The sequence below is a fragment of the Panthera tigris genome, chromosome A3 (assembly GCF_018350195.1).
Source record: "Panthera tigris isolate Pti1 chromosome A3, P.tigris_Pti1_mat1.1, whole genome shotgun sequence".
Lineage (NCBI taxonomy): Eukaryota > Metazoa > Chordata > Mammalia > Carnivora > Felidae > Panthera > Panthera tigris.
The window spans coordinates 103,723,736-103,774,486 of record NC_056662.1 but is presented as its reverse complement, the minus strand read 5'-3'; the positions used below and the strand labels follow the sequence as shown (position 1 = coordinate 103,774,486).

Here is a 50,751-nt window from a genome sequence, read left to right as displayed (position 1 = left end):
AATTCCAGGCTTGTTAACCAAACCCAAACTTGTCTGTGCACCCCAACGCACAGTGAGCCAATGTCTGAGACACTGGTTTTGAAGCAAAGAAACCTTTATTATCCGAAGGCAGCCCGACAAGAAGGCAGGGGATCATTTCCAAAGCTGCCTTGCCCTGTTGAGCCCAAGGGCAGCTTACATACACAGGAGAGTAGGGTTAGGGGTTTCTTGAAACCTTGAGGGAGGGGACTTGAAACCATGCGGAGGTGGGGCGCCTGGGTGGCTCAGTCGGTTAAGCGGCCGACTTCGGCTCAGGTCATGATCTCGCGGTCCGTGAGTTCGAGCCCCGCGTCGGGCTCTGTGCTGACAGCTCAGAGCCTGGAGCCTGTTTCAGATTCTGTGTCTCCCTCTCTCTCTGACCCTCCCCTGTTCATGCTCTGTCTCTCTCTGTCTCAAAAATAAATAAGCGTTAAAAAAAAAAAAAAGTTTAAAAAAAAAAAAAAGAAAAGAAACAATGCGGAGGTGAGCCTTCCTCCCCACGCTGAGGGGCTATTGGGACCTGGTAAGATCAGATACATCAAGACAAATGTTGCCATCCCGTCCCCATTAGGTTTCTACAATCAGTGGGTAAACAGGGAGTAGGAGAGGAAAGGGCAAAGTTAATTAGGTAGAGAACGAGACAGAATGTGGAGCGAAGTTAATAATACAATGAAGACAACAATAGCTCTGCTGATGCTTTTGGGGTAGATCCAGGAACCAGGTGTCGGACTCAGGCTGACAGTTACTGACTTTCAGCATTTGACAAATGTGCCACTTCCTGCTGGCCTCTGTGGTTTCTGATGACAGTGTGCTGTGATTTGAATTGTTTTCCCTTATAGACAAGGTACTGTTTTCTCTCTGAGCTTTTAAGAACTTTTCTTTGTCTTTAATTTTCTGAAGTCCGATTATGATGTGTCTTGGTATAGATTTCTTTCAGTCTATTTTATTTGGGGTTTGCTCACCTTGAGTCTGCAGGTTTACCTGTCTTTTTGCCAAGCTTGGAAAATTTTCTCTCATAATTTGTTTATTAAATTTTCTCTACAACCCAGCAGTCGCACTGCTAGGTATTTACCCAAAGAGTCCAAAAATACTGATTCGAAGGGGTTCACGCACCTGATGTTCTTAGCAGCATTACCAACAATAGCCAAATTATGGAAAGAGCCTAAATGTCCCATCGTCTGATGAATGGATAAAGAGGATGTGGTATATATATATATATATATATATATATATATATATTCAGTGGATATTATTTGGCCATCAAAAAGAATGAAAATTTGGCATTTGCAATGAAGTCGATGGAACTAGAGAGTATTATGCTAAGTGGAGTCAGTCAGAGAAAGACAAATACCACATAATATCACTCATCTGTGGAATTTAAGAAACAAAATAGATGAACCTCTGGGAAGGGGGAAAAAAGGAGAGAGGGAAACAAACCATAAGAAACTCAATGATAGGGGACAAACTGAGGATTGATGGAGGGAGGGAGAGAGGTGTGGGATGAGCTAAATGAGTAGTGGGCATTAAGGAGGGTTTGTTGTGATGAACCCTGGGTATTTTATGTCAGTGATGAATCACTCAATTCTACTCCTGAGACCAATATTATATGTTAACTGATCAGAATGCAAATAAAAAATGGAAAAAGAAAAAAAATGCCTACTAACAATTTAGCAGATTTTAGTTTACTCACAGAGCTGTGCAACTATTACCACGATCAATTTGAGAACTTTTATCACCCCAATAAGGTACTCTATACCCATTCGCAGTACCTTCTCATTACCCGCTCTTTCAGGCCTGTGGCATCCAGCAGTCTACTCTCTATGGATTTGCCAATCCTGGACATTTCACGTAGGTGGACTCACAAATTTGTGGTCTTTTGTGACGGGGGTTTTTGAATTAGCATAACGTTGTCAAGATTCATGTACTGGCTCTTTTGAATAATGCTGCTATGCACATTTTTAAAAGGATTTTATTTTTAAGTAATCTCTGCACCCAACGTGGGACTCAAACTTATAACCCAGAGATCAAGAGTCGCGTGCTGTTCCATCTGAGGCCAGCCAGGCCCCCCTGCTATGGACATTTTTGTACAAGTTTTCTTTGGGGTATATACCTAGGAGTGGAGTTGCTGGGTCATGCCATAATTCTATGCTTCACTCTTTGTGGAACTGCTAAACTGTTTTCCACAGTGGCCGCACCATTTTACGTTCCCACCAGTGATGTATGAGGGTTTTTCTACATCTTCGTCGATATTTTTTTCCGTCTTTTGGTGGTAGTTACCTTAGTAGGTATGAAACGGTGTCTCATTGTGGTTTTGATTTGCATTTCCCTAGTGGTTCATGATGTTGAACGGCTTTTCATGAGCTTATTGGCCATTTGTTTACATTCTTTGGAGAAATGTCTACTCATTTCTTTTGGGCATTTGAAAAATTGGGTTGGGGCGCTTGGGTGGCTCTGTTGGTTGAGTGCCCAGCTCTTGATCTCAGGTCATGATCTCATGATCTCAGGTCATGATCTCAGCTCAGGTCATGATCTCATGGTTGTGAGATCGAGCCCTGTGTAAGGCTCTGAGCTGGTGTGGAGCCTGCTTAAGATTCTCTCTCTCCCTCTGCCCCTTCCCCAATCACTTGCACTCTCTCTCCTCCTTTTCTCTCTCGCTCGTGTGCTCTCTCTCTCTCAAAAAAAAAATTGGGTTATTTGTGATTTTATTGAGTGTAGTAGTTCTTTATAGATCTAGCCCCCATCAGATATATGACTTGCAAAAAGTGTCTCCCGTTCTGTGGGTTGTATTATTATTTTCTTATTTTTTTTGAATATTTTTTTCAACTTCACCCACATCCTACTGAGACACTGATGACACAAATGTTAGATCTTTGGTTATAGTCCTACATATCTCTGAGGCTCTGTTTGTTTTTTTCTAGTCTGCTTACTCTCTGTTGTTCAGTTTGGGTAATTTCTATTCTTTAAGGGCAAACCAACAATAATAGGAGAGGGTAGGGAGGTGTGGGAGGGAAGGGTGACAAAGGGACATAAGGAACGTTTTGGGGGTAATAGATATGATTGTTAGTTTGGTAGCGGTGATGATTTCGTAGTGGTTTCGTGTACGTATGTCCAAAGTTACCAAAGTTTTGGTAAGTTTAAAACGTATGCGGTTACGTCATTTACGCCTCACTGAAACTATTAAAAAGTTATACTTACAACCACCAGGGGGCAGAGAGAACTCCTCCAAGTAGTCCACGTTCTGTTACTTGAATGAGCGCCTCCGACAATGTAGAAATGGATGATTCTAGTAGCAACCCATCTCTGTCCTCTCAAGGAAATATTTTGTATTTAGAAATGCTTGCTTACCACATAGATACATCATTCCAATCTGCAATGCTAGAGGTGAGATCCCTAGGGGATGGGGGGTATAAACACCTACTAGCAACACGATTCAAGTTAAGCTTTCAGCTTTATGCTATAAATACTCTCTTGAAAGAGTCACATTTGCTGCTCTACCTCTCATGAGGATATTCAGATTTCTTTCAGCTGCAGATCCCTGCATTCAGACTAAGGCTCACAAGTCCAAAGTGTAAGTCAGGGTTGGGGGGCAGCTGCAGGAAGCACAAGGGATCTGGGGACTATAGCCCTTAACCTAAGGTTCATCTTTGGCAATGGTGATTCCTTGAAAACAAAGCTGCCCCCTTCCTCCTGGGTGTCTGTGCCCACACAGCAGGGCCGCATTTTTTTTTTTTTTTTTTTTTTGTCTCATCATATCCCTGGAAATCAGTTCATGTCTAGTAGACATAAACTGGGAGATTCTCTCTCTCTTTGTCTCCCTCTCTGTCTATTTTTAAATGTTTATTTATTTCTGAGAGAGAGAGAATGCAAGCAGAGGAGGGGCAGAGAGAGAGGGACAGAGGATCGGAAGCGGGCTCTGCACCGACAGCCGACAGCCTGACGCAGGGCTCGAACTCACGAACCGTGAGATCATGACCTAAGCCGAAGTCGCGCGCTTAACAGACGGAGCCAACCAGGCGCCCTGGGGGATTCTCTTTTTTCAGAACATTTGCAGATATAACTAAAAAATCAGGATAAGATTTGCATCTTACACGTGAAGCATGGGCCCTACTTCCATGGGGATTCAACTCACCAAAGCTGATGTTAAACTCTCTTAAAAGTATGTCATCCAGAGCGCCTGGGTGGTTCGGTCAGTTAAGCGTCAGACTCCTTGATTTTGGCTCAGGTCACAATCTCAGTTTCGTAGATTTGAGCCCCGCGTCGGGCTCTGCACTGACAGTGTGGGGCCTGCTTAGGCTTCTCCCTCTCTCTCTGTGCTGCTCCCCTGCTGGTGCTCTCTTGGTCTCTCTCAAGAAAATAAATAAATAAACTTAAAAAAAATATATGTCATCTTGGGGCCCAGGACAGAGACCCAGCAAATGTTTTCTCTGCCTCCTGAGGGCAGGCCTGGGAGAAGTCTCTTGGGGAGATGCCAGGGGATACAACAAGGATAGTGGGGATTGCCATCAGCATGGTCAAGGGCATTCTTAGAAGGCAAACTTACAAGCCCATGAGTCACGTTCTCTGTGGCTCTCAGGAACCCCCTTGGGATGCCTCTGTCTTTTAAAAGGGGCGTTTAACCTCTCTCAGACCCTTTGCTGATGCTGGGATCACAGCAGTCTTCAGAGGAGACCCCATAGCTGTATCCGTTCCTCATGTCCTTGGTGACCAGCAATCCTGCCACCCACAGTCTCTTCCTGCCTGGATGCTGCCCTGCCCTTTCCAGAAGCCCCACAGAGATGGTGGTGGCAATACCCTCTGGGGTTCTAGCCTTCTCCCGGGGAGCAAGGCTTCCGCTCCAACCTCCAGCTATCCTTACCTGCTGCCCTGGGGGCTTTATCCCTGTTTACCCCAAGCCTTCAGGCTGTGACCAGGCCTCCAGTAGAGGCTCCCTGGCCTCTGCTCCCAGGCTCGGTAGGGCTTCTCTCCTCCTTGGAGCCATTCTGGAAGCCCTCAGACTGCCGCCCCTACCCCAAAGCTGGTGGCCTTCAACAGCAAGAAACTGCTCCCACCACCGGGCCCATCCAGCCCCCTTTGTCCCCCTCTGTTGAAATAAAACCTGTTGGGGCGCCTGGGTGGCCCATTCGGTTAAACATCTGACTTCAGCTCAGGTCATGATCTCACGGTTTGTGAGTTCAAGCCCCGCATTGGTCTCTCTGCAGTCAGCACAGAGCCCGCTTAGGATCCTCTGTCCCTCTCTCTGCTCCCCGCCACCACATGCATGCGCTTTATGTCTCTCTCAAAATAAACAAATAAACTTAGAAAAAAAGAAAAGAAATACAACCCGGAGGCATTCCTTGCTATTATGTTGTGCAGGAAGAAGACTGCTTGCAAAGAAACCGCTTCAAAGGACTAGAGCTGGAAAGCATTTTACAGGGTCTGGGAACAGAAGCCCAGGGAACAAATGGCAACACTTCTAAGAATGGAAAACAAGAGCAAGGTTCTAAGCATTCTGTCCTGAAGGTTTTTGCAAAATAAGTTTACAGGTTTCCCTGCTAACAGAAAGGAGAGCATTTCTATGAAAACGTTTCGCAAGCCATCATTTGAAGTGATCACCGTTAATTTATACGGAAAAAATTTTGAGCATGCCCATACCCCCAAAATAACTTCTTCTCGGCTATTCTGATACCGTAAGACAGATCTTGCTAATGTATGCACACAATAAGTCGAGGTAAAGTACAGATTCAAAGCTCCGGCGGCTGGACGTGCAGGTGCTGAGCGTAGTTCCGGGGAGAGGAGCTTGGTGGCGCCACTCTCGCCCTGGGCACACACTGCCTCCAGGAGGGCGGGCTGAAAAACAAACACTGAATGCCCTTTGTGCCCTTTGCCTTTTTCATAAAAGCAAAATCCTCTTTGGGTTTCTTAGAGTTGACGGAAATAGGTACTGATGTATGTCTTTGGTAAAAGCGAAGTGGCCTAATGCAAACTTTCAAAAAGTGGGTACACCTGTCTTGGTTGGCAAGGGCAAGAACAAAAGGACCCCTAAAGTTTCCTTGAGAAGGTAGAGGTGCTTAGTTCTCAGAAGCTGCATTTATTCGGGACCAAATACAATTCCCCAGCTGGGGTGAATGGGGGGTTTGGAGAAAGTGCTGGAAGGACAGGAGGTTTCAAGACAGTTCAGGAAAATGAAGGCTTTTAATACCCCCCCCCACCCCCACCAGATGTCTTGTGTGTTCTCAAGCTGGTGGCATTGTCAGGGCTTTTGTGCCCTTGAGATTCACAGGAGCGAAGTCTGATGTCCTCTCAGTAGGAAGCCATGTAGGAGTTTCAGTGACCATCTGATTTAAGGCTGCGAGTGAGTCAGACACCAGGTCACCCCAGATTTATAACTTTTCCCACGTTAGGAAGGGCCATGAGGTTGGTTAGGTAATGAGAGTTTATTCATGGTGCCTTTGTGGGTCTTATAGAAGCTTCTGAGACCGTTAATACACAGACTCTTCCACTCAAAGTTGGAAAGGCTGAGAAATCCCCTAAGAGTCAGTCTGAAATGGGGGAGGGAAAGGAGAAGGAGTCCACTTGGATGGCAGCCATAGTGCCCTCCCCCTCACCCCTACTACTGTTCTATAGTCAAATGAACCACTCCATCCCTGGGTCCTGAATCTCCTTTCTAACGGAGCCCTCACTGTCACAGACTGGGATGACTCAAGTCCTGGAGAACACCCGGGCCAGCTGGTCACCCAAGTGGGGCGGGGGTGGCTGGTGACTGCCTGCCCAGTGGACAGAGCAGCAACCTCCCAGCTGCTGTGAACTCAAAGGATACTGCTGGCTCCAGGGGGCCTCTCCCCCAGGACTTCCCAGCCTTTCCGTGGATGGAGATCCCTACCTAAAATTTAAAAAAATAGAAAATAACGGGCACCTGGGTGGCTCAGTCAGTTGAGCATCTGACTCTTGATTTTGGCTCAGGTCATGATCTCATGGTTTGTGGGTTTGAGCCCTCTTGGGATTCTCTCTCTCTCTGCCCCTTCCCTGCCCCCGCTCATGTTCTCTCTCTCTCTCTCTCTCTCTCTCTCTCTCTCTCTCTCTCAAAATAAATAATAAATACACTTAAAAAAATAAAAAATAAAAATCACAAATTGGCCCCCTACCCAAGACACATAAAATAGTAGGTGTAATTCTAGTAACTGTTGGTAGAGAAAAGTAAAACCTCGAAAAGGTTGCTCGGAGTTCAGCAGTGTTTTTACATCATGTTGTATTGTAGGTATCACAAACACGTCTACACATACCTGAAAAATAGCACTAAAGAGTATACAGGTGTATCACACAAGGGCACGCAGGTACAGTCTCCAGGGCCTTCCGGGACCGCAGGTTTATGAAATCAGAGTCCCTCCATTTCCCAGAGAGAGCTGGATTCAGCACTGTGCACACAGACACACACACTCCTGCTTCACTTTGGCTGGAACTGGCACTAGAAGATAAGGCTGTAAGGTCTGTGTTATCCACATGATCTCTAAGACCCTCCAGGAACTCCTAGATCTCAATGGTGATGAGGCTGAGGCCAGGACCTTCCACTGTCTTCCTACTCAGTAGTTTCCTAACCTGACTGTCTTTAAGAAGCTTCTAAACAGCTTCTTTAAAAAAAAAAAACAACAACACCAGATTCCTGGGGCACGTGGGTGGTTCAGTCGGTTGGTCATCTGACTTCGGCTCAGGTTATGGTTTGAGGGTTCATGAGTTCGAGCCCCGAGTCGGGCCCTCCACTCTCAGCACAGCGCCTGTTTCCATCCTGGGGCAACTGGATCAGAATCTCCAGGGCTTGGACCCCGGGTTGTATTTTTTTTGAAGCTCCCCAAGTCTATGCAGGACATGAAGAGAAAACCGTGTCAATCTCACCTATGTATCCGCCAACCAAAATTCTGAATAAATTATGGCATATATAAAGAACATTATACCATTACTATGTTGGGCCCTGCTGAAATGAGGAATTATTCCCTCTGCTGGGTGAATCTTTACTTTGATTCCTTTGATCTCAAGGAGATGAATGAACTTTCTTTTTTTTTTTTCCTTTTTTTTTTCCTTTTTTTTCCTTTTTTTTCCCTTTTTTTTTTAAAGCTGACTCTTTATTTAAAAAAAAAATTTTTTTAACGTTTATTTATTTTTGAGACAGAGAGAGAGACAGAGCATGAACGGGGGAGGGGCAGAGAGAGAGGGAGACACAGAATCGGAAGCAGGCTCCAGGCTCTGAGCCATCAGCCCAGAGCCCCACGTGGGGCTCGAACTCACGGACCGTGAGATGGTGACCTGAGCTGAAGTTGGACGCTTAACCGACTGAGCCACCCAGGCGCCTGAATGAACTTTCAAGACACCAAGAGATAGAGACCAGCTGAAGTGTGCTTATCCCTAGCCACTTTTCTATCCAGAGTACGATTTCTCCTGAGCCTGAATGTCCTGGACCCTGGAGCTGGTCACTCACTTGGTCCTACAGGTGGACACAGCCAGTCACTGAGGGCATGAGCAGGGGTGTGCGGGGGTGTTCTAAATGGCTGCTTGTATCCCTTAAAGCAGAAATCACAGGTCTGGATCATAGCCTGGCTTGGTTCCATCCTCCTTCGGGACCTGAAGGGTGCAACTTTTCACTGAACGCTAAGCAAGCCCATCTCCAAAAACTGGTCCGACAAGGAAAATATGCAGATCTACACGATGTTGCTCCCTGAGACTATCTTCCAGTAAGGGGGCGAACAGATATTGGTGAAACTTGCCTGAGAACGTGGGCCCTGGTTTGTTCTGTCTGTCTACTCTCCTGAAAAGAAGAAATGATCACATAGTAGGGTTAAGGTGTCCAGAAGGCTGCCAGAACAATGGCTCCAGCGTTAGCTCAATAATAGTCATACCAGTGTAATTTAGTAGAATAACAGCTTAAAAGGGGAAAACCTTGTGATGTCTCCGAGAGAGGCCAAGGAAACCGATCAAAGTCACACTCACTCTTGATAAAATCTCTCGCAAACGGGAAGCAGAAGGGAACTTCCTTAATGTGATAAGTAGTACTGACAAGAATAAACCTGGAACTTAATGGTGAAAACTTAGAAACGTTCCTTCCATTCAAGGATGGGGCAGAACTTCCGTGCCTGCTCCTTTACCATTCAGTTCTGTCCTGGAAGTTGACCCACCACAACAAGACGAGAGAAGGCACAGGAAGGAACAAAATGGTCTTCATTTACAGGGGACACGATTGTCCATCTACATTATCCAAGAGGATCAGTGGATGGACATTTAGAGCAAATACAAGTGAGGCTTGGGGTGGCCAGATACAGGCAACCCCATAGGAGATTATTAGGTGGCCAGTGCCCCAGAACAGCCAGTCAGTAAAAGCAACATCAGAGAGATTCCAGCCATGATAGCGACACAAGTTATAAAGAACACAGGAACCCATAGAACAGAAAATACGCAATATTTTAAAGAGGAAAACAAATCTCTACTGAAGGACGTAAACGTGTTGATCAAATGGAGACACGTGGTGTTCATGGATGAGAAGACATGGTAGGCAGTTATGTGCCTGGATCTGGTATTTGGGGGAGAGGCAGGTGATAAATGGACTTGGGAGTCATTGGCCTGGGTCTGCGTGATTGTTCCACGAAAGAATATGCACATGAGGGTTCGAGAAGATGGCTCCAGTTGGAGTGTTGAAGGTCACCGAGACAGAGAAATAAGGTGGGAGACCAGGTCAGTGTGAGGTCACTGAAGTTTGGGAAGGAAGCAGTGCCCAACAGGGAGGCCCAGGGGTAACAAATGCTGTTGAGAGGTCAGGGAAGATAAGGGTTGATTGGCGTTCGTTGTACTTGGTGAGGAGGAGTTAATTAGTGAGCTAGGAAGGAGCAGCTTTCTGTGGAGTGGTTGATCAGAAGCCAGATTGCTATGGATTGGAAATAAGAACAAGTCCTTTGGGGGGTAAATATGGCAGATGAAACATACATATCTACTTAAGTGCTTTCTTGAAACTACACTCAAATGATAGTAAAGGTTGTTTTTAAAGTAAAAGCATAAACCTGGGGTGCTTGGGTAGCTCAGTCAGTTGAGCATCCGACTATGGCTCAGGTCATGAACTCGCAGATCATGAGTTCAAGCCCCATGTCAGGCTCTGCGCTGACAGCTCAGAGCCTGGAGCCTAGTTTGGATTCTGTGTCTCCCTCTCTCTCTCTCTCTGTTGATTCCCTGCTTGCTTGCTCTCTCTCTCTCAAAAATAAATAAAGATTAAAAAAAAAAAGTAAAGGCATAAACCTACAAGGAAAGAACTAATGAGAGGGGGGGAGAAAACACCAAAATTTTAGAAGCTGGAAATCAGCTGCAACTGGTCTTTCAGACTTAAAAACACCCTGAATCCCAAGGAGGCAGTAGGGAAAGCCTAGAACCAACCCAGTCTATAGCACAGAATCCTCAAAAGTCTCAGAACCTGTTGATGCCGTGGAACTCTAGAGGCTGAGCTGAAGAAGGAGTTTAAAATAAGAATGGCTGGAAGATCTGTTTAATAGGGGGAAGATTCCCCAGTTCTGTCCTCCACTCCTACAGCTAGGAGATTTCTCTGGAGAGAGGGAAACCAAGTCCTCTCTATGAGACCCCAACTCTGCCCAGCTCTGAGCTGGGGGACACCTGAGCCTGGACCAAGTGAGGAGGGGCAGGGGCATGCCATGGAACATTGATTGCTGGATGTCCCCCCTCTGGGTTCCCACGGGGCAGACCACCAGCCTAACCCCTTCGGGCTGGAGAGTGGAACAGTCTGCTCTCAGGAATCTGAGAGGCAAGAGGGAAGATTAACAGATAGTGGTATTAAAGATTCCTTTACTAAACAGCCCATCTGGATCACCCTCCAGTGATGCTCCAGGAAAGCCCACCCTTGTACTCAGAACTGCCAAGCAGCTTTTAGAACCCATTTTAAATATGAGCTCTATACTCAAAGAAAACTCCAGATTAATTCGACCAAATACTTAAAGAATAAAATAATGCCAATCCTACACAAATTCAGAACATGAAAAAAGAGGGAAAACTTCCCAACTCATTTTATGGGTCCAGTATTGCTCTAATATGAAAACCAGATAAATATATCACAAGGCAAGAAAACTAAAGATCAATAACCCTTATGAACAAAGACACAAAAATATTCAGTAAAATATTACAAAGTTGAATCTAGTAATATGTATTTTTATATAAAACCATTTAAAAAACACCATGACCGAGTAGAGTTAATCCTAGAAAAGCAAAGTTGGTTTAACATTTGAAAATCAAGTGATGTAATCCACCATATTAACAGAATGAAGAAAACCCATACGATTATCTCAACAGATACAGAAGAAGCATTTGATAAAATTTGGCAAAACAACTCTCATGATACAATCTCTCAGAAAATTAAAAATATAAGGAAATGTCTTCAACCTGATAAAGACCATCTGTGAAAAACCTGCAACAAATATCATATTTAATGGTGAAACACAGTGCTCGCTCTCTCTAAGACTAGAAACAAAACAAGAATGCCCACTCTTACCACAACTAATCAACATTGTGTTGGAGATCCTAGCTAGTGTCCTAGCTAGTGTAATAAGGCAAGAAAAATAAATAAAAGGCATCTAGATTGAAAAGGAAAAAGAAAAACCATATTTGCAGCTGATATGATTGTATAGATATAAAATCCTAAGGAATCTATGAAAAACTTCTAGAACTAATAAGGGTTTAGCAAGATCATACAAGATCAATACATAAAAATCAATATATTTTTATATATACCACCAAATATTTTAAACTTAAAATTAAAAACTGTATCATTTGTAATAACATTAAATAGGAAGAAAATGATACTACGCAAAGCAATCTACATATTCAATGCAATCCCTATCAAAATAACACCAGCATTCTTCACAGAGCTAGAACAAATAATCCTAAAATTTGTATGGAACCCAAAAAGACTCTGAATAGCCAAAACAATCTTGAAAAAGAAAACCAAAGCAGGACGCATCACAGTCCCAGACTTCAAACTATACTACAAAGCTGTAATCATCAAGACAGTGTGGTACTGGTACAGGAACAGACACTCAGATCAATGGAACAGAACAGAGAACCCAAAAATGGACCCACAAACGTATGGCCAACTAATCTTTGACAAAGCAGGAAAGAATATCCAATGGAATCAAGACAGTCTCTTCAGCAAGTGGTGCTGGGAAAACTGGACAGTGACATGCAGAGGAATGAACCTGGACCACTTTCTTATACCACACACAAAAATAAAATCAAAATGGATGGAGGACCTGAATGTGCTACAGGAAGCCATCAAAATCCTCGAGGAGAAAGCAGGCAAAAACCTCTTTGATCTTGGCTGCAGCAACTTCTTACTCAGCACGTCTCCGGAGGCAAGGGAAACAAAAGCAAAAATGACTACTGGGATCTCATCAAAATAAAAACCTTCTGCACAGTGAAGGAAACAATCAGCAAAACTAAAAGGCAACCAATGGAATGGGAGAAGATATTTGCAAACAACATATCAGATAAAGGGTTAGTATCCAAAATCTATAAAGAACTTATCAAACTCAACACCCCAAAAACAAATAATCCAGTGAAGAAATGGGCCAAAGACATGAATAGACACTTCTCCAAAGAAGACATCCAGATGGCCAACCAACACATGAAAAAATGCTCAACATAACTCATCATCAGAGAAATACAAATCAAAAGGGCAATGAGATACCACCTTACACCTGTCAGAATGGCTAACATTAACAACTCGGGCAACAACAGATGTTGGTGAGGATGCGGAGAAAGAGGGTCTCTTTTGCATTGTTGGTGGCAATGCAAGCTGATGCAGCCACTCTGGAAATCGGTATGGTTTTCCATACCGTTCCTCAAAAACGGTTCCTCAAAAAACTAAAAATAGAACTACCCTATGACCCAGCAATTACACTACTAGGTATTTATCCAAGGGATACAGGTGTGCTGTTTCGAAGGGACATATGCACCCCAATGTCTATAGCAGCACTATCAACAATAGCCAAAGTATGGAGAGAGCCCAAATGTCCATCGATGGATGAATGGATAAAGAAGATATGGTGTGTGTGTGTGTGTGTGTGTGTGTGTGTGTGTGTGTATATATATATATATATATATATATATATATAATGGGGTATTACTCCGCAATCAAAAAGAATGAAATCTTGCCATTTGCAACTACATGGATGGAACTAGAGGGTATTATGCTAAGCGAAATTGGTCAGTCAGAGAAAGACAAATATCATATGACTTCACTCATATGAGGACTTTAAGACACAGAACAGATGAACATAAGGGATGGGAAACAAAAATAATATAAAAACAGCGAGGGGGATAAAACAGAAGAGACTCATAAATATGGAGAACAAACAGAGGGTTACTGGTGGGAGTGTGGGAGGGGCGATGGGCTAAATGGGGAAGGGGCACTAAGGAATCTACTCCTGAAATCATTGTTGCACTATATGCTAACTAATTTGGATGTAAATTAAAAAAAATAAAGTGGATGTCAAAGGTTAAAAAAAAAGGAAGAAAATGAATAACACTGTGTGCAAGATATGTATCTAGAAAACAAAATGTCACCAAGAGACATTAAAGAGATTAAATAAATGGAAAGATGGGCCATGTTTGACGATTAAAAGACTCGGTGCTGTTAAGGTGACAGTTCTCCCCAAACTGAGCTATAGATTCAATGAAATCCCAATCGTAGACCCATCAGGCTTTTTTGCTGAAATTGACAAAAAATTTGTATGAAAATGGGAAGGACATAGCAGAGACAAAACAATTTTGAAAAAGAAGGAAAAAAAGGGGCTTTCAATACTGATTTCAAGACTTATTATAAAGGTACAATGATAAAAACTGTGTTATTGGCAAAAGGGTAGACACCCGGACCAATGGTGCACAGAGAATCCAGAAATAAGACCACTAATATTGACAAAGCCTCCAAGGTAATCCAATGAGGAAAAAGATAGTTTTTTCAACATGCAGTGATGGGACCGTTGGATATTCATATGGGAAAAAACGGCTAAACACAAAAATTAAGTCAAAATGGATCACAAACTTAAATATAACAGATAAATGAAATTTCTAGAAGGTAATAAAGGAAAAAAATCTTCAGGGCCGTGGGTTAGGCAAACACTAATGTGTCTGAGACACACAAAAAGCACAAATCATAACAAGAAACATTGAGAAACCAGTCTTCATAAAATTAAAATCTGCTTTTCAAAAGACATGTTAGAAGCTGGGAGAAAATATTCACACTGCATACGTCTGACCAAGGTCTTGGGTCCAACTTGGCTCATGTATTCCTCTAAATATATATATAGCTTCTTCTCATTAATTGTGGATCCCACGTTGCAAATTCATCTACTCACTAAAATTTATTTGTGACCCCAAATTCAATGCTTGTGGCGCTTTTTCTGTCACTTGTGACCAAAAAAAAAAAAAAAAAAACACCAAAAACCTGAGTTTCTGGATGGGCACATTCTGCCTGGGGCTAAACAAGATAACACCCTGCGTGGTGTTTCAACCCTCATACCGTAACCAAATGTCCTTTTCGTGGTCTGTGGCATGCCATGAGTTTTGCAGTTTTCTGCTTTTCGTTAGTGATTTTGCTTTTTAAAATGGTGCCATAGTGCTGGCTAGTACAAAAAACAAGAAGCCAAAAAAAAAACTGTGATGTGCCTTATGGAGAAAATACCTGTGTTAGATAACTTTCATTCAGGGATAAATTATAATGCTGTTGGCTTTGAATCCAGTCTTAAGGAATCAGCAAAATATATAAAATAAAGCGTCTTTAAACAGAAACACACATAAAAAAAAAGTTTATGTATTTGTCAGCTGATGAAAATGTTGTGATAATAGGCTCCTAGAACCTAATCCTTTATTTACGTAGGAGCAGTAGTTAAGTATTCGCTAAGTCAGTGTTTGTCGTGACTTTATAAAACGTAACTACTGCAGATGAGAATCAAATATATATCTGATACACACACACACACACACACACACACACAGAGTGTGTCCAATAGAAAATGCGGAAAAGATTTCAACACACGCTTCACAAAAAAAGATATACAAATGGCCAATAAGCACATGAAATATTGTCTGACATCATTGGTTAGTAGGAAAATGCAGATTAAAAATCTCACCGACAAGAATGACTAAGATTTAAAAAGACATATCAAGTGGTGGTAGGATGAGGAGGCCTGGAACTCTCATACATTTCTGTGGTTGTAAAATAGTACAACCATTTTGGAAACCAAAATGGTTTTCCTAGAAACCTAAATATTCGCTGACCGCATGATCCAGGCTATCCAACAACTAGGTTTTTACCCAAGAATAAAGAAAACGTGGGGTGCCTGGGTGGCTCAGTCGGTTAAGCGTCCGACTTCAGCTCAGGTCACAATCTCACGGTCCGTGAGTTCGAGCCCCGCGTCGGGCTCTGGGCTGATGACTCAGAGCCTGGAGCCTGCTTCCGATTCTGTGTCTCCCTCTCTCTCTGCCCCTCCCCCGTTCATGCTCTGTCTCTCTCTGTCTCAAAAATAAATAAACGTTAAAAAAAAAAATTAAAAAAAAAAAAGAAAGAAAACGTGTTCACGCAAATACAAAGCTTTATTGATAATATCTCAAGCTGAACCAATCCAAACGTCCTTTGACAGATGAATCGATAAAGAAATTATGATATAGACATACAATGGGATACTAGAAAAAAAACAACCATTAAGAGGAATGAATTGCTTCCAACTCAGTAATATGGATGGATTTCATACACATCGTGCTGAGCACAAGAAGCCAGGTATAAAAGAGTACACTCTGTAAGATTCTGTTGAGATGAAACTCGAGAAATGACAAATGTGATCCATAGAGACAGAAAGCAGATGAGCAGTTGCCTGGGGCTGAGGGGTGGGAGGGGTAGGGATGGACTGAAAGAGGCCCGAGGGAACTTTGCTAGGGGATCAAAATGTTCTACATTTTGATTGTGGAGGCTGGGCGTGCATATCGGTCACGTTCACCAAAATGTGTGCGTAAAATGGGTGCCTTTTATTGTACCCAAATGATCCCTCAGTAAAGTTGGTCAAATCACTTTGCTTGTCTCTAAATGCACCCGGGGGCACCTCCTTCAGAAGTCTGGCTGTGAAGTGGAAAAGAGGAGGGTTGATGGACAGGTTTGGTTTAGTTTGGTTTCATTTGTGTTATTAGTAGCTTGTAGTTTAGTTTCGCTTGTTTCTTTGTTCATCCGTTTCGGCTTCCTCTTGGTGTTGGTGGTGTCTTGGGGGAGGCAGATAGGTGAGCAGACCACGTGCTGAGGCAGAAGCCCCAGCAGGGAACAGAGCAGCCATGGAAGGTTAGAGGGGAGGGGCGCTGGGAGGAGGTGTGAGGTCTGGGAGTGTGGGACAGACTGGCCTTGGGCGGTGTATGTGTCCGGGAAGATGGAGGCAGGTTTGTAGAATAGAAGAGCGGACAGGAAGAAGGAGCCCGGGAAGGACAAGGCAATGGGGAATTTCCTCTGATGGGCTTCTCTTTCTTTTCTTTATTGATTTATTGATTTATTTGGATGTTTATTTATTTTGAGAGAGAGAGAGAACATGTGCGCACGTGCGAACAAGGAAGGGGCAGAAAGAGGGAGAGAGAGAATCCCAAGCAGGTTCTGTGCCGTCGGCACAGAGCCTGACACGGGGCTCAAAACTATGAACCATGAGACGGTGACCGGAGCCGAAATCAAGAGACGGAAGCTCAACCAAATGAGCCACCCAGGTGCCCCCTTTCTCTTCTCTTTAAATTTTTGGAAGTAGGAGGTGAGGTCACTCGCTGTGCTGGAAAGGAGGGACAAATAGGGGTTTGAGGAAAGCTGTGAGGGTCACACTGTTTCGGGCTGTGGAGGGACCTCCATTGCTGGTGGAGGTCCTGCTGAGGTTGGAGGCAGGGAGAGTAGAGGCTGATGCACCAGCTTTGAGAGCCACAGAGTGTCCTCAGCACCCTGGGTAGGAGGACAGAAGAAAGAGAGCCGTTTCTCCTTGACCAGGGAGGAAGGAAGGGTCCCTGGTGCCCACCCCCTGGCCAGGTGGCCGGAGAGTGATCCAGCAGGTGACCTTGGTCCCCGTGCTAAAGTAGAGACCTGGAGGGAACCAAGGCCACATAGAAATCAGAACACGCCAAACCCACATCTGTTCGTGTGGCCATGCCCAAGAAAGAAGGATCCCCTTACCCATCCTGTGCTGTGCGCCTCTGCCGGCCGCCTGACGGCTTGCAGACCCGGACGGCGTCCGTGGCCACGTCTGTTCTTTCTCTCAGCTGTCTGGGAAATAACTTATTGGGGCCTAAAGAGGACGGAGCGGCTTTGGCAAGTTGGGGCCTTCTTACTGCCCCTCAAGACGGGGGGGGGTTGGGTTGTGGTCCCACCCCAGCAGGAAGAACATTCTCATGGGTGGAAGAGTTTCGGGACGTGCAAGAGTGGGCTTGTGTGTCTGAAACGGCACCATTAAAGCCTTCCTCTCCGATGCTTGCTAAAAGGCAAAGCATCGTCTGGAACAGTAGCCCTTTTAAGCTCCAGGGATGAATGGCGGCAGCTGAGAACCTGTATCCAGCCAGGCCCAGGGGCTGCGGGACAGTGGGTGAGACGAGTGCTGGAGGGAGGCAGGGGGACGTCGGGGATGCATTAGTCCTTACAATACTTCTGCGGGCACGGCTCCATCTTTGCCCGAGCTCCAGGTTGGCCTGTCCGGGTTCAGGGCTGGGCTCAGCCTGGGAGTTATTCCATCAGAGAGCCTGCTTCCTCATCTGCACAGTGGAAATGGTCATGACATCTACCTGGTAGATTGTTGTGAGGTGACAGCAAAGAACACGTGGGGAACTCAGTCCCACTGAGAATGCACTCCAGCCACTGGGGACCCACATATGGTAACCCAGGAGGGAACAAAGCTGAGCAGATGAGGGGCAGGCGGGGTGGGACCCAACGATGACACATGGCAGTTTTCTCTATCTCCGTATCACCCCTCTCCCCGCCTCGACCTTCCTGCCTAGTGAGGCCGGAAACCACTGCCCCTTCCGTTACAGCAGGGGGCTCTGCCAGAGTGTGGGGGACACCCTGTGGGGCTACCCCCAAAAGGTCAACATCGTTTGTTTGTTAGCAGCAGGAGCCAGGAAACCGTCTGACTCAGGTAAGTGGGGTGAAGGGCAGGGCGGCCCTAACAGAGCATCTGGCTGTCGAGACCGGCTCACTGGTCATGCTGTCTCCTCATGCATTCTGGTTATTGTTTACACAAAGGAGGGCACAGGCCGAGACTGGCATCCTCAACCCCACGTCTAGATGTGAGAGATCCGTGGAAATATGCTGTCTGTCCACCTGCGGTTCCCTTGCTGGCCATCACTTCCTGGCCTGCATGGCAAGGATGAATCATAGGAGAGGCTCTCGGGGCCAATTCACTTCCTCCTTCCTCTGCCACTTTTCCTCCTGGGAGCTGCATAGGGGCCCCCGGGCCTTCTGGCTTCATTCTATCCTCCTGGGGGGGGGGTGGGTACAGGTGAGTATCCGCAGAGAAACTGGTCAAGGCATCTTGTAGGCTTAAGGAGCGGAAGCTGGGCCGTGGAGAGCCAAGATACCCCAGAACAGGAGCCGGCTGGGTATGGGGACAGTGCACTGGAGGATGCCGCATGCCAGCTAGGCAGGGTTCAGGCTGGTGGATGCCATCGTGACCACCATCACCACCGTCATCGTCAGCCCTGACATTCGTAGGACAACGTGTATAGACTGTGCCAGGTGCTTTGTGCACGAGGTGTGGGGACAGCCACGCCCCTCACTCAGGGCACCGGTGGATGTGTGTCCTGTGAGATGCTCAAGATTGTCATCAGTTATTTTTTTTTGACATTTATTGATTTATTTTGAGAGAGAGAAAAAGCGAGCATGTGTGCGTGAGCTGGGGGGGAAGGGCGGAGAGAAGGAGAGAGAGAATTTCAAGCAGGCTCTGTGCTCTTAGTGTAGAGCCCAGGGCAGGGCTCGATCCCACGAACCGTGAGATCAAGGATTGTCATTAGTTCTGACCCCAGAAACTAAAGGCCACACGCTCTCCTGGTACTGAGCCTGGGTATTTATCCTCACGCTCACAGGGATGGCTCTTTCCCCACCCCCTTGCCATGTCATCAGTGCCGTTGCTAGGTCAGCTCCTTTCTGTCCACATCAGGGCAAGTGGCAGGAAGCAGTGGGGTGTCTTAAAAGAACAGGGCATCATGCCCTTGAGGTCCAAACATGTCGCACGTGGCAGGATGCCCTCCTTTTTTTATGGCTGAATAGTTCCCATTGTATCAATACACCACATTTCTTTATCCATTCATACATCAGTGGACACTTAGGTTGTTTCCAGGTCTTGGCTGTTGTAAATAATGCTGCTATGAACAAGGTGGGGGGGGCGTGCAGATATCTTTTTGGGATAGTGACCTCCTTATGCTAAATGAAATCAATCAGAGAAACACAAATACTTTGTGATCTCACTTCTGCGTGGAATCTTTAAAAAAAACCACAACAAGTGCAGAAAAACAGATCAGAATTAGTGGTTGCCAGAGGTAGGGGTGGGGAGGGGTGGGAGAACTGGGTGACCGTGGTCAAAACAGTACAAACTTCCAGTTACAAGGTAAATAAGTTCGAGGATGTAATGTACAACATGTTGACTGTAGCTAACAACACAGTTCTGTAGAGTTGAGAGTTGCTTAGAGAGTAAGGCTGAAAAGATTTCAGCGCAAGGGTAAACAATTTGGAACCATATGAGATACTGGATATGAATGAATTAATTAAACTCACCGTGGTAAGCATTTCACAATATTTACATATATTAAATCACTATGCTGTACAACTTAAACTTGTACATATGACAATTACATCTTAGTAAAAGTGAGGGAAAGAGGCAGGGGCAGGAAGATGAGGGGGTGGCTGGCAGACGAGGGTACCCGGGGGCCCAGGGCTGGGTGCCAGCTCCAGCACTAACTTCCTGGGTGCTGGGCGGGCCTCTTGGCCCTTTGGGTCTCCTGTTCTTATCTGCAACTTCTCAAATCCCTCCCAGCTCTGCTGTCCCGCCTCCCTCCTGAGGGGGGCGCTGGGGCCATCAGGCTGCTCATGCCCAGGAAACTGAGAGGACGCGAGAGTCTGGTTAGATGACCCTGACCCTCTGGGGCCCTCGCGGTGTACTTCACGTAGTGGTCAGAAGGGATCTGAAGGAAATGGCCTCCTTCCCAGGGACTGAAGTTCGGTTTACTCTTGGGGCTATTTTAAACTATGTCATGGCCAATTAAACGTTCAGTTCTGTGGGGAAAAGCAAAATATCAGTCCAGGTTTATGATGTCAGCAACATGGTTAATCAATAAAGACAAAGCGAGACACCATCGTCGTCCCAGGTTAGAAACTTGAGGATCATTCTAGACCTTTCCCTTCTTCATTCCCATGATGGTGACCATAGTTGGCACTTCCTCAGGCAAGGAAACTGAGGTTGAGAAAGAGGACACACACTTGGGCTGGCTCAGGGATCCATGCCTTTGGCCACGACATTCCACTGGCTCTCAGTCCACCAAAGTCTGGTCAAGTCCATCCCGCTTTCCCAGCCCAGCTTGCCTGCCCCACTGCTGCTGTCCAGACCCAAGCTTCCCTCACTTGGACAGCTGCTATGTCCAACAGGTATTCCCCGACTGGTGTCCCTGGGGTAAAAGCCAGGCTTTAACTTCACCTTCAGGACCACCCCAGATCATCAAAACCTCCCGAGCCCTCTCTCTCCCCACCCTGCCTGGGTTAGATCACCACCCTGGCTCTGCCCAGGAAAGCCCTCCCTGCCTTCTTTGCCTAACAAAGTCCCCATCATCTCAGACATACCTCCCGGGAGGGTTGGGCTTCTGGCTGCGTTTGCCTCACACTCTTTGTGTGCGGGTTGGAATCTTCTTATATCTTCTGTCAGTGTTGGAGGCGTGAAGAATTTGCTTACCATGTCTGTGCTCTCTGCTCCCAGAGGGACACAGACCCTCTAATGTTGAGATGTGGCACATGACAGGTAACTTTGGGGCTTTGAAGCTAGACCCCTGGAACTGGAATCACATTTACTTGCTGTGTGACCTTGGGTAAGTCATTTAACCTCTCTGTGCCTCAGATGCCTTGTCTAAATGGTATCTACCACATAGGGCTGTCATGAGGATTAAGTGGACAAGTAGCACTTCGGGCAGCACTGGGCACACGGTGTCATCGGTAGGTTTTTCTCCCCCTTCGTGTCCCTGGGGGTCTATCCTAGCAGACTTTTGTTGACCATGTATTGGCCAATGGAAACCCTGGAAACTGAGCACCCTACGTGTATCAAATCCCTGAGGGGACCATCCAGAGAGCTTGGCACAGTGATTGTCCCTGTGTTACCTGAGAGGGAGCTCTGGCACCTGCCTCAGCACTGCAGCACCACGGCCACCATGGCCAAGTATGATGGGGATGGAACAAGGCCTTGAATCACACAGTGAGCAACATCGCTTTAAATCTGTTTCTCCAAATCGTGTTATTTTAAATGCCCTGGGCAGATGCCCATGTGTGCAGGGACACTTGGCTGGGCCAGAGGCTCTTTGTCCCCTGAATGGCACCATTGTGACCCCCGAACCGGCCCCGAGTGATTCCTGGAACAACAGGCCCTTGTGTGGGCCCCGAAGGCCTGCTTGCCCCCACCCTCGGCTGGCAGTGCGAACCCTTGGCCGTCTCTTTAAAGTCGGCATAACGAGGCCTTAAATCCTCCGTTTGGGTGGCGGCCAGGGTTCTGATACGAAGTACTTTTTAGAGTTTGGTTCTAGGATGTCGATGAAGCTGAGTTCCTAGAAACTGTGCCCTCTCTAGGAGAAGGGCAGATCCAGTGGGCACCTGCTATGAGCAGAATGGGGGAGCCAGACATTGATGTGCAGAGGACGACCATATTCGGATGGGGCCAGCCTGCCCTGCACAGGGAAAGCCACCAGAATTCCCCCAGAGCCCCGACGAAGCAAGGGGGCCACGGCCACTGAAGTCTCGGCAAGAGTCTCCGAAATTCCTGGTTGGATTTGCTCCACAGCTGTCTTTGGCTGTTTGCCCTCCTGTGATGCGCGCCCTCACCACGTGTTTGTGGTGACCATGGTCTGTTCTGTTCTGCAAGCTTTGGCTCTTGGTCACATCACAGATAGCAGCTTCTTAATCCTTTCTCGGATCCATGGAGGGATTCGGCTCTTTGTTCCGGGACCTTAAAAACACGCAGTTGTTCACCTTTACAAAGGATCAGCTGGACTAGGTGGGCCTTTGGCTCTCTGGAGGCTGCCAAGTGGAACTTGGGAGCCGCCTGGACGGGCATGGTCGTGACTTTGCAGCTCAGAGCAGTCAGTCCCTTTCAATAAGACAACTGAGTCCAGGACCTGGACTCAGCCACGTGGCCTCCTGCAGACCCTGCCGGTGATCTGGGCTGTCCCAGGTGCCCGCCTCAGCCCCTCGGAAGACCCTTGCGCTCTGGGCTGGTAGCAGGTGCGCCAGAAGGTCTTATGTCACTGTGACTTCCCCCCAGGTGGGAGGACAGACTTGCATGAGGACGGGTCTGGGCACCCTAGGGCAGTAAGCAAGCACAGGGCTCCAGGGCCAGAAGGAGCTGGCCAGACATCCACCTTCAGTTCTGACCGGCTGGGTGAGCCTGTCTCCTCACCTGTAAAAGACGGTATTAGCCATCTCCTGTGGCCACTGTGGGGATGACCGAGGCTATTTACATGTAAGGTGTTTATGAAGTGTCTGGGGCGGGGCAAGAGCTCCAAAAACAGAAGGCAAATGGCCACACAGGTGCAAATGCGGGTTCTTTGGGCAGTCATGGTTGGGTGTTGGTGCTACCTTACCTTTGGTCCATCGGGGACGCCAAGCAGGCGGCATCTGAGGAATGTCCCATCTGTCCTTGGGCCAAAACCGAGACGTGCCCCAGAGAAGGACCCCCTCCTGCTCAACATTCAGAGGCACTGAGGTGAAGCATGCCAGCCACAAGAAGCTTTGGGGAGCAGACACCAGCCCACACGTCGAGGGACCAATGGTCCCAGTAGAGTAGACACTCAGTTGCTGCCCATTCTGTGCGGTCGAGTACCATTTGGCCACTGACCAGCAGGCTTCTTAAATGCCCACTTCCGCAGGCATCGTGGGTTTCTAGAGGAGCAGTGCTCTTAGCAGGAAGGCCTGCCCACCAGCCAGCACTTGTCCCTGCAAACACTTCCCAAACAGCAGGATGCAGACCGAACTGAGCAATGCGATGCCTGAGCAGGGAAACTAGACTAGTTTTGGGGGTGGGAGTCGGGGGGTGGGGAGGAGGGTCTGGGTAAGCAGAAAAGCAAGACCAGGAGAAGGCATTTTTGGAGGCTGGCCATCCATTAACATCCGATGAGAACAGGATGCAAGTCAAATGCCAGATGAACTGCAAATTTTAAAAATGACTCAGGATGGGAAGAATGAGGAAGCTATGTCAGGGGATCATCTGCAAAGCCTTGAACTCATAAGGGTCTCATCGTTAGACCGATTGGCAACTGACAAAGAGAAAAGAGAAAGAGCATATCAAGATTCCTTTAGGGGCACCTGGGTAGCTCAGTCGGTTAAGCCTCTGACTCTTGGTTTCAGCTCAGGTCATGATCTCATGGTTTGTGAGATCGAGCCCCGAGTCAGGCTCTGCGCTGACAGCACGGAGCCTGCTTGGGATTCTCTCTCTCCCTCCCTCTCTGTCCCTTCCTGGCTTGTGTGCGCTTGCTCTCTCTCTCTCTCAAAATAAATAAATAAAATAAAAATAAAAGGGTTCCTTTAAAGGAGTGATTAAAATTCCAAAACACTGAGGAACCTTTGGGAAATTCAACCAAGCCTTTTTTTTTTTTTTTTTTTTTGATGGGGGTCAAAAACGCTCCTCTATTGGCATGTTTCTGGCTCATCAGCAAGCAATCAGGCAGTTTTGCTGAACAAATGACACTTCCCTCAATCAACACTTGATTGCAAATTTTGCTAAACACACAACAAACTGTCTATCGTTTCTTAATGATCCTTAATTTGTGCTTTTTCAGGATAAAGCCTCAATCAAACCTTTTGCTCCTAGGGGTGCCTGGGTGGCTCAGTCGGTAGAACGTCTGACTTCGGCTTGGGTCATGATCCCATGGTTCATGGGTTTGAGCCCTGTGCCCGGCTCTGTGCTGACAGCTCAGAGCCTGGAGCCTGCTTTGGATTCTTTGTCTCCCTCTCGCTCTCCCCCCCCGCCTCCCCCCCTTGTGCTCTCTCTCTCTCAAAAATAAATAAATGTTAAAAAAAATTTTTTAAAACCCTTTTGCTCCTAATTTACTAGGAAATTTTTACTTAAATTTTGTTTTCAGTGGACTCACTAAAAGTGGCCTTTTACTTCCATGGCTGGGAGCTGACCAGTTTCGGAGGCACCTATCTGGTGTTCCAGCTGTGGAAGATCATTGCGTTGTTTGAGCAAAGAGATAACGCAGCCTTTGAAAACGGAAACTTGGCTTTCAGGATTCCTGAGTGTCCTCCTTCCTAACTGTCCGCTCCCCTCTCAATCCAGACATCGCATACTTAAAACGTGGCACTCACTGCACGTCCTTTCCCTCAGTAGTCTGGTCCCCTGTCTCTCCTACTGGAGTGGCCCAAGGAGAGTCTAAAAACAGTTTATTTGGAACAGAACGCAAAGCACAGTGCCCAGGGAATTTCGGCCCAGCTTCACAAAGAGCGAGAGGAAATTTTTGCGCCTTGTTTTCTTTTGGCTGAGGGACTTTCTCATTGAGCGCAGGCCCCTTGGTCTGGTAGGAAGAAGACGGGTTCCCCTGGGTTGGCACCTGGCAAGTTTCCAGAGAGGGCAAAGCCACGTGAGACGGCTGGTAGCTGGGGCGGGTGGAGTACCCAGCGACGGGCTCTCGGACAGTGCGTTGGCTGAGCATACACAGCTGAACTGCCATTTGATGCTGCCTCTAGAGATTCAGTCTCAGCCAAAGGATTCCTCAGAAGGAAAGCTGAAACGATGGTGTTCCTGATACGGGGAAAAGAAGGACAACCCCCCCCCCCCGCCCCGCACCAAAAACACCCCACGAAAGTATCGAACATAAAGGCACTTTATAAAGCATTTCAAAGGTTTATCATCTTCCACCGTGGACATCTGCACATATTTGTTGGGTGAGTTTTACTCCCCATGACAGGTAGACTATCCATGAAGACTTGGAAGGATGCCCGGCGGGGGGGGTGGGGGGGGGGAACTCAAAGAGGCTTGTGGAAAATTCCAAAAGACAGTTCAAAAGATTCGGTCCGGGAGTCAGCAGGGGATCTTTGTTTTGTGGTCACACTCCCCATTTTCCCACCTCCACATCCCCCTTTCCCAAATAGGAAATGATTCTAGAAAGACAGCTCGTAGTTGGAGGTCAAACGTGGCAAGCCCCCAACCCTGACATGAAGGCATGTAGGAGAGTAAACATAACACCCACAAGAAACAGAGCGTTGCTTTTGCTTGTTTGTTTGTTTTCTTCTTTCCAGCATCGAGAGTGTTTCTGCGTCGAAAATGTTACGCTGGCAGGCGGGCTGATCAGTTAACACCGTCTGGGGTTTGTGGCAAAAGTTCTGCTTTACGAAGACTTCCATCTGATTAAAGAAAACACTGCATGGACCACGTACAGCAGAGTGGCCACGTAGGAGAACACCTGAAACCAAGATACATGGCCATTAATGGGAGTGCATGGGGAGAGGGCGACGCGTGGGCCATTGACACTGAGCCAGGCGCTGACATGGCGCTTGGGAGTGACACACTGGAAGGGTGCGGGCCGCCGCTGCTTCCTATCATTCCCGCAGATATCCTTTCCTGCCGAGCCCAGATGTGGCCCCAGAATGCTTTCAGCACAGGTCTCCAAGTGACCTACCAGCCCACTGGGTTTGGGGCTGCAAGGTCAATTATCTGTCATCACACGTCATCATGCTGGTGCCACCCAATTGGAAATGGGGGCCCTCAGAGACCCCTCAAATGATACCACTCTTCATGGGAAGCTTCCTTCCCCCACACCTGTGAGGTCAGAATCCACCAGCTGACTCCACTGGCCTTGGCTAAGAGACTATGAGCACCTGGGTTTGCTGGCTCTGGTTAAGGTCTGGATGCTGTCTGGTCATCCTCAGACTCCTGCGAGAATGTTATTCCAGGAATCTTAATTTCACGAGCATGAGCAAGGGTGCCAGGCTCATAGGAAGTAAGGAACCGGGACGGGGAGGAGGGACTGAGGCTTCTGCAAAAAGGAGGTAGCTTACTGAGAAAGCTTCTGGAAAGATCCAGTCAGTGTGTTGGCACTGGGAACAAAGGCCCTGGAAATGGGGCAAACGGTCACTTTGTCCCTGTCAAGGCCCTGACTTGCGATGTTCACATGGGCCCCACCTATTCCTATCACCCTACTCTGGGTGGCTGGCCTCCCTGAAGGCTTGCCTGCCCCCAAGTCAAATATCTGCACCTGGTTTTGTGACCTTGGGTGTTGGGGTCAAGAGTTTCCAACCCAGGCACAACATCAGGGCAGCTACGGTTCCATGACTCTTGAAAATGCCCATAAACACCAGCGGTCATCATGCCTGCTCTCTCCCTGCCTCCACACATGGGTGAACTCCTCACCCTCATTGGCCAGAGGCAATGAGTAAGCCGAGTTACTTAATAACCAATATAAGGGAACTCATCCGGGAACCCTTAACTACCATCTGAGAGGCGCGGTTGTACCTGAGTGAGCAGCACCCTCAAAAAACACCTCTCCCTGTCAGATGGGAGCAGCTGACGGATGCGAGAGCCCTGAACAGAAGCACCTCAGCTGTCCCCAGCAGTGACAGCAAACAGGCACTTATTTTCCAAGTGAGGTCAAGCAATGGCACACTGGGGACACTGAGAGCCAGGGACGTGAAGGCATATACTTAGGCCTTCAGAAACGCCTCTCCCTAAATGGCTGCCATTATTATTCCCGCTTTCTGCAGAAGTTTCTAGCTGCCCTCAGTGAATTCCCACCAATCCCAGGGATCCCTCTGGCACAGACTCTCTGCTGCCTGCAAAGGAAAGAGGGAGAAGCTTAGCTTTCGAGACGGGTCCGACTAAGTATCATAGAGAGGGGCGAGAGGCAGGCCAGATGCTCTCAAAGGCCAGGAATGTGCGGGAGAAGGTCTTGAGGTGCCTCCCCATTCCCGGGCTGGCTACCCCCAGGAGGGCGTGTTGTGGTTGGGCAGGATCTCCCCTGTGCACTCATACAACTGATATTTTGAATAGAAAGATGTGACTTTACATTGAACCGGGCTTATACATCCCCTTCGGCCCAGTGCATCGGCCGGCTGGCAACATTTCGATTCTTGATTCTGGCACTCTCGACTTTGCCTGGGCACGCCCATGTAGATCTCATTCAACTAACAAAAATGGGAGGGGGGGGAGACACGATCACTTGTGGCGTGGACAAATAGATGCCGGTGTAGCCACCAGTGGAATGATATACAGCAGTGGGAATAAACACTCTAGTCTCCACCCAAAAATGTAGATGAGCTTCACAAATCTGAGGTTGAAAGAAGGAAGCCAGACATAAAAGAATACACACTGTGTAACTCCATTTACATGAAGTTCAAAGGCAGGCAAAACCGAACTAGGCAGCTAGAAATCAGGATGGCGGTAATCGTTTGTTTGGGTGCACGGTAATAGCAGCAGCAGGACAGGAGGATTCTGGGAGCTATTTATGATGTCCTATTTCTCAGTTTGGATGCTTGTTACACAGAAGAGTTCACTTCATGGAAATTCATCACTTGGGACACTTGTATCTTACTCACTTCTCTGGATGTACGTTGCATTTAGGAAGGAGGAAAAAGAGAAAAGTTGGAATACAGTAGATCACAGTGGTTCTCAACTAGAGATCTGTCCAGTGGGCAGAGGCAGTAATTCACCCTATCTGGGTCGTTCCGTCACGTGCTGACCCACTAGCCATGTTCCATGCACATTTCACTATTATCTGCAATAATTTTATGGAAATTGTCAAACGCCTTGCCGCTGATGTCTGTTTGGAGAGAAGGCCTCTGGGGTTGGGATAGGGGAGGGATGAGGCTCTCTAAGGTGACAGGAAATGAAAGAGAGTCATTTGAAGGATAACGGAGGAAGCGGGTTACCAGCCTCCCAAGGGAAGGAAAAATAGCCAAGGTGCTTCCTGGCTGTGTTAGTATTTAGAAAGCAGCCATCTTGGGAGATGAGCCAATATGGGAGACATTCCCACACTGGGGGACGGCTGAAAGGGTGCCAGGGACCATACAGTGGCCATGTTTCTGGAACTGGAGAGTAGGCTGGGAGCTTAAGGGGAACATGTGGCTTCCCTGGGACAAGGGACCCGTAGACAAGGTTTTCGGTAACTTTCCTCCAGACCCCACCCTCTGGAAGCAGGAGGAACACCTTCACCAAACCCCTTCCTAGAGCCCAACAGTGCCCGTCCCTGTGGGTTTTCTCTCACCCTCTACTCTACTCTTTCCAAAAAGTGGGGACAGTACAGTTTTGGCACCCGGAGCCGGCATCTTGTGATCTATCATCACATTTGACCTCGGGATCTGTATGATTCACAGGTCGACCTCTAGAAATCTGAGGAGCACGACTTCCTGAAGCTTCTTCCCTATTTTTTACACCTCACTCACGACTAGAAATACACCTGATATCGCGAGTTTGCATGCTGTTGGGAGCCCGCACATGCAGAACTCTGGAAAGAAGTTTTATGAATCAAAACATTCTCCTCCTCTCTGTCATTCCGATTCATCCCATTAAGAAGAAAATCCATTAAGAAGAAAATTGGTGGACCCGAAGTCCACCAATGGGTCTGGTCCCACAGTTGGAGAACGCTTCTTTTAGAGCTCAGGGGCCCGCGTGCAGCCTGCACCCTGGCCACACACAGCTGGCACCCCCATTTGTTCTGCTGACGGGGTGAATGAGGCTCAAGCCCCCAGGCCACCCATTGCTTGCTGTGAGGCCTTGGAGGAAGGTGTTCAATATGTCTGTAGTCCTGAGGGAGTCGGACAGGAATTACCGTCTCATTTCACAGATGAGCAAGCTGAGGCACTTGCTCAAGAAAGTGGTGGAGGCCTGAGCTCTGGCCCCTCCTCCTCCAGCAGGTTCTCAGAGCTGCTAGGCAGGAGGCATCATCGGGAAGAGCTGAAGTCCTAACTGCGGCGACAAACACCCACAGCTGGGGGGTCTGGACACGCTGCGCCCAGAAAGGCTTCTCCACAGCCTCAGTTCCAGAGCCAGGGCTTGGGGAGACACTGGCCACTCCATTTTCCATCCCTGACCTCGCTGCTTCCCCGAGCCTGACTGTGCTTTGAGGGAGAGCCAGGAGACCCAAGTAGCCAAACTCACTGCTCCAAACAGGTGCTAAGAGTGTGGATGGGGGAGCCTGGGTGGCTCAGTCGGTCAAGCATCCAACTCTTGACTTCAGCTCTGGTCGCGATCTCACGGTTCTTGAGTTTGAGCCCCACACTGGGCTCTGTGCTGACAGTGAGGAGCCTGCTTGGGATTCTCGGTCTCCTCTCTCTCTGCCCCTCACCTGCTCATTCTCTCTCTCTCTCTCTCTCTCAAAAATAAATAAAAACTTAAAAAAAAAAAAGTGGTCACCTGCCCTGGACACCAATAATTCCTGGCCACCTTGGAGCAAGGTATCCATGTTTTTGGTGTCCCGGTTCTGCATCTGTGAAATGGGTATAATAAGCGCACCTACACCCTAGTGTTATCGTGAGAGTTAAATCAGATCGTTTATGGAGAGCTCAGACAGTGCCTGGTGCTCACGGTCATGTCCCTTTTGCAAAGGCATGGACTCCTAGGCCAGCCCAGGCCTGGGCAGCGCAGCACTGAGCAGAGAGGGCCAAGGGGAGTCTTGGACACATGCCCTCCCTTCTCCAGGGCTTCGTTTCTTCAGGAATAAGGGGAAGGTTTCATTCCTTCGAAAGTCAGTGAGCTAGGAAACAGAGGGGAGGGCCCAAACAGCCTTCTGCTGACCCTCCATCGGTGGGCGGTGGGAACTGGGAACGGGGGCAAATTGCCTGGGGGACTCACCACAGCAGAGATGTTTTCATGGTAGTGTTTGTAGGTGTAGCCCTCCTGCATCCCGATGGTGGCCAAAGCTTCCAGGACAGAGGCGCTGAGGTAAAACAGGGCAGCGACACAGTGGTAGGCTGCATCCTGCAGGGTCAGGAAAGGCCATCAGAGAGATGGGCAGCTGTGGTCCCGGCAGGGCGTGGCTACCAGCCTTGTCCCCTCCTGGCGAGGCTCAGGTCCCGCCCTCATCTTCTGCTACTTCTTTGGGAAGGAAGGGCCTGCCCGCCCAGATCCCTGCCCCATCCCCCCATTACCATAGCCCAGCCCCCTCCTCACAGAGCTGGTTTCATCTCACTGGTTTGGGGGCCAGAGTCAGGACTTAAGGGAGAAGGCACGCTGCCTTCCCTTGGCTGCCTTCCCTTGACGCGGGATCAAGTAAGAGGTGGGGGCAGGGAGGTGCAGCCTGGGATCTAACAGGTAGAAATTGGCTCTGGCCCTGAGAAGTGTCATATGTGGTCCAGTCTCAGTTTAGATGTGGCCTCGGTGACCAGTGCAGGGTGAGAGGCCCAGGCCATTTCCACTGTGGTTTTGTCTTGTTATTGTCAGTTTTTTGGGGGGGAGGGGGGTGGGGGAGCTCCGGGAACGTTTAAAAGCAAGAAAATACAAAGCGGGGGTTTTGAGTAGCTGGCATTTGGAGGTGATTTCGAAAAGTCTCCGTAGGAGGCCTTTTGAGAGTAAAGGCCTGGCCAAGTGGCCCTGCCCTCTTCCATGGTAAGTAATGGCCAGGTGTCCCATGCATACATTTTACCCCCCTCGTGGGCCTTAAGGCAGAATTTACGCAGTATTATGTCCACGGGCCATCCCTTCCCCCCACCCCCCAAGCCCCTCCTTGGGGACCCTGCTTTAGAAGGTCATCACTGGACACTGGCCAGTAAGCCTGGCCTCACACAGAGCAGCCAAGGCCAGCCTCCAGGACCCTGCCCACCCCCAAGATGGAAACCAGCCCTCCTGGACGTTGGGAGATGCCAGCAGGCACCTGGCAGGTGCAGGTGGCATGGGGAGGGGTGGTTGGGCTGCTGGTTATCCATGAAAAAGGCAGTCATGCAGGAGAAAGCAGAGCAGGCCCAGTGGGAATTGGGCAGCGGCAATCCAGCTCTGCCTTCACCTTCTCCTGACCTCCTGGCTGTGGGGAGCCCCCAGAGAGCTGCTGGGGAGAGCTCAGAGCCGAAGGGCTGACCAGCTGAGCCTTGGAACGTGGCTAGGAGACATCTATGGGCAGCCTCACCTAGCACTGGAAAAGCCAGCTTGCCAGGGGAGAGGGTCCAGCACCCACCCACCCACCCACCCACATCAGCCATTCCGGGCTGGGACTCACCAGGGTGACCCAGGAAGTCTCCCCGCCATGGGCACCAACTATGTACAGGATGAGCAGGGCTGTGGTGGCCATGAAGCAGAACACAGACACAAACATCACCCAGCCCTGGACCAGGGGGATGGGCACCAGGGACGAAGCAATGAGGATCCACACGAGGCCCCCAAAGACCTGCAGAGGGAGGGAGGACAGGGGTGAATAACAGAGCAGGAGAGCCCATACCCAGGAAGGGCCAGACCTACAGGTCACACTGGGGCATTAGGGGCAGAACAGGAAGGAGGCAGAGAATGGCAGTGGGCATTTTCCTCACCAAAAGTGACTCTTTCTTCCCCCTCAAGGCTCTAGCCTGCACTGACCCAGTCTTCCCAAGCCCCTGCTTGCCTGCCTTGGTCATGCCTGTTTTAAATACAATTTCAATTTTTTATTTGACAAAAACGTCTATCACACTCACATGCCAGGCACTGCCCCGAGCACTTGGCAAATATGAACTCAGTTCATTCTCACAACCCTATGAACGAGGTACCGACCCATTTGTCAGATGGAGAAACTGAGGCACGTGGACGCCAGGTAATTTGTCATCCCAGGAAAGGGCTTACGTCATCCAGTATTATCATTATTCTGAGGTGACATCCTAGATTAAATCCTAGTATTTTGACATTGAAATATCGTTTCTTTTACAAAAGGTTAGCGACCAGCAGATTCTGTTGGTCTTTACTTGGCAAAATAGATTGATCACGTTAAGTCATAAGCATAATTTTTTAATTTGTCCCCTTCGATCCCCAAGCCCAGGAAGTGTTCTGATTACTAGGGTCAGGGCTGGAGTGGAGAGTCTCTTCAGGTGGCCTAGGACGGGCATGGGAGAAATGTTTCCCTGCCATTACCCGGAAGATGCCCCTGTTGATGTCTGAGGGCTCAGTGAGTCCCATGTTTTCAAAGAGGTTCGTAAGGACAGTGTAGGGGTCCCGGCTCCCCGGGGACAAAGGCGCACAAATGCAAGCTGGGACCTTCCATACTTCTTTCATCCCCAGGAAGTCAGCCTCGTCCACCGTCCCTCACCCACATAAGGCTGGGACGCAGGTGGAGGGGGCTCTGTAGTCAAAGGTCTCCAGGGTGCTTCGAGCATCCGGGGCTGTGGACGGGCTGCCCTCCTAGTCCTATGTCCCCTGCCTTGTGAACTCAAACAGTACCTTGATTCCATCTCCTGTACCTGCTGCCCACCTGCTACGTAAGAGACCACTGTCCCTGTAGGTGTTCTCTGAGCCTCTCAGCTAAGAAGCATCAGGAGAGAATCACATTTGAGTAGATAAGTCAGAGCAATGAAGAATCTGGAGTTATCAAAACCAAGCTGGGCCTAATGAATCAGATATGGGCATCTCTGACCAGAAAACCTCCTCTACTGTGGAATCCGAGGGTGCCTGAAGGCCCCGGCAGAAGCAGTGGGACACATTTTACAACTTGAAGTCATTGGAGCAAACAGAGAAATACAGCAGGTAAATAAAAATCCTTAGACCACTGTAACATAAGATGTGTGTGTGTGTGTGTGTGTGTAGATTTCATCCAGAGTTGCCTTTAAGATCACACAGATTGCTTGGCCTTTTCCATAATGGGCCCTGACAAAGGGACATGAACATGCCGGTGGCTGAGAACTTGGATGTAGGAGGCCCAATTGTGGCATGGAAAAGTGGGAGAACTCGGCACGCCTGTGTGGAGGGCAGAGGCAAGGGCCTGGGATGCTCCTCTCCTGACCATCCAAGGTGGACCAATCTCAGTTAGTTCCCTGTTCATATGGTCTCAGGGAGCCCTGCCCTTCTCCTTTGCAGTGCCCAGCACAAAACAGGTGCACTTGTGACAATGTGGCACTATCCCCGACCATGTGATGGAGGGGGTGAGGTCCCCCTTGCTCACGGCTAACTCCCAGGTGTGGGACACCTTCCCAGCTGTACCTCAGTGTCTGAGTTAGTTCACTTGCCTTCAGGGTCTCCGGTCAGATATATGGGTAAACTGGAACGATTTATGCACCAATCCCAAAGGGACAGTTTGCATTGCATGTGGAGGGGAGAGCGGCGTGTCAGGGAATCCTGTGGGGGACTCGGTGCCTCAGAGGTGCTTGTGGGTGGCCAGTGGACATGGCTGTGAGGAACACTGAATGTCACATCAGGAAATGAGTCTTTTTCTTCCTTCCTTTCTTTTTTCTTTCTTTCTTTTTCTTTCTTTCTTTCTTTCTTTCTTTCTTTCTTTCTTTCTCTTTCTTTCTTTCTCTTCCTTCCTTCCTTCCTTCCTTTCTTTTTAATATTTATTTCTTTTTTTGACAGAGACAGAGAGAGAGAGAGAGAGAGACAGAGCTCGAGGAGGGGAGGGGCAGAGACAGAGGGAGACACAGAATCTGAAGCAGGCTCCAGGCCCCGAGCTGTCAGCACAGAGCCCGATGTGGGGCTCAAACCCACAAACTGTGAGATCCTGACCTGAGCCGAAGTCGGTCGCTCAACCGACTGAGCCACCCAGGCGCCCCTATGCTTTTTATTTCTTTGTGTGGTTTATCTATAGCAGTAAGTTTCATAGTAACATGGTGGGAAGCAATTCTCTTTTAGACAGCTTTAAGGAGATATAATTCACATACTATACAATTCACCCATTTAAAGCGTACAATTCAATGGTTTGGGGATATACACAGACATGTACAGCCATCATCCCCAGACCAATTTTAGGGCATTTTCATCACCTCAAAAGAAACCCTGTAGGGGTGCCTGGGTGGCTCAGTCGGTTAAGTGTCCAACTTTCGATTTTGGCTCAGGGGATGATCTCACGGTTCATGACATTGAGCCCCACGCGGGGCTCTTGCGTTGACAGTGTGGAGCCTGCCTGGGATTCTTTCTTTCTCTCTCTCTCTCTCTGTCCCTTCCCGGCTCTCTCTCAAAAATAAATAAACATTAAAAAAAAAAAAAAAAGGGGAAAAGAAACCCTGTGCCCTTTAGCTATTGCTTCCTTCCCTCCCTCTCATCCCTAAGAGGCCACTAATCTACTTCCTGTCTGTAGATTTCCCTATTCTGAACTTTCACATGAGTTGAATCACATAATAAAAGATGGGCTTTTGCAACTGGCTTCTTTCCTTTAGCATAATGTCTTTCAAGGCGAGCAATGCTCTCTCAAGGGCACCTTTAGAAAATGTCTCCACCATCACAGCACGTCCCATGGGCCCGTTCTGACCCCCACCATTTGGGGGGGAGGGGGAGACACTGAGTGAATGTGTCCCATTTCTCTGGAGCCTCCAAGCCGCAAACAGCTGAGGAAGCACTGATTCGCAGGGAGGTTCCTAAAGCAAGCATGTGGCGGTCCTGCCTGTCCCTGGAATGTATTTTAAGTCACTCATCATGTGAAGGTAAGGTCCTCACAGCACGGATGAAGTGATTAGAACCCGGGGGGGTGGGGGGGGGTGGGGAAGAAGACTGGTAGGGGCCTGTCCTGCACCCCTCACAGCCCTGCCCCTTGGGGTACCCGGGGCGCGGTGGTGGGGGGGGCGGTGAGAAAGGTGGGGCCGCAGCTGCAGGAAGGGGCCACAGGCTGGGAGGGGTGGGGGTGGGGGAGGCAGAACAATCGCGAGGACAGGAGGGGTAAGTGGAAAAAGATGAGGAGGGGTAAGTGGAAAAAGATGAGGCTGAGCCGAGGAGGGTGTCTATTCCCAGCGGCACGTCTGTGGAAACGGGCCCCACTCATGAGAAGTCCGTTGCGGGGGCCCGTGGGAAGCCAACAGCTGCGCATGCGTGGAGGCTCCTCTGGGCCGGCCAAGGCCAGCGCCCCGCAGCGCCCGCATAATGCACCCTGCACCCCGCCGCCTTTGCTCCGCCAGCGGCTCGCTCGCTCGCTCGCGCTGATGGGGCGCTCCTCCCAAGCCGCTGGCGGAGGCCGCAGCAGGAGCCAGTCTCTTGGGCCTCGGCTTCCTTGTCTGCACATGGCAGTTTGCCGCTGTGTCTTCCCACTGCAGGCTGGAGCACACTGGCCGGCACTGCGGGTGTGAGTGCGAAGCTTCTGGCGCTGTGCCCAGCCGCAGCGGGGGTGAGACACTGCTCACCCCGGAGGCCAACAGCCCTCAGAGACAGAGGCGGAGGCAGCCAGTTTACAGTGCAGGGTGGCAGCCAGCCCTGAGTGGGCAAAGCGGCTTGGACTGGTGCAGGGCCTCAATCGAGTCTTGCAGGGGGAGGTAGACTAGCTGGTTAACTGGGCCTAAGGGTCAACAAGGAGTGGCTTTCTGGAGGGAGGAAAGATTATAATATAATATAATATAATATAAGCAATAAATATATAATATAATATAAATAATAAATATATAATATAATATAATATAAATAATATAATATAAATAATAAATATATAATATAAATATATAATATAATATAGTATAAATAATAAATATATAATATAATAAAATATAATATAATATGCCAAGTCCAGAGAATGCTGAAGCAGCAGTGAGGGCTTCAGAAAACCAGGGAGCTGGGCATAAGGTAGGCAATGAGAGGGGAGAGTGGCTGGAGATGGGGCTCAAGAGGGGGTGAGGCTCAAGACAGAACTGATTGCCAGGCCAGGGTGAAGGCCTTTAAGGCCCCATTGCGTGGAAAGCTGGGGTTCAGTGTGAATCATGGGGCAAAGCCAGTGCCCGCCCCACTTCACCTACTAAGTGTGCAGAGAGCAAACAGAGAGAACAAGCAGAGCACCCACACCCGGGGAGATAAGGCATCCTGGGCAGGGAGCAGTCCACCCCATCCTGCCCTCAGGACCCCACTGGCCAAATATTTGTCAAGAGAAAGGGGTAGGTGAGGGTTCAAGCATTTCCCTTTGTAAAGAAAACTCCAAGCAGCTCCCAGCTCCCAGCTCCCAATGCCGAGAAGCAGTCATTTTGAAACACAAGTGGAGGCATGACCCCAGTTTCCATTCGTCTCTGTCAACAGGCTGGACTTCCCACCACCCACCGCCTACACCCAGGTCACCGTCTTCCATAACTGAGATGGTGCAGCTGGCTAAGGTGGTGGCAGAAAACGGTCTCTAAGTTGGGCGGCCCGGGAGTCATCTGCATTGAGCTCTCTCTGTGGGGTCCTGATCCCCATGTTGGAAAATGGGGGTGGGTCTGGGCTAACGCACACGGTTTGCAATCCTCACTCTACACGAGAATTGCCTGGGACAACCTGAAAACACAGTAATGCCCAGGGTTTGACTCTCAAGTGGAGAGAAGGAGAGTTATAGCACAAGGAACAGACGTCCCAGGCTGTTTGCCAAAAGCCTTAGAACACATTTCCACAACACAAGCCGTTAGATTATGTTCTGGTAATTCCTATCAAACAGAATACCAGCTGGCTCCTGTCTCCAGTGCCCAGCTCGGCTGTCCCGTGGTGCCAGTGGAGACACCTCTCCAGTTCCTGACTGGGCTCTGGGAGCCCAGGGGCAAAGCTCCCTTACCTCCCCTCTCCTCAAGCTTCAATCCCTGTCTTGCCTTGAATATGAGATTAGCTGGTCCTTGGGTGTCAGGCAGATGTATCTGTGAATGGGAATGCGCTGGAGATCTGAGGCCCCTACCCCTGCTGTTTCTGGACTGGAAACTGCCTGTTTTTAATTCAGTCCAGTTTTAGATGCTGAGCAGGGTCGAGGTTCCCTAAGAACCAGGGGTGATATAAAAAACCAGACCAAAAAATTTCAAAGACTTAAACGAGTTTATAAATCGTGGCCTGACCAATCCAATGATTTTTGTGGAAAAAAATTTCCTCAGGAGACAGTCTTCAGGGGAGCTCTTGTGTAAACTCAGAGAAGCTTCTCAATTTTTCTTTCGGAATTAATCCACAGGATTAGCAGGCTAGCATGGTTAAGGGTGTAGACTTCAGAGACTGAGTTACCAAGTTTCAGTCTCAGCTCTGCCACTTTACAACGGGATGGCCTGTTGTCTCTGGGCAAGTTACTTAACCTCTCTGTTCCCTATTTGAAAAAGAGTGATAACAACAGCGCCCACCTCGTGGGATCGGGGTGAAATGGGGTTATGTCTGTGGAGTGCCTGAAAGATGGTAGGCAGTCCGAGCGCTCGCTGTCTCAACTGCCATATGATGAGGCAAAGCCTCGTCTGTCACCCACCATTCCAGTGGGTCTAGGATCTCAACATGCACAATTATCCACTCCAAACCCTCCTGGGACCCAGAATTTAATAATAACTTCAGAGGTGCCTGGGGTAGCTCAGTCAGTTGAGCATCTGACTCTTGATTTCTGCTCAGGTCATGATCCCAGGGTCGTGGGATCGAGCCCTATGTCGGGCTCAGTGCTGAATGTGGAGCTTGCTTGGGATCCGTCTCTCTTGCCCTCTGCCCCTCTTGTGCACTCTCTCTCTCTCTCTCTCTCTCTCGCACAAGTAAAAATAAAATAAAATAACTTCAAAACCATTAAAAAGAGAAAAATTGGTGATCTTCTAGAAATCTGAAGTTGAGAAAAATGTGTCTGCCTTTGTGGAAGGAAACACAAAGGACATTAAAATATGAGAGAGCCTTCCTTCAAACAATGAGCCTTGGTTCCAAAGGGGGGGAAAGGAATCCTCCAGCACATTCTTGAGATTCGTGTGGTGTTTCCATTGCTTGACCAGGGATGAAAGAGTTCTGCATCCACCATTGTGCAGTGTTTCTGCTGCACAACTGGGATAACCGAAGTCAACTCAGAAGAATTGCTCAAATTCTCTGGATATTTTTCTGGATATTTTGCTTTGTCAGGGTCTTCACAAGCAGACACTTTTCCAGTAACAAGTCAAGGCGTGAACTAAAGAGGACTTCCCATTCAGGGCTTTCCACATACACACATACGCCTTGGGGCCCCGCATCGGAATTCCCAATGGCTCTGAGGGCATGGTGTGTGTGCCCTGAAGGCACATCTGAACAGGAGTTTGTAATTCAAACTCTTGAGGAGGAGAGGAAACTTATTACCGAACACAGACTGTGCACCTAACACTAAGCTGTCTTACCACTTTGGTCAGGCGGTCACAAATCATCTCCCCAGGAAGGCAAAGGAAAGATGGCCACACCAGAGGAGACGGGTCCCAGCTGCTGTGAGCTCCGAGCACTTTGGCCAACAGGCCGGAAAGTAACCTCAGTTTGTGTTTCTGGAAAGGTCCATACTCGACTGGACTATTTCAGTAGTCAGGGGTTATTGCAATGCCAGACAGACATGTTGTGTAGGTGGTCTGACCAGTACAGTAACTGTGCTGGAGGAGAGACTCAACCAGCTCTAGGGTTGGGTGGCTAAAAAGATTCATCATTCTGTGAGTTAGAGCAGAGGGTATTTGTGTGTGTGTGTGTGTGTGTGTGTGTGTGTGTGTGCATGCGGGTGTGAGTGTGTGTACAGGCTGGTTATGGATGAGCTGTTGGAGAGCAGGGGAGTGGCAGCAAGGGGAAGTCAAGGGGACAGAAGCACCAGGTGGTAGGAGAGTGTGCAGAGGGAGGCCAGAGGGAAAGACCAAAACTCCAAGACCCTGAAGCCTTTCCCATACTTCCCTTGGCTCCTCAGAAAACAGGTCTGAGAGGAAGACGGGGGGACTCTTTTCCTATGGAGACAAGATGGCCAGAGGCACACATGTGGGGCTTATGCCAGCTTCTCTGGTTCTCGTGTGAGCCCCACCTGCCTGGTGGAGAGGAACTCGGCTCCCAGCAAGTCGAAGGAAAAGCTCCCTTCGCTTGCTCCCTTGCTCACCCACTCATTTATTTGTTCATTCACGCATGTAACAGATGCTGAGTGCCCCTGACCGTGGCCAGTAAGCACCGAGGCAGGTACACCTACGGAGGTAGACCTTATCCAAAGACATGCACTAAAAACAGAGTCCATCCCTCCCTTCCAGTCTTGCTGCCAGGCTCCACTGGAGCGGCTCTGGTCCGCCAGGGGCAGAGGCAGGTCCTGGTAAAAGTATCGGGACCCCAGTGAGGGTGACCAGCTCAACACCTCTGCCTGGGAGAGGGATAGAGCCCAGCAATTTGAACAGATCCCTTATTCTTACCCTATAAGGAGGTGTCTGGGGGGAGGGATCAGAAAGTTTTCCATGTGCAGACCCCTGCCCCCCTCTGTCAACTGACAAGGCAGCTTATGGGGAATCTGACCTCTGAGGCTACTCCCAAGGCAAACACTGGGAGTGGTGTTGAGGCCACCTGACTCAGTTTACTAGTGCAAGTTGCTGTGCCCTCCTGGCCCCTTCATCAGCAGGCTCATCCTTCCAGAGGGACACATCGTGCCATTATCCCTCCCAAGGCAGGCTTAGATGGTGTCCTTTTGTCTAATCTGGAGGTAAGGCCAGGACTCAGGGGGCCTGGAGTCGGTTTGTGAAGAGGGAGATAGAGACTTGAGATTCAAGGGGATGGGGGTGAGTTCAGGTCTGCCGTCGACATTAACATGGTGGGTGTGGACTGAGAAAAGGCCCCTGTCCAGGCCTTCGGTCCCACTTCTCTCAAGTCCCGGGGAGATCTCTTCCACAGTACCCATTACCCCTGTACTTCAGGCACTGGCCACTGCTCACTGATTAATGCTACCTCCTTCCCTATGCGGAGGACAGTCACTCATTCCTGAATGAATGAAAAGTTCTCTTGGGTCCACAAAGCTAGGGGCTTTCAGATAAGCTTGTCCTCATGTGAACGGAAAAGTTTCCTAACCACACCTACACCCAGGGGCTTTACCCAGCGGGATAAACAGAAGCTAGGAGATTCCATGAAAAGTACCAGCAAGCTACCTGTAAAAGAGCAGCAAATCCATGCCAACTACTAGACCAGACGGGAGTGGCTTCAGTGCAAGAAAAACAAAAGGAACTAATGGGAATCACCAAGGAGGATAGCAATTTGGTGAGCCACCGAATAAAACAGGTGTGGATTATGCAGGGCAGGGAGAAGGAACCGGCCACCTACAGGGCCCGGGGCTTCTTTTCAGGGTCCTGGGGGTTCTTTCTTGGGAATCGGTGGTAACTGTCAGTTTCACCTTCCATCTCCCCTTGGGAATGGGTGGTAACTGTCAGTTTCACCTTCCATCTGTCCTTGACTCCTCTTGTGATTCATAAATATTAGCCAGGTGGGAGGCAAGAAGTTAGCCCCTGTCCTACCAATGCAGGCTAACGACAAATTCTTTGGGGTGCACAGTTTGTGCTGGGAACATGGCCGGACTTAGGGTCCAGGCGGGAGACGTACCCCAAGCAATGGCCTGCAATACAGGTGCCATATGGCAGCATCGGGGTGCTCTCAGGGTGGGCACCCCTGGTGGAGGTATGAGGAAAGCCCAGGCCTGAAGGATAGAGGACTTAGTCCCACCATGCCATCTGCACTAAAGGAAGACCTCGAATGGAGACCAGTGGAGGACTACGGGCTGGTTCTGGAAAGAGTCCTAGGACACAAAAGCAAGGTGGAATCCTTCCTGCCAGTCCCCTCCACCCACCTGTGCTCGGCTTATCACCAGCCACAGGGCAGGATGGAGGCTTGGGGAGGTGAGGGCACACTTTTGTGCCAGAGGCTGCCCTCTTCCTGAACCAATGCCCTTCCAAATGGTGATACACTGACACTGAAGACAAATCATTTTTGGAAGGCTTAATCCCAGGCTCACTGGTAATTGGCTCCTTCCCCTTGGGCAGACGCAGCAATGTGTGTGGCACTGAGAAGTCACCAAGCTGGCACCAAGCTGGCAGGGTGGTACATGAGAGAGGCTTAAGATATCCCCCGCCTCTGAGGCAGAAGGCAGGGCAGGACTGCCGGGGCCTCCCGTCCCCTGGGCCACCCCATCAGGCTGGCCAGGGGCAGCTCTGAGCAGGGGAGCCAGAAATAATCACGCTGCTAGGAGGGCCCTACAGAGGGTGGTGTCTATGCAGTACTTGATGACCCCAGAGACACGGCAAGTGGGCCCTCAACAGCCCCACCCACTTCCAAATCTCACGTACCCTCTGCCTCTACACTGCCCGAGAAGGGCATCGAAGGCAAAAGGTGGCGTGGGATGGGTCTTATGGTCCCCACCGTGCAGTTATTTTAGCAGGGATTGGCTAGTTGCTCTCAGAGCAGGTGTTTGAGTCATTAGAAAATTAATAAGAGTTGTACTTAATAGCTATTCAGCAGTTACTACGTGCATCATGTTATCTTAAGAGCTTTGTGCATAACACTCCTCACATCAATCCTTGAGGTAGGTGCTGTTATATCCCCATTTTACTGATGCAGAAACTGAGGCGCAGTCACAGGCTCACATCCCCACAGCTGCTGAGTACCAGCTCTGACAGGCTGGCTGGAGAGCCTAGGGCAGTTACCCAAGCCCACCCACAAGCAGGTCACCATGAAATCCCACCCACCCACCGTGTCTAGGGTCCCTTTGGAAATAGCCGGGAGAACAGCAACAGAATGATAGGAGACTAGCCCATTAGCCTTCACCCTGCTCCCTCCCAGCTGCCCTGGGTCCAGAGAGAATTGCAAAGGAGGTGGCTTCTGGAAGCAGGCTTCCCCTCCCCCACTCCTCCGCCTGCTCAATGGGCTCTGTTCTTTCAGAGGAAAAGAATACCAAGGTTTGTGTTTAAGACCAAAAAACAAGCAAAAGGTCAGAACGCTGAAGGACATCACTCTCTTCTGCAGGCACAGGCCTGTGGTTCTCATCCCCGGGTCCATCAACAGGATGTTTGTCATGACCTGCACCCCCCCCCCGCCCCCCGACCCCTACTAACAGGTACAACCATGCCAGCTTTCACTTCCTTCCCCATTTGCTCCATTCCTGGACTGTCTACCTGCGCCCCGCCCCCCTCGCCCCTTAAAGCCTGGATTCTGGCTTCTCTTTAGGCCTTCAAAGCTGGATCCAGGAGTTTTAGGGATATCCTTCTCCTCTCTCCCCCCTTCCCCTCTTCCTGCCCCTTCCCTCCCAGCCCAACTGCATTATTCTAACAGGAATCCGGGGCTATGGTGTGGAATTTCAGGTCAGCTGAGCCTGGCCAGTGCCTCTTCCCACTGCCCGTGCATATCAATGTGTGATGGCTCACGACAAGGCTTTTCTTTTAGCTCCTACATATTTTTCTCAGGCCTTAGGGAGTTGTTTTGCCCCGATGTGGGCAGAACATTAGCTATTAATGAGGTGGGAGTGGTAGAGAGCCTGGGGCTAAGCATGGCGGAAAACCAATGCCCGTACATGACCCTGGAAAATAATCATGCGGCTGGTGTCCAGCAGGAGCCAACTAGGAGCTAAACCTTTCCACCAGAATGTAGAAGGTAAGTCGAGGCCCCACAATGCAGAGAGTACCAGGAACCTGCTCCAGGACCCCAGGAATAATCTGAAGCCTGTGAGGGGTCAGTCTATACTTGTCCATGGCATTAGTGCTTTAGGGTCTAGGGGCGTCGCTCATTCACTCACTCACTCACTCACTCACTGTCCTCACATCCATCAGCACTGCAAGAGAACACCTGCTGGAATATTTTAGTGCCCCTCTCTGGTGGCCTTTGGTCCAAACCACTATGTCCACTATGTCCAGGGACCGCAACTTGAGAGCCCAGAAGGAAGCCCCAGACAGGCTTGTGTTGGGGGTGGAGGTGCGGCTCAACGATGAGTCCATTAGGACTTAGCCCCCTAGCCCGATGCAGATCTCCTCCACTGGCTGGCCCCATCCCACCTCAAGGCAGGCCCCGTGTGGTCCAATCCCCAGCGCCCTGCCCCACCCACAGCCCTTCCCTGAGGATGTGCCTAAGCCCAGAGCAAAGCCAAGCCATTCCAAAGGCTGTGCAGAACCGGCTTAGGCTGGCAACACAAGGCACTCCCCCCCCCCCCCCCCCCCCCCCCCCCCCCCCCCCCCCCCCCCCCGCTGACACACAACCTTTGCAGGGCACGGCAGGTGTAGGTGCAAATAGTCAGCCTTTGTCCCTGGCCCACCTTGAGTGACCCGGTGAGAGCTCTCCCTCTCCCCTGCAGTGGCGTCTGGGATCCTCCCACTCTCTCCCGAAAGCACTCAGAGAGAGAGGATGCCTCACATCACTCTGGGTATGACCCCATCTGCATCAAGCTGGGGAACGACCTATGGAAAGCAACCTTTTTCAGCGTAGCATGGTTGTGATGGCATATGCGTGACCACGTGGGGGCTGAGCCCCATCATCACGTTAGGCAGTTTCCAGAGAACAGCTCAAAGTCACTTTCTCCTGATCAAAGCAGTCCTCTGGTCCTCTGGTTCTTGAAAAACCAGAAAAGTCACTTCTCAACTCCAAGAACAAACCCCTCTACCTATAATTCTTCCCCTCCCTGTAGAGAGGAGGAAAGGAGAAAAGCAATATCCTTACCCACTTCTAAACAGCTACAGAGAGGGGCCCCCAATGCAAAACAAGGACACAGGGCCAGGCTCAGTGGGCACAGCCAGTGAAGGCCACGCTCAGCCATTGTCCTGAGCTGGCCAGCAGGGTCAGCCTCCACTGCCTGGTGACTATAGAAGAGGTCCCTGCCTGGGGCAGCAGGGAACTTTCCACAGGAGCATAGGGGGTGCCTGCCTTGAACCGAGGAGAATATTTAGGGCACCTGGCTCCCTGCCCCAGCCTCTCACTGAGAACTGTCTCCCCTACCCTGTCCTTAACGTGAAAACATCGAGGGGGTGGGCTGGCTTACCGACTGCCCCTCCAAACCTTGCTGAATCAATGGCTTATGAAATGCAGATTCTTGGGCCCAGCCTCGACCTAGTGACCCAGATCCTTCAGGATGTATTTGTGACAAGCAGACCCAGGGGCTGTGAGCTCCCCAGTGGCTCTGAGCTGCCCCTTCACTCTCTGGGGGAGAGAAGAGAAGAAGGGAACCAGGCCTGCCCAGGGCTGCCAGATGGACAGGGCCGCCCTTTCACGATGCTTTCTGCTGCAGGCAAAACTTCCTCGTGGGTGTTTGGGTGAACGCAGAAACCTGGATGTGACTTGCTGTCACTACAAGAAGTGCCACCCTGGAGACTGAGTTACCAGGGTAAGCTGCGCACCCCCCTCCCCACCCCCCCCACCTCCCAGTCCAGCTCGCCCAGCCTCAGTCTCCTCCCAGCTCCGACAAATTAGGTTTCTGTGATTCCACATCTCTTATCTCCTGTGAGTGCTCATGCTGTCTTCTCCACGTAACCAGAAGGTGGACCACCCACCAGAAAACTGCTTTCCCATCCTGCTCCCACCCCACCCGCACCGCCCAATCCCGGCTCTGTAGGGCCGCTGTTCCCAGGCAGGTGAAAATCTAGGGCAGGTCTCCGGACTTGTCTGGTCACTCTCAAATAATGAAAGTCCCCAGTCACTTTGGGTCAGGGAAACGGCCTCATTTTACTGTGTCCGGTTCACTGGAAGAATCACAATGACAAGCCCCACCCGCGTGCCCCACCCCACAAGGTGCACCCCAGGAGCGGTGGCTCTCAGCAGTTGACCCTACTTGTCTGCGCTCCCCAAGTCTCTCTTCATTCCCAGCCATTCTGTCAGCAGTTTCTCCTCTTTTATAGGCTGGGGAGGAGGGAGCCGAGTTAAAGGTTTCATAACCTGTTTTCTGGCATTTCCTTTACAAGTTCTGAAAGGGCGGGGAGGGGGGGCGGCTGTTATCTCTCCTGGCACTTTGTAAGAGAAGTTTCCTCCGGCCCTGGCCAGAGCTGAGACAAAAAGCATCCTATGTTAACCTTTGTTCTGTGAATGGTGGACCAAGTGTCACCAAGGCCCTGGCTTAGAAGAGAAGAGGAGGAAGAGGAAACAGCCTGCGGTCCCCAGAGGAAAAAATCCTCCTTGGGTGGGGACAGGGGATCAGGCCAGAAGCAAAGCCCTGGGTTTGCTCCCGTGTTGGGAGAGGGGACGTCCCACCCCGAGCCTGCCCATAAGGGGGACACCAGTGTCCCTGTGGCATACAACAGCCGTACAGCCAGTGTGACTCTGATGGTGCTTGGCGCTCGGACAGGCGGGGTCCCGCCACCTAGCTGGATCTGCCTTCCACTTCCTGCGACGACCCTGCAGCGTTCAGAGGTCTGGGATGGGGGTGCTGGGCCAGGGTAAGGTTGCCATACACCCCCACCAGTGCCTCGCCGGAGCCACCACCCTTCCCTGTCCCTGTGGGCAGTTTCCTTGCCTTGGGAGGGGGGTGGGGCTCCACCCTGTTCGCTTCAGACGCTGGCATCTGTGACTCCCAAGCTATTGGGAGGTCAGGCGTGGGCGTGTGAACTATGACTAATCAATTCAAAGGACTACAGATTTTATACATACCCAAGCATTTCACACCCACTGGGTTCGCTGAAAATTACAAATTCTGATGTTATCAAGTGTGGCACGGATGAGGAACAATGGGGGCTTGTTTAGCTCCAAACTTGTACAATTTGGGGCCCTTCTTTATTAAAGAATACAAAATAAGGCAGGGTCTTGGAAGGGACCTGAGCTTAATTATGCTTCATCAGCCTCCAGGTCCCTCTGCTTCTGGAGTATGGAAACTGGAATTACCCTTTTTGGACAGGGATGCGGTGACATCTGGGGAAACAAAAGAGGTGCATTCCCTATGAACCAGGAGGTCAAACCCTCCCTTTGGGAAGAAATCCCCAGCAGGTAACTAAAGAGGCACATACAAGAATGTTCTTGGCAATGCAACGGCAGAAAGCAACAAATTGAAAATAGCAAAATGTCCATGAACAGCAGACGGGATAAAGAGTATCAACCTGTGTAAGCCTCAAAACAACTTTGTATGAAAAGCCTGCTGCAGTGGGATAGGTAATGTGTGTGTGTGTGTGTGTGTGTGTGTGTGTGTGTGTTGCTATTTTCATAAAGTGAAAACTTAAAATAATGCCATGTGTAATCTGCCCATAGTTAGGTATGCAGTGAAGGTCTAAATAAACCCTGCTCCGGGGTAATGAACACTACTCCATTTAGCCTCGAGATTGCCCCAAGGATGGAGGGAAGAGAAGATAATGGTGGAGTTTCCAGTGGGCGTGGTGCCATCTGAAAAGCTTTATTTCCCTCATACTAAAAGAAAATAAAGCCAACTATTAAGATTTGACAAAGTGGAATGATAATTATATGGGTGCCGTTCCTGTAATATGAAATATTTCTTGACGTTTGTTTCTTAAAAAATTTAAGTCTACATAACATAAAGTCAACCATTTTAATATATATATATATATATATATATATATTAATTTATTGTTTTTGACAGCGAGAGAGACAGAGCATGAGCAGGGGAGGGGCAGAGAGAGGGGGAGACACAGAATCCGAAGCAGGCTCCAGGCTCTGAGCTGTCAGCACAGAGCCCGACGCGGGGCTCAAACCTGTGAACCTTGAAATCAAGACCTGAGCCACATGAAGTCAGACCCCCAACCGACAGGTGCCCCCAAATTACCCATTTTAAATTGACCAGTTCAGTGGCATTTAATATACTCACGTTGTGCAACCACCCCCTCTAACTTCAAAACATTTTCACCACCACAAAAGGAAACCTGGCCCCTTAACCCTCTCATCTCAGTCCCTGGAAAACCACCAGTTTGTGCTCTGTCTCTATGGGTTTACGTATTCTGGATATTTATATAAATGGAAGCATACGTGACCTTTCCTGTCTGGCTTCTTTTACTTAGCGCAGTGTTTTCAAAGTTGATCACCTTTGTAGTATGTATCAGTATTTTTTGTTCCATTCTATGGTTGAATAATACTCTACTGTATGGATATATCACAATTTGTCTCTCCAGCCATTGCACTGGGGCTGTTTCCACCTGTTGGTTATTGTGAACAGTGCCGCTAAGAACATGCGTGTACGTGTACCTGTTCAGGTCCCAGCTTTTAATCATCTTGGTTAAAAACCTAGGCATGGAATTGCTGGGTCAAATGGTAATTTTTTTTTTTTTTTCACGAACTACCAAACTGTTTTCCAGAAGCAGATGAGCCATGTTACATTTCCATCAGCAATGTGTGAGGGTTCTAATTTCCTCACATCCTGGCCAGCACTTGCTATTTCCTTTTTTCTTTTTTAATAATAATCACCATAATTTCATGTGAAATTGTACCTCATTGTGGTTTTTATCTCATTTTCCTAATAATGAATGATGCTGAGCATCTTTCCACGCGCCCCTTGGCCGTTTGTACAGCTTCTCCGGAGGAATGCCTATTCAAGTTTGTTGCACATTTTCTAACTGGGTTGTGTGTCTTTTTGGATAGAGGTTGAGAGAGACCACTGAGGCACCCTCAGTCTCTCAGGAAGTTGGGGGGAAAGGAGGGAGGTGAGGGAGCAGGGCAAGGGTTGAGGAGAAAAAAAAATCACTTCTCAGACAGCCGAGAGGAAAGTTCCAAGCAGGAAAGAATTATTTCTTCCAGAAGCCCCTACTATGTCAGGTCACAAAACCGCCCCGGGAGGAGTAAATTTCCACTAATCCATGGTTCTGAGATTTCCCACCTCCAGCCTTCCACTTTCACTTGGTGGGTTTTGGCAGCGGGGTATCCTCCTATCCCCATCCAGCAGATCGCCCTGTTTGGCTCTGCCTGGCTGGGCGGGAGCACTCCTTCCCCTAAGCTGTGATACCAAGAGGAGGCATTGGGAGGCTTGTCCCCTCGGTGAGGCCAGCACCCCTCCGCCCCCACCTGCCACCCCCTGCGGCCACCTGAGCCCATTCTTGTCAGGGCAGCAGGAGGATGGGGCCCCCGTCTTCTGCCTGGAGCTCAAGTAACACACTCTTTCCTGATTCTTGTTTTAGTGTTCCTCGAAGAGCTACAAAGGCAGAGTCAGCCACTCATGAGGGCAATGTAAGAGACACTAAGGAGACCTTTTGCTGCTTAAAAATCTCTCTTGCCCCATCACACCTCAGCATCAGCCCTCATCTCTTTTGGTTATGAAACTCCTGCCTTTGTAAAGAGTAGCCTCTGAAGGAACCACCCAATACTTATTCCCAAGCCGCAGGTCTATATGCTCTTTTCAGAAATCCAGCGTTCGGCAAGCACAGGCTGACTGCTGAGGAGAAGCACTCAGATGAGCCATCTGGAAAAAGAATGTTCCAGTGGATGCAAGCCCCTCCCCTCTGGGCCTATCCGAAAATTGTAGGTAGGGCTGGGCTTAGTGGTGTCCAGAGTTCCTTCTAGATGTCACTTCCTTGATTCTGGCCAGCTCCAGGTTTTGAAGTCATTCTGGATACATCCAGGTTTGGGCTCAACCCAAGTCACACAACGGCAAGGATACGGTGCCCCAGGGAACCTCAGCCCCCTTGGCCCTTTCCTCCACCATCTCCACGGAGACCAGAACCTGCTCCCTTTGCTGTTCACACCCTCCTGCCTCCAATCAGACAGAAGCCGGGGTCCCGTTTATTTTTACACACTCAGGTGTGGGCAGTTTTTTTTTCGACCAACTTTCCGGGCGGCCACTTCTGAGTTTGGGGTGCAGGGAAGGAGTCTCTGTGACCTCAACGCACCACACCCACAGAGTAAACACCATGCCCTCTCCCAGGTAAGGGGCCGCAGCCCCTGCGGAGGTTAGGCTGAGGGCGGTCGGAACTTCCCCACAGGGTGATCACTTTACCAGAAGCCTAGAGTAGGAAGCGCTCTCCGAAGCCGCCGGCGGCGGAGGCTGTGCGGCTCGGGCTTAAGGAACGGCCAGCCGCGGGTGCAGCGGGGTTCCCGCTGCTCAAGGTCAGCCGAGGCACAGGACCGCTCAAGGCCAGTCCCTCTCTCTTCCCCCCACCCGTCGCGCAGGGCAGAACGACCGCAACGGAGCAAACCACGCCTGTTTATTTCCCCGATCAAAGTTGTGGCAAGTAGGGTCACTCGCCAGAAACTTTCAAAAGCCAGAAGAGAACAATCCAGATTCTGCCCCTCCTACGACACCAACCCAATCTCCAAACCTCGGTTGGTAACACGTACTCGGGTTTCTTTTGATTTTTTTTTTTTTTTTAAACGAAATCCTAACCCTGGGAAAAGCTGGACGCTTCTACAAGGACGTCGCCCTCCAGGAAGGGCATACTCGGCGCGGCACCTGTGAAGCGGTTTGGGAGCGCAGCTCTGGAACGGGCGCGCTACAAGTGGACCCGGGGCCTGTTTCCAACATCTGACCCATCCTGGGAATTTGGTTTTTCCACCGAGGTCCTGGGGACTGTTTACCCCACTGCCCTTGTCTAGAGGGGGTCAAACGACTGGAAGGTGGGAGGAGAGAGACTTTTTCCTCACTGTGGCCTCGCTACCCAGATGCTCCGGGGACCCGCGCAGCCACCACCATTCCGCCCCTTCCCTAGCACAGGCGCGGGCGCGCCGGCGACTCACAAACTCTAAGATGAAGAGCAGGTCCGGGAAGGTGGTGAAGACCGCGAAGCCGCTGGGCAGGGTACTGCCACCCGACGCCGCTGCGGGGGCCATGCCGGCGTGCTGGCGTCGGCCTCGGGTCTGGACGCGCGCGGCTCCGGCTTTGCACTGACCGCTAGCTCGCTCTGCGGAACCCAGTGGCCCGGGCGCCCCCGCGCGCGGGTTAAGAGTAGGGAGCCCGGGGTCGAAAAGGGAGGAGCCCTGGTCACCGCCCGCCCCGTCCCCGCCCAGGTCCCCGGTGCGCGCCGCGGGCGCCGCCCTGCCCCACCTGGAGAGCGCGCAGCGGGCGTGCGGAGCTGGAGGCGGGGGCCTGACTCCTGCGACCCACTCCGGCGCCACCTCCCACCCGGAGGGGGACAGAGCCACTTTGGCGAGGCGCTTTGCACGCTTTGCACGTGGTCACCATCCCTTGAGAAAAACAACCGTCAATAACTAGACCCTGCAAACTTCCCATTGTGACACCCCTAGGGCCACCTCTGCTTTACCTGTTCTTAAGTTGGTGTCCTTCATCTAAACTCTGGGCGCGTTGATACGCGCGACCTTCACGTTCAGGCTCAAGGTGGGAAGAGTAACCCTCGGCAGCAGGCTGGCGGTCTGCAGGGGCCTCGAGACCAGCTCTCCCACCCACCCCTTCTCCCGCCTGAGCGTAGGGGGCTGCTCTCCGCCGTGTGACCCCTGGGGGAGGGCTGGTGGTGGTGGTGCTGGGGCAAGTCCGCATTGAATTTAAGGACAGAAAGGAGTCCTTTAGAGCAAATTTATCCCCTTCTCTCGGAGCAGGTATCCCGGGGCTCTGTGGGGGGAGGACTCCTCCTCCCCTTGTCCTCTGACTGCCTGGATTGTGTGTGTGTGTGTGTGTGTGTGTGTGTGCGCGTGTGTGTTTCTGGATTATGATTTATGTATGTATGTGTGTATGTATGTATGTATTTATTTATTTATTTATATTGCCTTTATTTTAAAACAGGTATCAGACTCCAGTAGTTGCCCATTTATTTTAATTTAGATAGTGAGTGTTCTTCTCCAAATCCTAAAGCCCAAAATCTGCTGGCAGTTCAGGACGTGGCTCCAGCTCAGACTTCCCGGTGCGTCACCC

At 49.7% G+C, this 50,751-nt stretch overlaps 1 protein-coding gene and 2 long non-coding RNA genes across 3 annotated transcripts; 2 read left to right on the top strand and 1 right to left on the bottom strand.

The window, feature by feature from the left end:
- The first annotated feature begins 18,095 nt into the window (after positions 1 to 18,095).
- LOC122237385 lies at positions 18,096 to 25,593 on the top strand. The gene is made up of 3 exons (XR_006215897.1): positions 18,096 to 18,170; positions 24,965 to 25,162; positions 25,517 to 25,593. It is a non-coding gene; the product is annotated as an uncharacterized LOC122237385 (long non-coding RNA).
- On the bottom strand, positions 25,086 to 50,041 carry MAL (mal, T cell differentiation protein). Its single transcript, XM_007082471.3, has 4 exons — positions 49,623 to 50,041; positions 31,420 to 31,587; positions 30,063 to 30,188; positions 25,086 to 25,680 (listed from the first exon to the last, which is right to left on the bottom strand). The coding sequence occupies exons 1-4, from the start codon at positions 49,713 to 49,715 to the stop codon at positions 25,606 to 25,608; spliced, it is 462 nt and encodes a 153-aa protein (XP_007082533.2). The 5' UTR covers positions 49,716 to 50,041; the 3' UTR covers positions 25,086 to 25,605.
- LOC122237384 lies at positions 44,955 to 46,357 on the top strand. The gene is made up of 3 exons (XR_006215896.1): positions 44,955 to 45,397; positions 45,797 to 46,103; positions 46,200 to 46,357. It is a non-coding gene; the product is annotated as an uncharacterized LOC122237384 (long non-coding RNA).
- Positions 50,042 to 50,751: the final 710 nt, after the last annotated feature.

Coding starts and splice junctions, on each gene's coding strand:
- MAL (XM_007082471.3), bottom strand. CDS start 49,715: ATGGCCCCCGCAGCGGCGTCGGGTGGCAGTACCCTGCCCAGCGGCTTC. Junction 31,588..49,622: donor TGCTCTTCATCTTAGAGTTT/GTGAGTCGCCGG, acceptor CTCCCTCTGCAG/GTCTTTGGGGGCCTCGTGTG. Junction 30,189..31,419: donor AGACTTCCTGGGTCACCCTG/GTGAGTCCCAGC, acceptor CTGACCCTGCAG/GATGCAGCCTACCACTGTGT.